Source organism: Coptis chinensis, chromosome 4 (genome assembly GCF_015680905.1).
Source record: "Coptis chinensis isolate HL-2020 chromosome 4, ASM1568090v1, whole genome shotgun sequence".
Taxonomy (NCBI): domain Eukaryota; kingdom Viridiplantae; phylum Streptophyta; class Magnoliopsida; order Ranunculales; family Ranunculaceae; genus Coptis; species Coptis chinensis.
Genome location: NC_141459.1, coordinates 22359153 through 22422528, shown reverse-complemented (window position 1 = coordinate 22422528; position 63376 = coordinate 22359153). Strand labels below are relative to the sequence as shown.

General features: G+C 37.9%; 2 protein-coding genes and 2 long non-coding RNA genes across 4 annotated transcripts; 1 reads left to right on the top strand and 3 right to left on the bottom strand.

Annotated features, from left to right (window-relative positions):
- Positions 1-11445: 11445 nt before the first annotated feature.
- LOC147502647 (putative purine permease 11) lies at positions 11446-14462 on the bottom strand. Its single transcript, XM_086607474.1, has 2 exons — positions 14290-14462; positions 11446-12682 (listed from the first exon to the last, which is right to left on the bottom strand). The coding sequence occupies exons 1-2, from the start codon at positions 14324-14326 to the stop codon at positions 11562-11564; spliced, it is 1158 nt and encodes a 385-aa protein (XP_086463600.1). The 5' UTR covers positions 14327-14462; the 3' UTR covers positions 11446-11561.
- A 32508-nt stretch (positions 14463-46970) lies between these two features.
- On the bottom strand, positions 46971-47534 carry LOC147502646 (uncharacterized). Its single transcript, XM_086604580.1, has one exon. The coding sequence runs from the start codon at positions 47532-47534 to the stop codon at positions 46971-46973; it is 564 nt and encodes a 187-aa protein (XP_086460706.1).
- Positions 47535-51288: 3754 nt separating this feature from the next.
- LOC147502645 (uncharacterized) lies at positions 51289-53933 on the top strand. The gene is made up of 2 exons (XR_015221772.1): positions 51289-51940; positions 52949-53933. It is a non-coding gene; the product is annotated as an uncharacterized LOC147502645 (long non-coding RNA).
- Positions 53934-57312: 3379 nt separating this feature from the next.
- Positions 57313-59650, bottom strand: LOC147502644 (uncharacterized). Its single transcript, XR_015220032.1, has 3 exons — positions 59526-59650; positions 57835-58171; positions 57313-57686 (listed from the first exon to the last, which is right to left on the bottom strand). It is a non-coding gene; the product is annotated as an uncharacterized LOC147502644 (long non-coding RNA).
- Between the last annotated feature and the right edge of the window lie 3726 nt (positions 59651-63376).

Sequence of the window (63376 nt, the reverse complement as noted above, 5' to 3'; positions counted from 1 at the left end):
ACAAAATAAAGATTGAATTCAAAATGATAAAATGAGAAATTTCATTCTTGATTATTACATAATCAAGACTTTTTATATAGTACTGTTTTGACGGTTACAAATGACAGCTGTCTAGATATTACTCTAACTAATTAAGCTGACATGGCAAAGTCTTCAGTCTTCATTCAATTTACTATCATCCTTTGCTTCTCTATCTTTACCCTCCCTTAAGCTGAAGGGTGCTTGACATACTGAAAGTTTGGAAATTAAGAATTGAAATCGAGCAGTAGATAGACCTTTGGTGAAGACATCAGCAGTTTGATTTTCACTACACACATACTTTATGTCCAAAAGCTTGTTAGTGACTAATTCTCGGACATAGTGGTAATCCACTTCAACATTTTTTGTACGAGCATGAAATATTGGATTGTTGGACAGAAAGACAGCACTGATGTTGTCACACCATAGTAAATGAGGATGCTTGAGAGGAATATGAAGATCTTTCAAAAGAATACACATCCAATATATTTCTGCTGCTGTGTAAGCCAAGCTTCTATATTCTGACTCAGTACTTGACCTTGAAATAGTGGTTTGTTTCTTTGCACACCATGAGACTAAATTGTTGCCATAGTATATGCAAAACCAGTTAATACTTACATGCGTGGACAACCGGAAAGATCCGAGAATGAGAATCTTTGTGATAAGATTGGAGCCTTTGGTGAAGTAGATTCCTGTAGAAAGATGTATATTGATTTTTATGTATAGAGCGCGACCAGCCTCGATGAAAACTTGTATAGTAGGCGACCACCAAAGCTTCGGATGTCTAGTGATTTGAGCGCGACCCGCGCCCCGTGTTTCTCAAAGCCACCGAATTATGTTGTTTCCTTTTCTGTAAACTCTATATAAACAATTGTAATATTTTTAGAATTAAATTTAGAAAATATACACTTAATTGAATTGAATCCTCTGGTTCTACATGGTATCAGAGTCAAACCATTGAAATCCGCTGCGTATTACAACCATTAATCAAACCATCCTTGAATCCTTGAATCTTAAACCCAAATTTTTCCCAAACCCTAAACCTAAAACCCAAATTTTTCGTTTTTTTTTCTCTGCAATGGCTAGATCTGACAACAATTCTTCAAGCATCATTCATCACCACTACACCCCCACAAGATAACTCAGCGTTCCTAAAAACTGTTCCATTAGATGAGTCCAACTATACCATCTGGGCTCCTCTCATGCAGATGCAGATTGGAGCAAGGGGAAAGCTTGGTTATTTGATTGGCGCAAAGGTTGAACCGCTTATGAATTCGTCCGAATATGAAGGTTGGGCAACAGATAATGAAAAGGTAAAAAGCTGGCTTATTGATTCTATGAAGATTTCTCTTATGAACCGTTATATTCGTCTTCCTACTGCAAAAGATATTTGGGAGGCTGTGGAGAAGACTTTCTATGATGACTCTGATGAAACTCGAATTTTTGAATTGAATACGAAGTGCTTTGAAGCGAAGCAAAATGGGAGACTTATTCCTTCCTATTACAACGAATTGGTGGCTATGTTCCAAGAGATTGATCAGAGGGTGACCTCCCAGAATAATAGTGTTGAAGCTGTAGTCCATGAAACGTCCACGATGTCCAGAATGCGTGTTCATATGTTTTTACGTGGATTAGATCAGGAGTATGATCAGGTGCGTGGAGAGATCCTTTGGAAAGAACCTAAATTTTCCTTGGAACAAAGCTATGCTTACATTCGTAAGGTACAATCTGAGAAACAGGCTATGGGGCGCTCTGTATCAACTGAATCCTTTGTCTTGGATGTTCATAGCAAGACAACTCCTCCAGGTTTCTCTGATCCTCCACGCCATCCTAAAGGTAAATCTAATCCTTGGGCAGATAAAAAGTGCGGTGTTTGCGGCGATTTGGGTCATAGCAAGGAGAGATGTTACGAAGTGATTGGTTATCCTGATTGGTGGGACTTCTCAAAGAGGCCACGAAAGAATTTAAGCAAGGCCGCCATTGCTAATGTTGTGAATGGAGACAATGCTTCGGCTAGTGTCGCACAATCATGTATGAATGGTAAGGTTATTTCGAATAGTACATGGATAATTGATTCAGGTGCATCTGACCATATGACAAATGACTCTAACCTTGTGAAATGTCTTAGAACTTCACCTCAGACCGCGGTTTCTACTGCTGATGGTACTCCAATTCCGGTTAGCGGAGAAAGGTCTATTGAGTTATCTAAAACCCTCACTCTTGAATCTGTCTTAGTTGTTCCATCCCTTGCCTATAACCTATTGTCTGTTTGTCAAATTATCCTCGCACTTGCATGTACTGTGATATTCTATCCATCTTTCTGTATTTTTCAGGACATTCTGACTCGACAGATTCTTGGTTATGGTGTTAGAAAGGAGAAACTGTACTACCTGGATTTGACAGAAACTGGCGAGAAACAAAATAATTTTCTGGGGCAAGCTAATTAGGTCAATAGGGTCGAGAATGTAAAAGAAGTTGTGTGGTTATGGCATCGTAGGTTAGGTCATCTATCTTTTAGTTATTTGAAGAGGTTGCAACCTTAGTTTTTTTTCAGTTGTTAGTGAGTCTGAGTTTCATTGTGACATTTGTGAACTGGCCAAGAGCCACCGTATTTCATATTCACCAAGTATTAATAGATGTCTTGTTCCTTTTATGAAAATTCATTCTGATGTTTGGGGTCCTGCCAAAGTTTCTTCATTTTCTAGAGCTAGATATTATATGACTTTTATTGATGATTACACTCGCATGACGTGGGTGTCGTTACTAAAAAACAAAAGTGATGTATATGGGATGTTTACTGATTTTTACAAAATGGTGGCGACGCAGTATCAACAATCTATCAAGGTCTTTCAGTCTGATAATGGTGGAGAATTTGTGAATGACTTCATGTCTGAATTTTGTCGGTTAATTGGAATTCGTCATCAAACCTCCAATTCTGATACCCCCCCAACAAAATGGTTTAGCCGAACGGAAGAACAGGTAGTTGTTGGAGGTTGTTCGTGCTTCCTTGTTTAGCATGAATGTACCTCGATCCTATTGTGAAATCAGCAGCCTATGTTATCAACCGTACTCCCTTACAGGTAATTGAGTTCCAGAATCCTTATCAGAAACTCCATACACTGTTGTCAATCCCATCTATGCCTAACTTGGAGCCTCGGGTGTTTGGATGTACAACTTATGTTCATATCCCACAACTAGAATGAAGTAAACTTGATCCTCGTGCGAAGAAGTGTATTTTTGTGGGTTATGCAGAGTTTCAGAAAGGGTATATGTGTTTTGATCTGATTACTGCCAAGATGTATATATCTCTTGATGTCTCATTCCATGAATCAGATCCGTATTACTCAAAGGGAGTTTCCCAGTCTTCCCTTTAGGGGGATAGTGGCGGTGAAGGGAATCTTGATGTCTTTGAAGAATTGGAACACTTGGAGGAACGATTTGAAGTTCCTGAAGCAGAAATTGATCCTGTAACAGTAGAGACAGAAGCACATGATCCGGATGTATCTGAAACTGTAGTACACGACATTTCCCCTTCTACATCAATAACTGAAGATCTCGATCAGAATGCTCAGCCTCAGGTACCTCTTATAACCTTTAATGAGTCTATTGGGGTAGAAAGTTTTGAACCTAGACAATCACAAAGAGCTAGTAAGGGAGTTCCTAAGAAACAATATGAACCAGACATCAAAGCCAATGCTAAATACCCTATAGCTAACTCTATGTCTAACCATAGCCTTTCTGAAACGTGCAGGATGCTTTGATACACTTGTCATAAATCAATTGTCTACTGTATCTATTCCTAGTAACGTGCAGGATGCTTTGAAATATTCAAAATGGAAAAAAGCAATGAATGAAGAATTAGAAGCCCTTCAAAAGAATGTAACATGGGAGGTAGTTGATATGCCTGTTGGAATGAAGACTGTTGGATGTCGTTGGGTGTTTATCATGAAACTTAATGCATATGAAACTATTGATAGATATAAGGCGAGATTGGTTGCCAAGGGATACACACAGCGTTATGCAATTAATAATGAGGATACTTTCGCACCTGTAGCGAAAATCAATACAGTCCGGATTTTAATTTCACTTGCAACAAATAGAGATTGGCCCTTGCACCAGCTTGATGTGAAGAATGCATTCATGAATGGGAACTTGGAGGAGGAAGTATACATGGATATTCCTCCAGGTGTGAAGAACCATCCCAAAGATGTTGGGAAGGTGTGTAAACTGAAGAAGGCTTTGTATGGCCTGAAACAGTCTCCAAGAGCTTGGTTTGGAAGACTTACACAGTCAATGAAAGTTTTTGGGTACAAACAGAGCAATTATGACCATACCTTGTTTATCAAACACAAGGATAGTAAGATTACAGCTCTAATTATGTATGTTGATGACATGATCATTACAGGAGATGATTCAAAGGAAATAAATGAATTGTAGAAGTATTTGTCGAAGGAATTTGAAATGAAGGATCTAGGACAACTTAAGTATTTTATGGGTATTGAAGTTGTAAGGTCTAAAAAGGGGATTTCACTCTCATAGAGGAAGTATGTCCTTGATTTGCTTGCTAAAATCGGGATGTTGGATTGCAAACCGATGGAGACACCCATTGAGATGAATCACAGACTCGCCATTCATTCTGACCAAGTTCCTGCTGATAAAAGCAGGTATCAGCGTCTTATAGGAAGGTTAATCTATCTCTCTCATACTAGACCTGATATTGCTTATGCTGTGAGTGTGGTTAGTCAATTTATGCATTGTCCTAGTGAAGAACATATGGATGCAGTCTTTCGTATTCTGAAGTATTTGAAAAAGGCACCTAGTAAAGGTTTACTATTTGGAAAGTATGATGCATTGGATATTATTGGATACACAGATGCAGATTGGGCTGGTGATAAAACTGATAGACGGTCTACATCAGGATATTTCACTTTTGTCGGTGGAAATCTTATAACTTGGCGTAGTAAGAAGCAGAAAGTTGTTGCAAGATCGAGTGCAGAAGCTGAATTTTGAGGTATGACATAGGGAGTATGTGAATTGTTATGGATCCGTACTGTCTTGATGGAATTGGACTTCGAGCTTCAAAAGCCTATGGATTTACATTGTGATAATAAAGTCGCCATTCAGATTGCACATAATCCAGTTCAGCATGATACATGTGGAGGTTGATCGTCATTCTATTAAAGAAAATCTTGACATAAAGGTTATTCATTTTCTGTTCGTAACCTCAGAGGAGCAATTAGCTGATGTTCTTACCAAAGGTGTATCCCACAAGGTGTTTGACAACTTAGTTGTCAAGTTGGGCATGATTGACATCTATGCACCAAAGTGAGGGGGAATGTAGAAAGATGTATATTGATTTTTATGTATAGAGCGCGACCCGCGCTTTGATGAGGCTTGTATAGGGCGCGACCCGCGCCTCAGGCTTTCGGATGTCCAGTGATTTGAGCGCGACCCGCGCCCCGTGTTTCTCAAAGCCACTGAATTGTGTTGTTTCCTTTTCTGTAAACTTTATATAAACAATTGTAATCTTTTTAGAATTAAATTTAGAAAATATACACTTAATTGAATTGAATCCTCTGGTTCTACAATTCCTTTATCAACAGTCCCTTTCAAATATCTAAGTACTCGTTTAGCAGCAATGAGATGATTGGTTGTTGGAGCATGCATATACTGACAAATCTGATTTACAGAAAATGAGATGTCTGGTCTCGTCCATGTTAAGTATTGAAGTGCACCAACAATAGACCTATATTCACTTGGATAAGAAAGTAAGTCACCACTGTATGGATCAAGCTTTACAGGTGTAGAGCAAGGTGTTGAACAACTTTTAGCTCCAATCATCTTTGATCTTTCCAAGAGATCGTAAGTGTACTTTGTTTGAGATAAGAACAAACCATTTGAATTTCTCTTCACCTCCATTCCCAAGAAGTAACTAATTGAGCCAAGATCTTTCATTGCAAAGGTTTCACTAAGTTGTTGAATAAGAGATGCAGAGTAAACTAAAGAGCTGCTTGTTAGGAGAATATCATCAACATAGACCAATATATATGTTGTAGATTGAGGATGTATTCTAACAAATAGAGAAGGATCAGCATTTGCAGTAGTAAAGCCAAGAGATAGTAAAGCTTTTACTAGTTCCTCATACCAAACACGAGGTGCTTGTTTCAGCCCATAAAGACTCTTCAGAAGTTTGCACACATAATGTGGTTTTTCTTGATCAATAAAACCTTGTGGCTGTGTCATATATACATCTTCTTTGAGATGTCCATGCAGAAATGCATTTGTGACATCTAGTTGTCTAACATCATCCCAATCTCGTTGAACTGCTATAGAAAGAATCATTCGAATTGTGGCTGGCTTAGCCACAGGACTAAAGGTTTCACCAAAGTCAACTCCAGCTTTTTGATGAAAACCTTTTGCAACTAGCCTAGCTTTGAACTTATCTATGCTGCCATCTGATTTCTGTTTCAACCTGAAAACCCACTTGTGCTCAACAACATTCTGTGAGTCTTGTGGAGGAACTAAAATCCAAGTTTTTGTTTTAATGAGTGCATTAAACTCTGTAGCCATGGATGATCTCCAATTAGGGTCTTTGACTGCTTGTTTGAAGGTGGCTGGAGTAGGTGGTAAATTTTGTAGAGAAGTGGAAAGTACAAAGGGAAGAGCATGTTTTGTGGCACAAAAGGTTTTAGGCTTGATAATTCCATTTTTGGATCTTGTTTTCATGTTGTGAGTATTAAAAGAGTCTGTAGATGGATTTATACTTGAAGATGAAGAATTAGGCACATAATTGACTGTTTTAGGAATGGAAGAAGTAGATTCTAAAGTGTTTGAAGAAGATTCATGAAGTGATTATGGAATATCAATATTAACATAATGAGAATGATGAGATTTCTTAAAGAAATTTGGAAGTTGAGATGAAGATGAGTTGTCTGATAGAAAAACTGACGAAGTATTTGACTTGTAAGAAAATTCAAATTCATTGAAAACTACATGCCTTGAGACAAAAACTCTTCCTGTAAGAGGTTCAAGGCATCTATAGCCTTTATGTGACATGCTATATCCTATAAACACACAATGATGACTCCTCAAATCAAATTTATTTTGTGTGTATGACCTAAGCCATGGAAAACAGCTGCATCCATATGATTTTAGAAATAAGTAATCAGGAGATTGATTGAACAATTTTTGCCAGGGGGAAAAATTATGAAGAGATGGAGATGGAAGTCTATTGATAAGAAATGCAAAGGTAATAATTACTTCAAGCCAGTATTTTATTGGAAGATTGGATTGAGCAAGTAGAGTTCTAGTCATATCAAGTAAATGTCGATGTTTTCTTTCTACTACTCCATTTTGTTCTGGAGTGTAGGTATAAGAGAATTGATGACTGATTCCAAAATGAGCAAGAAAAGTTTGAAAAGTATGACCAGTGAACTCTCCACCACAGTCTGTTCTAACACATTTTATTTTGAAATTTAGTTGATTTTGAATGGATGATTTGAATGATACAAAAGTAGTATAAAAATCTGATTTAGACATCAAAGGAATAATCCAACAAAATCTACTAAAATCATCAACGATAGTTGCAAAGTATTTAAAACCACTAATAGAACAAAAAGGAGCAAGGCCCCACAAATCACAAATCTATATGAAGAAGTTGTAAAGGACATGTAGATTTACAAGTGGAAGCATGAAAAGGAAGCTTATGGCTTTTGCCTAGCTGACAATCATTACAGAAAGAAAAAGCTTTATTAGAGTGTTGTACAAGCAATTTGTTGTTGCTCAACACTTGATGTAGCACTTGAGCAGAAGGGTGTCCCAGCCTTTGGTGCCAGACAGAAAAAGGTGCTTTGTGACTCATGAAAACTGATGGAGAGGGCAAGGAAGTGTTGAACTTGAAAGGATAGAGTCCTTTTTCAGTATGGCCTTTGAAAAGGATCCTTTGTGAAACATTGTCCTTGACAATGAAACCATCGGAGTGAAATATGAGTGAGCAATTGTTGTCAGTCACAAGTTTATGGATAGAAAGTAAGTTGTGTGTCATTTGGGGAGCATGAAGTATATTATGCATATTAAAAGATGACGCAGAATTTGTAGGACAAAAAATTGAAGAGCCAGTGTTTAGAATATTCAGACCTTGTCCATTGCCAACCAACACTTTATCCTTCCCTTTATATGATGCAGGAGATGAAATATTGGAGATATCAGGTGTAATGTGATGAGATGTTCCTGTATCGGCATACCAGTTTGGAGCTGAGCCAGAACTTGAAGCATTCTAGTCATGAGAAACATAATTTGCAGTAGGAAAATCAGAAGCATAATTGTTGTTACTGGATTCAAAAGGAGATTGAGAATTAAGATTAGGCCCATAGCTAGATTGTGATTCTGGATATTGTGAAGAGTCATTAACTGTAGCCATCATTGCCAATGTTGCTGGAGGAATTCTGCCTGCAAATGAGTGACTCATCCTATGATGACAGTCTATAGCCAAGTGACCAGTCTTTCCACATACTTGACAAATAGGCTTGTTGCCTTGAGTGTTGTAATTAATGTTAGGATTTGAACCTCTGTAGTTGTTGTTTCTTCCTTGATTGTTGGTATTTCCTTTGTAATTGCTACTGTTACCTCTATAATTTCCATTACTGTTCTTTCCTCCATTGCTATACCCTCCATTGCTATTGTGATTGTAATAACCAGCAGTGTTCTGATAGTTTCCTATGTTGTGTTGATAATTTCCTCTTTGATTACCTCTGTTATACTCCCTTGTACTTGCAAAAGCATGTGAGCTATTATCATTTATTTGCATTGACTTATTAAGTTCTTCAATAGATAATTATTCACTTAAAAGCAGACCATGCAATTCATCTGATGTAACTTGTTCTCTTCTGACTCGAATTGAAGTGGTAAATGGTTTGTATTCACTTGGAAGACCTTGTAGTGTTTGAAACACTAAATCAGTATCTGCAACTGGTGCTCCAGCTTCAGCAAGCGAATCAGCAATTTGTTTTATATTCTGAAGATACATAGCCAAGTTACGGTTTCCCTTCTTCTGTGCTTGAAGTCTTGTCTTCAACTGTGCAACATGTGCCTGTGAAATGGTTGCAAATCGCCTTTCTAGAGTGATCCACAAATCCCTTGCAGTTGAACTTCCAACAACATAAGGGAGAAGCTCAGGAGAAGGAGTGGCATTAAGCCAAATCAATAAAATTTGGTCTCTTCTATTCTATTCATTAAAAATAGGATTAACCTAATTATTTCCTCTCGAATCAACTAAAAACTGAGGCAGGCAAGGTTCAGAACCATCAATAATTCCAACAAAATTAAAAATCTTCAAGAAAGGAATGAAAACAAACTTGCAAAGAATATAGTTTTCTCTATTGATAACAAATGTGCTTTTAACCTAAAGTGATAACAAAGATGTATCTAACTAGTAATTGAAACAATCCAAAAAGATATTTAGTTGAATTGGGTAAACCTGATTTGCGTTTAGCAAGCTTTGATGAGAGATTTTAATGGCAGATCGATTTCTTCGCCATTAAGCTTTTGCGCTCTGATACCATAATAACAAAATGAAGATTGAATTCAAAATGATAAAATGAGAAATTTCATTCTTGATTATTACAGAAGCAAGACTTGTTTATATAGTACTGTTTTGACGGTTACAAATGACATCTGTCTAGATATTACTCTAACTAACTAAGCTGACATGGCAAAGTCTTCAGTCTTCATTCAATTTACTATCATCCTTTGCTTCTCTGTCTTTAACTTCTAGAAGAAAAACTTATTTAGGAGGAAGGGGTATGCGGCACCAAGTGTGAGAGTTTTGTAGCTTACTTTTCTGCAAACAGGAGGGATTGTATGGGATAGGAAATGTTAGTTAACAGGAGTTTCTGTATTGACAACAGTTTCAAGAGTCTAGAGTTTCAAAAAATGATGCATATTGCTTTAAAATCAGCTTATGTTGAAAGTTTCTGTATATTACCAAAAAGTTGATACATTGAGTGGGATATATGACCACTAGTGCAGTTTCTCTGGTTGACCAACACATACTTGCTTCAAGAATCTAGTTTTCAGTCATCCTTCTTTAATATGATTTTCATTCCTCAATCTAGTTCGGTGAGTTGGTGAGTTGTAGGCGACTTTTTTCCCGTGGAGACACAGGCACCTTAAATCATTTCATTAAACTTAAAGCAATAAAATCATTACATAGTTCTTCTACTGAGTCTAAACCCTCTTCCATGCCCATTCAGCTGCCTTGTGGGCAAGACTTACATTTCCTGGGGGTATATCTGAAAGAAACAGACAAAAAGAAACCTAAACTGGCAAAGACATTACAAATTATAGCTCTCCAAGCCCAATCAACACTCATGACAGAACTGTTGGTGCAACACTCAATAACTTCTTTTGCATCCCCTTCTATAATGATTGTCTTTCAGTTTCTTTGTTTTGCATAGTTGATAGCCATCTCAAGAGCTAGAACTTCAGCGCCTGTGGCAGATGATGCTTGTACTTTCTGAACACAACCTCCCAAAGGCAAACCCCTTGCATCCCTGCCAATAACAACAATGTGAGCATATGAATGACCTGCCTTAAAAGTTGCATCAAAATTCAGCTTAATCCATTCGGGTGGTGGTAACAGCCACTCTATCTCCTTAGGTATTCTATCATAAACAAACTCTTCAGACAGTGCCTGTGGGATGGGATCTTTATAAGCATTGAGCCAATACTTATTAGTGGTGTAAGCATAGAGAAGCACAGATTCAGGAGATGTTCTGACTCTGTTAAAGAGAAGGTTGTTCCTGGCCTGCCAAATAGCATCCAAGATTTCCTCTGTTAAAGAGAATTGAAGGTTGTACGTGTCTAGCATCATTACTCTTTCCTCAAAATTTTCTTTGCTTAAATTGCATATTCGACTCAGCCAATGGACATTGTTGTCTTCCCTTGACGGGCATCTTCATCTCACTCGCAGAGATGTCGAAAATTAAACAGTACCACATATGAAGAGAAAAACATTTGTAACCCGAATGGAGTTTTCTGTACTTCAAGTCAAGCTATATTAAACATAAAATTCTCATGGTAAAATATAGTATGAGAAATTAGGATGAGTGTGACTAAATATTCACATTGTCATTTTCTTGAATAATGGTAACCACGCTCTGAGTCTATCAAAACGTCTATCATGCATACTCGTCAGTCTGTACACATATTTTGACAACGATGATTTTTGTAGGCATATATTGCAAAATTTTGAGCGAGGATTTATGAATATTCTTCCTGAGCTTCAGTTTTCTTAAGGAATTTTCACTGCGTACACAACTAAACTAACATTCGTTCTTTTTCACTTTTCTTCAATATTTTGTGTATATGAATATGTTATCTATGATCACCATTGGCAACTACTTTTCAGAATTACTATTACAAGCCTGATTGTTTCATAATCTTCAAAGTTACTATTGCTATACTATTTCAACAACAGCTTGAATGGTTCATAACAGCTACAACAACGGGAACGAAGTCCGAAGAACATCCAAAATTTGAAACTATCAAGAAGCTAAAATTCCAGTTGCACTTGTTCTTGTAGTTTTTGACTTCAAATAATCAAGATAGTGCTCATAAACATAAGAAACAAATCCCCAAATAGCCAACAACATTGCCACCACCTTCATAGGTTCCATTTTGTCATGGAATAAGATTACTGCACATAGTGGAACAACAGGTAAACACACTGTACTAATGATATTGCTAAAGAGTGACGACGCCTCATATATCAACCCCACAGAACTAATAGAATAAACTTGCCAAAGAAGAGCTGTCCAAACCAAAGTCATCACATAGGACACTCTCCCGGTTTCAAAACCCTCCATCTCTCCCTTTAGCCCTCTCCACTCACCACTGACAAAAAGGCCAACGACGCAGGCAGATGTTGTGACCAGTGCGGTGAAAAATATCATTTCCACGGCTACTGAAAATGTTTTATTCTTCTTAAACTTCTCAAAGAATACTTGAATAAGTGAAAGCAGTAGAGAATACAGGGCAGATGCTCCCAGGGTGCATAAGAATCCCACAACGAATTTCCCTTTAGGGATGTTTGAGGGGCCAGGAGACTCGCCTTGGATTCCAAGGACTGCAGCAGAGATGGTAAGAAGTACTAGTGAATTGAGTATAAAATGAGTGAACTTTAGTGAATTGAGGAAGTAGGAGAAGAGTGCATTGAAGGCTAGCTGTGTTGCACAGATGAGAGAGTAAGTAGACACAGGCAGGTATAAGAGCCCGTAAGAATACAACAAGTTGTTTACACAAGAAACAACACCAAAGAATATGTAAACTAATGCAACTTTGATGAACATAGGTGAGATTCTTTTGGTAATGTTGGAAGGATTGCGAATGGAACTAGTCGAGGTGGAGAAGAGTAAGTAAGGTATGAAAATTGGAAAGCCTCCAGAATAAACTAACGTTGCCAACCATTTGCTATTACCACCACTGTCGAAGTAAAATCTTCCAAGGAGAGTGGCCCCTGATTGACTGGTGAGAACTAGAATTGTATAAATTGACACCAAGATCCACCACTTGAAATGTCTGTGTCTTGGAATTGGTGGTTGGTTTATGACGGTTGCATCTTTCGGTGAGAATTCCGTAGTGGTGGATGAGTTTGGTTGTTGAGAATCTTCAATTGATAAGAAACAAAGAAAGAAATTTTCTGTCAGTGCCTGCAAAAGTCGCAATATAATACGAGTTCACTTAAGAAATGTAAAACCAGACACTTAGCAGAAAAAATTTCCTTCAGAAGGTCGGTTATCATTACTTACAGAAAACTACCAACAAACTTAATCTATGAAACTTGTAAAACCTGTCTATAGAGCTTGTATAGACAGGTTTACATCTATATCTTCTATAGTCACTAGTTTACATCTATATCTTCTATATAACAAAGGAGGGAAGTGTGGGGGCGCAGGGCCTCCATGCTACGGCTCTAATCCTGTTTTCTGGGCTTATGACGTGGACGAATGTGGGGTTATCGGGTGGTATGCTGTTTTAGTGATTTCAAATAGGCCCATAGGATCCTCTTTTGTTTTCTTCTACAAACACCGCAGTCACCACTCCTCGCCTTCACCACTCCTCGCCTTCACGCAGAAAGCAAGCATATCTGTGTCGTACGCACGGGCAAATACTATTATAACATACAAAACAAAAAATTTTGACCGGTCAACAAAAAAATATATATATCCACCGATATATCAATATATGCATGTATCTCTTAATGCACATGTACATTGCGATCTTTTTGCTGTATATATACCAAACAGTCTAAAGTGTCATATCGGTACTGTAGCTTACTAATCTTGTATTTTGTCTGCCCATATATATATTATGGTACCATGAATTTCTTCATGTGCATTTAAAATTAACTGCAGGCTCAGTAGTAATAACTAACAGCGTTCAAAGACACAACAGAGCCAGTGCAGTATATACAGAAGGAACCAATCATATGTTCATTGAGCAGACTAAATGCTGATGAGGTAACACTTGACACAGATGGTGCAGTGAGTAACAGTACCACTGGATTTGGAGGACTGATCAGGAATAACAAAGGTGAAGTACAAGTCCTATACAAAGGATTTTACAAATCAAATTATGTGCTAGTATAAGATTTGAAAGCAATAAAAGTAGCATCAGATTCATACAGGGCTAAGGACTTGCTAATGCCCACGGAGAAAGAAATACCACCATGGTATATTGTCTGAGCATAGCAGCAGCCATCAAATTGTCGATAAGATAGATATTACACACACTTTCAGAAACCTTTTGTAGTGAAAACTTTAGCATGTAAGCTGCAACAAATTGTAAACGAGGATGCACGTGGAACATTGTATTTCAGACATTAGTGCCCCTTAAAAGAAATGATGAGGGAGATACTGTTCCATTTAGTAAAACCGATTATTACCGCTCCTAAACGCGGGACGCAAGTTACAGTAAATTGTTTAACAGTAAATTGTTTAATTAATAGGATGGTCTATAATAAGATATGTGAACACCTTAGAGCTTATAATCTAATAGTCTAAGAAAAATTCATACAAGCTCACACTTCTAATCATAAGCTTGCATTTGTGAGTGTGGGTGTGTGTGACTGTGGGGTGGGTGGGTGGGTGGGTCAGTAATGTGAATAAAACCATTAGAATTGGAATTGAAGAAGATTCTCCGCAAGTTCTTTTAGAGATACTGAATACTCTATAACCAGTACAGTATGAGAAGAGTGTTTGACACTTTGATTACCTATGACATGGAGTTGCAATTCCTGGGATTTCTCCATACTGAAAATAAGAACAAACAGCTTAAAGTTTCAGAGAAGAAAGAGATCGAGCTAATAATTAATAAATATCCTTTCCTCAGGAAGATATATACATACAGTATGTGCCTACATTTTTTTTGGTAAAGAGTAACGTTATTAGCCGAGGATGACGTTAGGATGAAACAAACATGGGGAGCTAAAAACAAGATATCTTGCATTCTTGCCATCAATAATTGATAATAAGTTAGTGTAATAAATTGGACTCTTGGACCCTTGCATGAAGAAAATTTGTATAAAACCATATACTCATACAGTCCGGCACAGTCTATACCTTTTTATATAGGGGGAAAAAATGTCCATCCTTCTCTAGGTATATAAGAGCATCTATAGCTACGGTGGTGGTAATATCACGTACAAGTTTGAGGGCGAAATTTGAAGAAAGTATCCTCAAATTTTTACCAGTTCTGGGTGGACGCAAATATCGGACGCAAATTTGTATGTATGGTCTACCACGCGCTCCATTACCAATATCGCGTGCTATCGAGTAAAAAGACACAAATTTTTCACACTGTTTCATTCTCACCCCACACTGCAAAACTATCTCTACAACCATTTCATTTTACCATGACTTCTTCTTCATCGTTGCAAAAAACTAGCCAACATACCGACGTTGGCGAATCAACTCAACAATCATGTTATTTTGATACACTCGATCAAGAGACGTACCAAATTTGTACCTCAAGAAAACACCTTGCATTATCATGCAAGGTATCCCAAAACACCACATTGCCAAAGTTATATACTCATATATAGAAGGTGTAACGAAAATGGTGAAAAAGTAAGATTTTTGAAATGCATGTATGATTTATGCCAAAGTTTGTTGATATGCATGTGTTGTGGCGAGGAAGATTATATCATTATTGGTATATGTATTGTCCCTATGCACAGATACCATGCCCAAGTGGTTATGATGGTGTTAGAGAGCTGAAAAAGTTTGCGAACCTTGAAGGAAAAGGTCTTGATCTATTGAAGTGTATAGTGTGGAAAATATTAATAGTTGGGTGCTATAATGGAAAAGGTTAAGAGTGGTTAATCAGTTTATTTTTCTATGAATATGTAACCTAATATGTTTTTTAAATATGAATAAACTTTTATTTTCTATAAATATATGTTAGTTTAAATTTATATATATATATATATATATATATGGGGATGGTTATATGAACTCCATTTAAAATGACTCCAAAAAAAACTCCACCACTAAATATATTGAATTAGAAGCTAATTTTTTTGTGTAGATGTTCTCCACACAATATAGATTATCCTCACAAAAAATCAATTCATTTGAAGATGTACAATCTCGTCAAAAATCGTTTATAATGTTATGAAGTTATCCAACGGCCCATATTATTTTAATTTTGGTACAACTTTTGACAATGTTAAACGTATTCGATTGAGCTGATTTTTTGTGGGAGTGTTCTCCATCATGTGATGTATATCCTCACAAAAAATTAGATCTCAATTCATCTTATAAGTCCACTATTATGAGTGGAGGAGTAACTTTGGAGTCATTTTAAATGGAGTTCATATAACCATCCCCTATATATATATATATATATATATAAAATAAAAGAGAAATTGATTAACATTGCTTATTGATGATTAAAAAGAAACATACATCTATGAAATTAAATTAAATTACAACAATTGACTCAACGTCGGTCACCCGTAATGCTCCATAGATGCTCGACAAAGTCGCTTTTAAGTCTATCATGCATAGTCTTTGATTGAACTCGTAGAGTCCCCTCAATGTAGTGTTCTCGAATAAGTGGGATCTGTGGTTGCCCTTCTGGATCAGGAATGTACCTCATCATTTCATATTTTTTATTCTTAGCTTTGATTATCATATTGTGCAATATGCATGATACATGATCTGATAACGGTACACATTGTCTCCACATGCCATAATTTACAAGTTTTTGCCAAAATCCTAAATTTAGATTGCAAAACCCCAAAAGCTCTTTCAATATCTTTCCTTGCAGTTTCCTGCATCGTTGCGAACCACTTCGTCTTTAAAGCATTAGGTTTTGAAATCGTTTATATAAATATCGCATAGTCAGGATAGAATCATCAGCTAAATATAATAACCCATATTGTAGCTATGATGATTTACATCAAAATAAACAGGGAAAGTACCATTGATCACGTGCTCAAACATCGGCAAGTTATCCAACACGTTGATGTCATTGTGTGACCTTAACATCCCAAAGAAAGAATGTCATATCCACAGATCTTCGGTTGTAACAATTTCGAGAATTACAGATGGTTTTCTAGAACGACCACTGTAAGCACTTTGCTATCAAGTTGGACAATTATGTCATTCCCAATGCATGCAATCAATGCTTCCCAACATACCCTGCCATCTATGTTTGGTAGAATGTTTAAGCAAGTGTTCTGTGTCTGCAATGTTTGGTCTTTGCAAGTAGACTGAACCGTAAAATTTGATAATTGCATCACAGAAATGTCTCAATGTCTGGTTTCAAGATTGCTCGAAAATGTATAATTGATCGTCAATTTAATCAGCCACCGTACCATAACCAAGAATACGCAAAGTTGAAGCCACCTTGATCAAAGAATCTATCCCAGGTTTACCAGTATTGTTAAATTTAGGCTGAAAGTAGTTAAAATGAGTTTGAATATCGTTGAAGATGTGAATGAATAAAAAAAAAATCATACAAAAGTGTCGTTTGAAATCCTCTTTCGAAAAAATAGGACGATCGACGAAGTAGTTGGCCTTTAAGATTTCCAAAGTCAAAGCACAGTTTCTATATTATGTTTGGGTTGAGTGTATGTAAAATGAAGAAGAAAATGAGTGTAAATATACATAAAACTAGGTTTAAGACCCTGATTCTGGTCTTGATTAGCTTAAAGCCCATTGACTTTATTAATTACAGCTAAAGCCCACCCGATTTTTTGAAATGTGAAATAAAGGTTCCAGTTTCGATAAATTTCGAGTTTAAGTCTTTTCTTTGTGTTTCATTTTTTCAAAATGCCTATTTTACCCTTTTCAAATTTTTCCTCACAAACACCTCCCCTCTCAAAATATATCTTCATCACCGCACTCCAACATACACTAGTTGTCGACCTTCGCATCTCCCATAATCAAGGTAATCACCTTGCCTCTCCATCTTCTTTTCTCCTCACTCTTATTTTTTTCCTCTAATCGTTCCAAAAAATGAGTGTTTTTATTTTTATTTTTATTATTTATGATTTTGGGTTTCAAAATAACCTTTGAAATTTGGTATTGATTGACCTTTTGGATTTCATTACAAATGAAGCATTTTCTCTTTATGTAGATTAGTTTTATTGCATACTCTTGTGATTTCAAGTGGTTGCTATATATATTGATTGTTTAATTTAATATCCGATTTTCTTTACTCTGAATTATTGATATTGTTACTACATACTTTGTAAAGTTATACATTAAATACATTGTGTAATATTCCAATTGTGTTTTCAAAGCCATTTAACTCGTATTGTCTTTGGCACTTGAAGAACAATGTTTGTTATGTTATACAGAAAGATAACAAGTTGAGGAAATATGTTGTGAAGCTATTTTCTGATTGTGCTTATACAACTTCTTATCATGAATTTTTGACTTATGCTGAAAAGTTGAAAAAACATGGCGGTCTTCCTGTGCAAAGGTTTTTGACAGATATTAGATTGGAAAATTGGGCAAATGCATACTTCCACAGTGCTAAATACGGTGAGATGCATGTGCTCACCACTAGCTGAATGTTTCAATGAATGATATGGATCACTAAAGAGCGCTTCTTGCCTATTACTCCTATGCTTTTTGGAATCATGGAAAAAATGATAGAAATGACTTGGAACAAATTGGAGGAGTCTATGAAATGGAATTCCATTTTATGTTAAAAAATGGAGATAGTACTGGTTAGTAAGGTTGAAGCTACAAGGACTTTGAGGGTGGTTAGATCAAATGAAAATTAGTTTCTAGTTCATAGCGACGTCATTCATTTAGTTAATTTGATGAATAGATCATGTACTTGTAACTATTGGTGTAGATGTTGGTTATTTTGGGACTACGACCTGATGATCTGTTGGATAGGAAATGGCTGCACTCTTTTTAGGATAAGAGTTGCCTACGTATCAAGTTTCTCCGGGTAAACTTGAATCAAGCCTTACGTAGTTCATCTCTCTCTATTTGTAAATGTGTGTCTAAACCGTTATGGATTGCAGATCCACCTTGTATGCTATCTTGATGATTTTCCATTACTCTGATGTTACAAAGAAAATGACTCCTTGATTGTTGCGTTGACTGAGCTCCAGGATTGCGCTAGTTGTTATCCTTCCATGCATGGTTGTAACTGTTGCTGGTAACGACCTGGGTGTTGGGTCGTTGGTACGATCTGATGTTGTGGGACGAGCTGGAGTAAGACGTCTTGCCTTGTGGACACGTGCTCTGTAGTGTAGAATGTAGGGTACTTACACAGCCCCCTTTACTTTTTATTTGTTCTTGGGACAGTTGTTGCATGGAACAAGATCAGTTTAAAAGGTAAAGTTTTAAAAGCACGTGTCTGACAGCTGTTTTGTTTTGAATTTAGGTTTTGGGGAATGTGCGGGAACTGTTGGGCTGGATTCGTGGGCCCGGATTTACGGCGATTTGTGGGCGAGTAATAATTTAAGTTTTGGGAACACGAAATGTTTTGATTGTCTCGAGGTGTTTGGGTAGTTGAGGGGTTTTTGACTTGTAGAAGGTTTTTTTGTTTGATCACTTTTCAACAAAAGGGAAAAAATAGTCTAGAGTGAAAGAGAAAGAAAGAAGAAAAAACTTCTCGTCCCTCTTGAATCAGGTTCGTCTTTCCACTTTAAAATTTTGAGATTTCTTTCTTTCTTTGATTGTGTCATGTCTATTATTAGTGATAGTGTAAGTGGTGAGGTTGAAGTTGGTAAATGGAGAGACAGAACTGTAAGTGAAGAAAGTGAGGAGAGGGTGGGTTCGTAGTGGTGATGGGGGTTCGTCGTCTTCCTCGTTGGAGACGGTGGATGAGAGAAAGCCTAAGTCGGTGAATTATTATGCCGCTTTGAGGAGGGAGTTTGGTTGGGTGAAATCCGACCTGGTCATGTACGATCTGGCTGGGGAGAAGAATTTGTATACTAACGACTACGTTTCGTAGGGTGGATGAGTAGTTGTTTGTTATGGGTAGTTGAAGGCTGAGATGAGGCTACCCTTTTCCCGTCTTACTGTGGAGATATTGAACTTTTTGGGGAAAGCCCCTTGTCAGCTTGTGGGGAACAGTTGGAGGGTTCTCTATGTGTTGGACTTGTTGAATGACAGGGGCTACAACATCTATTTAAACGATGTGATTGAGCATTTTGTTTTTAGGAGGTCGGGTGTTATGAACTTTAGTTTTCATGTTTATAAGGGAAGTCTCCTGTTATTGTGGGGGTGAGCAAGGAGGACTAGAGTCGTAGGCCGTTATTGGTTGCGGGTAAATATTGTCCTCCTGGCTTGGAGATTGATAAACGTGTTGTACAATCTCGTGGTAGGTCGTAATGTGTGTGTTTTATATTATAATTTGGACGTTCTTATTTATTGTTGGGTTTGTTTTTGTAGAGGTTTCTATCCCTTCTCGTACGAAGAACGGTGTGATTGAAAGGTTTGCTTCTTTGAGTTTGGAGGATAAGTAGGCTTTGTTGGGGGAGGTTGTGCATTACTTTAAGAGGCGTGGAGGGAAGAAAATCAACCGTAAAAGGCTGGAGCAGAAGGCTAGGGCTCGCAAGGTGGTGGTTGAACTTTCTGATTCTAGCTCGGAATCTGCCATGGAGAGGAAGAGTCACAAGAGTGAAACGGAGTGGAGGTGCTGGTGACAGCCGTTCTGGTGGAGCTAGGACGTATGGTGGGGTCACTAAACACCGTTCTGGAGCGGTGAGGGCGGCTGGAGGGGTGACACTTTCCAGACGTCCTGAGTTGGGTGGTGCAAATCGTTTGCTATCTCAATGCTTTGAGTTGGGTGATACAAATCGTTTGGCACCCCAGCATTCTGTGCTGGGGGGTGGAGGGTGCTCTGCGTCTAACCGTTTCTCCTCTGGTGATGCAGATCGTTCTACATCCAACTACTTCTCCTTTGGAGATGCGGGTGCTGGAAGTGCTGGTGGTGCTGCGGGTGGCAGTGCTGGTGGGGAGGTTGATGCTCCCACTTCATTCCGGAAGCCTAATTTGAAAAGGCATTCCGAAGTGGTTGAGTCGGAGGGGGCTAAGAAGGCCCGAATTGAGTCTGGAGACCGACCTGGTGCTATTGTAGGTCGTTCGTCTTCAGGTCGGGCTCCTCTGGAGAAGATGAACTTGATTGATGTGGCTACTGATGTTGGGGCGGTTGAGGCCCGAGGTAAGGAGAAAGTTGGTGATGTTACTGAGCAGGGCAAGGGTCAGAAAGTACGGACCCCAGTAAGAAGAGTGATAGTGATGTCCTTGATAGACTAGTTACGTATAAGGACCCCTACAGTTTGTTGCCGAAGTTTGTTATGAATGGTGACTGTAGCTTCAAGTCCCCTGCGGTTGGTGCGGCGTTGTTGGATAGTATTGCGCTTCCTGGGGATAGACGCAAGCTGGATGGTAAGGGTTTGGATGTGAACTTTGTGGAGATGGAACGGTCATTGTGCTTTGTGAGTATTCTTCTGTTCTGAGCTTGCTCCTTTTTGGTCTTGTTGATTTTGATCCCTTCTAATGTCTACATTTGTTGTCTTGTTTGTTAGGTTATGGCGATGTATCAGAAGCTGAAGGATATGGCGTCTATCTTCGACCGTTTCAAGAAGGAGCTGGATGTTAGCAAGCGAATTTGTAGCGAATCGGTGGTTGAAAAGCAGTGGAGACAAATGAGAGGTTGCGTGGTCGATCATCAAGTGCAAATGCCTTGGTGGTAAAGTGGCTCTGTTACAACCCGCCTGATTCCGCAAAGTGGAGGTTCAACAATGGGGTTAATGAGTGTAAAGAGGTCAGCATTCGTTCTTTTGAAATGAGTAGATCGAATATAAATGACTTAGTGGATACGGTGGAGAGTGGCGATGTGTACGTGCCGTTGGATGATTATCTTGAGGCATTGGATAAGTATGATCGCCTTAAGATGTCTATTGAAAGTGGGGCTGCAACAGTGTCTGCTATAGATGCTGGTGTAGATGCTAATAGACCATATGATCTGCCATCTAACCAAGTCATTGTGCCACCGGTTGCTCCAGTTGTTCCTTCTGTTGTTTCTGAAGTTGTTGTTGATCAGGCTACCAGTTCTGGTGTTGCAGAGGGCGTTGATCTAGACCCTTTGAATGTGGATACTCTCTTTGTGTGAATTGATTATGAACACCTTGTGCTTGTCTTTGGGTTGGGAGGTCTTTGAATGTCTTGTTCTTGTCTTGTTATTGGGTTGGGGGGTTTTTAAGTAATACTTAAACAACTTTTGTTCTTGATATAGATACAATATTATTTTTTGATGGGGATACTCAGGTTGTTTTCCTGGGATAACCTGGGGGCCTTGGTATCTAACCGATCTTGTATTAAAGTAGAAATATTTAAATTACTTACTTGTTGAAGTTGTTTTGAAGTATGCATGTGATTGTTTTTTGTTGCTACTGATTTGTTGTTTTACGACCTATGCTGCATAGTGCTAGTCCTAATGTACTGCTTGATTTTGCTAGGTCGTCTTTAAGGTACAGGTCGTAGAGCATTTGAGTACGACCTGATGTCTTTGCGTAGTTGGCACCTATACTTCGTCTTATGTCAGGTATACGCCCTGATTCGTTCCTTTTGGGGGAACTTCTGATTGATATAATTAGCCTTTGAGTGGCCATTATATTTGAGTCTGCCTTAAACCCTTTGTGAGGTCGTAAGTTGACTTGGGGTCCTTTTGGGGGTCCCCTAGATTGAATTTGTCTGATAATTGGCCTTTGAGTGACAATTATAGTTGAACCATACCTAACCCTGTGTTGGTGTTAGGTTGGTTATTTAGGGTCCTTTTGGAGGACCTTGATTTGAATTGATTGGAATTAACCACTGCGTGGCTGTTATTGTTGAGTCGTTCTAAACTCCGTCTTTGGTATCCAACCTGACATTGTGATGTCCTAGGTCGGGATGCGTAGTGTGAAATGCAAGGTGCTTATGTAATGCTAAAATGATAGTTGTACTCAAAATGTTGATGAGATTCACTCATATTGACTGATGTACTTGGAGGAAAGAAAGAAAAAAAAAGTTATTGATAAAAGCGCTTGAGGATAGCTGTATTCCAAGGTCGGGGAAGCCTATCACCGAGCTGAGTTTTGATCCAATATGCGCCATTTCCAATGACTCTGTTTACAATGTAGGGTCCCTCCCATGTTGGGTCGAGTTTGGCTAGTGCTAAAGTATTTTTGAGGACTAAGTCACCAGCTTGGAAAGATCTTAGGACGACCTTCTTGTTTTAAGAACATTAGATTGTTTGGTGATACCGAGCTAGGGATATTGTGGCAATTTCTCTGCGTTCTTCTAGGAAATCAACTTCTTTTGCCAAGATGTTGTCATTGACTCCTGATTCAACAATGTCAGAACTTGTAGTTGTGATTGTGAGTTCTGATGGTATCACTGCTTCCGTTCCGAAGCAAAGTGTGAAAGGAGATTTATTTGTACTGGATCTAGCTGTTGTTCTGTATGCCCATAGAATGTTTTCTAGTTGCTCTGGCCATTGGTTTTTCTTGTTCTCCAGCTTCTTTTGGAGGTTTTCTTTGATGGCCTTGTTGGTGGCCTCTGCTTGGCCATTGTTTTGTGCATATCTGGGTGTAGAAAATACTTGAGTGATGCGCCATTTTTGTAGAAAATTCTTGACTTAAGTGCCAGCAAATTGCGTTATGTTGTCCATGACTAGGGTGTGAGGTAGACCAAATCTAGTGATAATATTAGTCTAGATGAAGTTGATTACACTGACTTCCTTGACTTAGATTAGTGGGATTGCTTCAACCCACTTGGTGAAGTAATCTGTGGCTGCTAGGACGTATTTCAGCCCTAATTTCTTTTGCGGGATGAATGGTCCCATGATGTCTTGCCCCCACATGTGGAACGGCCATGGGATGGCTATGTTGATCAATTCCCTTGCTGGACTTAGGTGATTGTGGCCAAAAGTTTGACATTGGAGGCATTTAAGAACGTACTTTTTTGCCTCGATATGCATGCCTGGCCAATAATACCCTTGGGCGATTGCTTTGTGTGCCAGTGATCTTGCTCCTGCATGGTTGCCGCATTCACCTTTGTGGATTTCATCGAAAATGAGTTGTCCCTCTCTTGGACTTATGTATCTTAGGAGGGGTCCTTCTGCTGATTTGCGGAACAATCTTCCATTGATCACTGTGTACCTTATGGCTCGGAGTTGGATTACACGAGCATGTTTTGCTTCTGATGGGATCTCACCATGTAAGATGAACTTGAGGAATGGTCCCATCCAAGATTGACTGATTTCTTCTTCAGATGAGGGTTGGAAATATGTGAGGCTGTTGATACTTTCTTTATGGTACGCAGGTCGTTCCAGAATGTCAATGTAGAATGTGGTCCGACATGCCTCTTGTGTTTTGGAGGCTAGGAAAGCCAAGCTATCTGCATGTCTGTTGTCCTCTCGAGGAATATGATCTAAGGAGAACATTTTGAGCATACTTTGCCAAGTTTGCTCCGTTTGTGACATATTCTTTTGTGATCTGCTTGACGATTAGCTGGGAATCACTGTAAGCTTTAAGCTTTGATACTTGTAGTTATTGTGTCATTCGAGCCCACGCGATCAACAACACTTCAGTATTCTCGCTTGTTGGGGCGCTATAAAATCGATTTTTATTGATTTACGTAGAAATTGCTCCCTCGGTGAAGTTAATACTGACTCGACCCACCGCCAATTGTTATTGCATGCGCCATCTACGTGGAGGTGTCATGTGTCTGGGCCTCTGGGGTGGCTTGTTGATGGAGTGATGTGATTGACTCGGGTTCCCTGTTGATATCTTCGACAGGGAAATCTGCCAAGAACTTAGCAACGACCCGGCCTTTGTGAGACGTTCTGGGAACGAACTCGATGTGATGTTCTCTTAGTTATTCAGCCCATTTGGCCATGCGGGCTGTTTTGTTGCTAGAACTCAATACCTATTTAATGGGTACGTCAGTGATGACCTTGATGCTATGAGATTGGAAGTAAGGTCAGAACTTCAGAGCTGAGTAGAGTAAAGAAAGCATAGCTTTCTCCATCGGGGACTAGTGCTTTTTTGCATATGCCAACGTCTTGCTAGTGAAGTAAACCGGCTTCTCGACTCCATCATGCTCTCGAAAGAGAACTGAGTTGATTGCGAAATCGGTTGTTGCAAGGTACAGCCCTAGTGTTTCTCCTTTTTCTGGTTTGGACAGGACGGGTGGAGTTGATAAATAGGCTTTCAGGTCGGCAAAGGCTTTGTGGCACTCGTCTATCCAAGTGAAAGTTGCTCCCTTTTTTAGTATTTGCAGGAATGGTTTGCATTTGTCAGATGCTCTTGAGATGAACCTGTTGAGGACTTAAACCATGCCATATAACTTGTAGATTTGTTACTTTGTGGTTGGTTTTAGCATTTCAAGGAGAGCTCGTATCTGTTCTGGATTTGCTTCAATGCGTCTTTGTGAGACGAGGTAACCTAAGAATTTCCCTGAGGCTACTCTAAATACACATTTGGCTGGGTTGAGCTTCATATTGTTTGGGCGAAGTCGTTCAAAAGCCTCTTGTAGGTGGGAGATGTGATCACCTGCCTTTTCGCTTTTGACCACCATGTCATCTATGTAGACTTCCATAGTGTCTCCTAACAAGTCTTTGGTAGGTCGCTCTTGCGTTCTTCAAGCCGAAAGGTAGGACGTTGTAGCAGAACGTACCTTGCTCCGTTATGAAGGACGTCTTTTCCTGATCTTTCTCTGCTAGTGGTATTTGGTTGTACCCACTGTATGGGTCCATGAATGACAAAAGCTCATGGCCGCAAGTTTGATCTACCAATATGTCGATTCTTGGTAGGGGAAGTCATCCATTTGGGCAAAGCTTGTTGTCGACGTTGGTGAAATCTATGCAGAGTCGTACCTGACCGTTCTTCTTTGGAACAGTTACTATGTTAGCAAGCCAGGTCGGGTACTCGACTTCTCTGATGAATCCCACGTTTTTGAACTTTTCCATCTCTTCATTGATGGCTTTTTGAAACTTGAGTGCTAGCTTCCTAGGTCGCTTGTTTGATAGGCTTTGATGGTTGGATCTACATTTAACTTGTGGCAAGCGTCCGAGGGCCGATTCCCCGCATATCGATATACCGACCAAGCAAAACATCTTTATTGAGAGATAGAAATTTGACAAGCCGCTCCTTTAGCTTGGGGTCTAAGTCACCCTACATATACAAATTTTGGGTTATCGGTTATTGCCCAAATTGACTTTTCTCCGGTTTTGTTTGAGCTTGTTTTCCTTTTGAGCTTTTCGATGCCGCTGGCTGAGGGTCGGATGTTTGAGGATCCCGCCTCTTTGGAACGCCCCTTGGTTTCGACGACACGAGGCTTGGGTGCGAGGTCGTAGTCTTTGACTGATTACATCGGTGAGCTTCTAGTTGGTTGCTTCCGAGCTCCATGATGCCTCTAGGACCGTGATATCGTCGTGGGACCTGGTGTAGGGTTGATGGAATAGCTTGGATTTTGTGGATCCAACGACGCCCTAGAATGGCGGTGTAGACGACGACATCGATAACACCGGCGTGTTGATGTTTTGACCATGTCCTCTTTTTTTCGCCAATGGAGACCGGTAGGATTACGCTCGATGGCATCTGTACGATCTCCGTTGAACCCATAGAGCGGTGCATTGGACTCTATCATCACCGAGTCTGGCAGGTGCATGTCTTTGTAAGTTTGATAAAATAGTATGTCGCATGAGCTCCTTGGATCAATGAGGACTCTTTTGACCGTCCAACCGTTGATATTGATGTGCACTACCAAGGCATCATTGTGAGGTAGGCACACCTTGTCTAGATCTTGTCTAGACGCTGATTGGTGGTGTTGACTAGGGCTGCAACAGTGTTGTGCTCCCCGGCTTCTGTGGTGCCATTGTTGGTGTTGGAGTTGGCATTCTCTCGCATTGTTTGGTTTTCTTGTTGCAAAGTGATGAAGACTTCTTGGAGTGTCTTCATCTGGTCTGCCAATGCCTGTAGGTTGGGCTCCATTGTGGTTTTGCTGACCAGCTTCGTGGGGCTTGAGAAAAGAGTGGTTGCTCTTTTCTTAAGGAAACGAACCGGCAGACGGCGCCAATGTAGATGTTGGTTATTTTGGGACTATGACCTGATGATCTGTTGGATATGAAATGGTTGCACTCTTCTTGGGATAAGAGTTGCCTACGTATCAAGTTTCTCCGGGTAAACTTGAATCAAGCCTTACGTAGTTCATCTCTCTCTATTTATAGATGTGTGTCTGAACCATTATGAATTGCAGATCCACCTTGTATGCTATCTTGATGATTTTCCATTACTCTGATGTTACAAAGTAAATGACTCCTTGATTGTTGCGTTGACTGAGCTCCAAGATTGCGCTAGTTGTTATCCTTCCATGCATGGCTGTAACTGTTCCTGGTAATGACCTGGGTGTTGGGTCGTTGGTACGATCTGATGTTGTGGGACGAGCTGGAGTAAGACGTCCTGCCTTGTGGACACATGCTTTGTAGTGTAGAATGGAGGGTACTTACAATTGGCGTATCGATAATTTCCCTTGCATACATGTTATCGCTTGTATTGGTAGTAAGGGTGATTCCTTTTATGGCTACATTGATGAAAGATATACAGTGATCGCATTTAGGTAATATTGTTACTCATTCTGAATGGTTCTATGCCAAGACATATGCCTGATTCTCCTACTGTTTATCCATGTAGTTCGAAGATTGGTCCTGGTAGACTCAAGAAGAAAAAAATTGAAAGCACCGGTGTGATTCGTTAGTCTGTGATCAGTTTTGATGTTCTCGGCAAACCATTTTTTTTTTGTTATCTTAATTGAGATTTTTAAGTTTGGTATTCTGACATTTATTAATGAGAAATTGATACTCATTGTATACTTTTTATTCAATGTTGGTACTCATTTGAGATTATTCGCTAGTCGGTTTTTTATTTTTTATTTTTTATTTGTTATAAGGGAATTTATATCTTGTGAAAGGATTCATGTTGCAGTTGTAATTAAAAGTGTAACATTCATGTTGCAGTCATAGTTGATAGTGTAACATTCTAATTGACAGTGCAACATTCATGTTGCAGTCGTAATTGAGAGTGTAACATTCATGTTGTAGTCGTAATTGATAGTGCAACATTCTAATTGAGAATGCAACATTCATGTTGCAGTTGTAATTGAGAGTGCAACTTTCTAATTGACAATGCAACATTCATGTTGCAGTCGTAATTGAGAGTGTAACATTCTAATTGAGAGTGCAACATTCATGTTGTAGTTGTAATTGAGAGTGCAACATCCATATTGCAGTGGGATATTATGCATGAGACTTACTTTTGATGTAATGCATGAGACTTAATGCTAGAACCATGCGCGATACTTAATGCTATATACATATATAAAAGAATCTTGGTGGATTTAAACCACCATCCTCTTGGGATTCTTCTCCCAAACGCTCTACCTTTTTGAGATAAAGATCCATTCTTTTTATGTTAACTTCATCACGACAATACTTATAGTACATTTGAATAAAAAATAATAAGTGCACTTTCTATTGTGTATAGTTATTAAGTTCTTTAACATTCGTATATAAGTACATGTAATCTCAATTATTTGATTTCAATGTAACAGTGCAACATCCATGCTGCAGTGGTAATTAACATTGCAACATCCATGTTGCAATGTTAATTAACAATGCAACATTCGTATTGCAGTAGGAGTTGATAGTAATTGACTGTGCAACATCTATGTTGTAGTGGTAATTGATAATACAACATCCATGTTGCAGTGGTAATTGGTAGTGGTTGTTGCAAATGGTAATTGATTGTGCTACATCCATGATGCAATGATAATTGACAGTGCAACATCTATGTTGCAATGGGAGTTAACAATGGTTGATGAAATGGTAATTGACTATACTACATCTATGTTGCAGTAGTAATTGACAGTGCAACATCTATGTTGCAGTGGGAGTTGACAGTTGAAAACAACATGTAAAATCAAACAACAAACATCAACAATTAAGTTTCATGCTCATCTAAGCAAGAAGCAAGTTCATTCAACCAAAACACAAAATAAAACTGAAATTAAACATATATATGAATATTTTAAATTTAGTTCTCACCTTTGTAGTAGTTGGTTGTCTTTTTGTTTCAAGTAAATCTCGGTTTTTATTGCACAAAATCAAAAGAATCTTCATTTCGAATTTCCATATTGCACTTTTCATTTCAATTTGAGGGAACTAGGGTTTGTTTGTTTTTTTTGGATCTATTTAGATTTCTATTTGGGGAAGATAAGGTGAAGGACAAATTTATAATATTACCAAAAAGTCAACCGGGTGGGCTTTTGACATAATTACAAAAGTCCATGTCTTTTATCTATAATTAATATGGAACTATGGCCTTCAGGCCCAATCTCTGGTAGATATATGGATGTAGAATTTTGACCGTTTTTTTTTTCGTTGGAGCACGCGACAGTGATAGTGTCGCGCTATAGTAGGAATGGGGCGGTGTACTGGTCAAAGTCAAAAAAAAATTTGGAACGACATTAGTAGTGGACGCGCGACATTACCATTATTGGGCCGCATCTGCATCCAAAATCACAAATTTGCATCTACAGATGCTGCTAAACAGGTGATAACTCCGGATTTGCTTCCACCTAGAGTTGGTTTTTCGCGAAATTCCGAATTGTAGAAGCAAATTTGAAAATGATACTAACACCTAGAGAGATGCTCTAAGTTCACTTACATACAAAACACAAAACATGGATGTTCCATAATTAACACCCTACTAATTGCATTTTATGTGGAGAAGATTACTCACTTGCAGTTCCTCAGTTCTCTCGATGAAGGTGTTGAATGAGAAGATAACTCTATTGGACTACCTGTCACATGAAAGTGATTTACATTTACGAATTTACCAGATCTCGAGTTCACGGTGGTTGTGGGAGAGATGAGAGTTGAGTTTTTTTATTTTTTATTTTTTATTTTTTTTAAACACACTAAAGAAACATGAATCTGACGGTATGGTAAATTGACAATTTTGTAAATTGTCAGATGGACCCACTGTCAATTTCTGCAGTCATTCTACCACTTGGATGAGATAATCCAAAAGGGACCACATGACTATACGTTTAATAAATTCTAGCATAGGAATTGCCGAACGCCCGAGCCACAACCGGACACATGTGTAAGATTTTTTCTACTCACATATATCAGTAACATGACAGTACTTGCCGACAACTTTGCCATATATATTTACGTTTACTTGAAGAGATTTTGATTATGGCCGGTAATGGGTCCGATAAGAACCAATACCCGATCCGGTCTGGTCTGAATCAATAAAAACGGGTCTAGAAGATGTAGTTAGCATATTGGATCGGTTCTGGATCTTGAAAATCAGAACTAGACTCTTATTGGATTGGTTCTGGATTAAGTATGTACAGAACCGTTATAGGCATGATCCGATTAAAATTTTTAGTCTTATTCTTCGTAATTTTCTTCCACCATATATTTCTATTACCGCAACATTGCAATATTTAAAGTTTCAAAATAAGGTATGCAAAATACATATGTAATATTACGATATGTTTTTTACATAATAAAAATATGGTTTTTATCTAAAGGAAAATTCTCCCTTACAAATTTGGATTTCAAATCATTCAGTATGTCTTTTGGATTTGTGTACTTTGTTTTTGTATTTAGCAAAAAAAAATTATTTAATATTTATATAACGAAAATTAGGATCCAATTATAAAAAACTCGGTTCACCGGGTTGAAATTGAGCTTATTGGTTCGGAACGGATTGGATCCTGAATCAAAAAAAAGTTTTCGGTTCAGTTCTGATTCTCTAACTCAAATATCCGTTCAGGCCGGGTCTGATTCTGGGTCTGTATTGTTGAAAAGCGGATCGATTTTGAATTTGCATATATCCGGACCGATCCAACCCATTGCCAGTCCTAATTTTGATGACTTAATTTTCCGAAATATATTCTAAATTCCACCTTAAAATCCGTACCAACAAACACACTTATAAATCAATTTTTTGTTTATATTTGGAGTATTGAATACACCCATAATTTGAGCTTCATGTTACTTTTAGTATTCACAACTAGTTTTCGAAACAGGTGCCGATATATTAAATTATTCTGATAAATATTAACAACTATGCTGAGCTATGAGATATGAATATTATATTGACCACTTATCCAAATTTCTTGTAGCATGAAAATTCCAAACTCCGTAAAAAGAACGAACCAACTTCGACTTTTTTTTTTTGTCAATTAATATAGAAGTTTGATAAAACTTTTGTGAGAATGCCCAATGAGGCAAGGACTATTTTGAAGCTACTTGAATAGCAAGTCATTCTCGATCATATGAAAAATGATATGGTAAGCACCATTTTCAATTTTCAATTAATTATTCTTTGAGGTTAATTCAATACAGTTCCATCCAATTTTTGATTTCCTGTTAAATATTATTTGAGGTTATTTCGATGCATTTGCAACCAGTTCCCTATTTTCAGTTAATTTTTCTTTGATGATAGTTCCACGCAGTTGCACCCAGTTTTCGACTTCCCGTTAATTATTCTTTGAGGTTAGTTCTCGATACACTTGCATATAGTTTTCAATTTTCCGTTATTTATTATTTAAGGTTAGTTCAATGCATTTGCATTCAGTTTTCAATTTTTCGTTAATTATTCATTGAGGTTAAATCTATGTAGTTGCATCCAATTTTTAATTTCACATTAATTATTCTTTGAGGTTATTTTGATGCATTTGCATCAATTTCCAATTTCTCTGTTAATTATTCTTCGAGGTTAGTTCCATGAAGTTGCATCTAGTTTCCTATTTCATGTTAATTATTATTTGCGGTTAGTTTTTTGTAGTTACATCTAATTTCTGATTTCTCGTTAATAATTCTTTGAGGTTAGTTCAATGTTGTTGTATCCAGTTTTCGATTTTCATTAATTATACTATGAGGTTAGTTCGATATGATGCAGTTGAATCCAATTATTAATTTCCCGTTAATTATTCTTTGAGGCTAGTTCCATGCATTTGCATGTAGTTTCTGATTTTCCGTTATTTATTCTTTCAGGTATGGTTATTAGTTCAATAGTTTCCAAGTTCTTGTTTCTTTTATGAGGTCAGCTCAACACAGTTGCATCCAATTGTTTATTTTCCATTAAATATTTTATGAGGTTAGTTCTATGTATTTGCATTCTGTTTCTGATTTTCTGTTAATTATTCTTTGAGGTTAGTTCGATCAATGCATTTGCGTCCAGTTTATGATTTCACTTTAATTATCATTTGAGGTTAGTTCCATGCATTTGCATTCTATTTTCAATTTCCCGTTAATTATTCTATGAGGTTAGTTTAATGCAATTGCATCTAATTTATGATTTCCCGTTAATTCTTCTTTGAGGTTAGTTACATGTAGTTGCATCCAGTTTTTTTTTTTTTTTTTTTTTTTTTTTAAGGTTAGTTCAATGCATTTGCATCCAGCTCCCAATTTCCCATTAATTCTTATTTGAGGTTACTTTCACATAATTGCATCCAGTTTTCGATTTTCCATTAACAATTCTTTTAGGTTAGTTCAATATTGTTGCATCCAGTTTCTGATATCTCGTTAATTATACTATGAGGTTAGTTCGATACAGTTGCATCCAGTTGTTGATTACGCGTTAATTATTCTTTGATGCTACTTTTATGCATTTGCATACAGTTTTTGATTTCCCGTTAATTACTCTTTGAAGTTAGTTCAATGCAATTGCATCCATTTTTCGATTTTTCGTTCTTATTCTTTGAGGTTAGTTCAATAAATTTCTTCTTAGATTCGATTGTTTTGTTTTGCGGTTTCCTGTTAATTATTCTTTGAGGTAAGTTAAATGTATTTGCATCCAATTTACGATTTTCCGTTAATTTTATTTTGAGGTTAATTAGTTTCACGGAGTTGCATCCGTTTTTTATTTCATGTTAATTATTCGATTTCTGATGTTAATTAGTTTAATGTAGTTGCATCTAGATTCTAGTTAATTATTCTTTGAGGTTTACTCGATTTAGTTGCAATTTAGTTTCCGATTTTCAGTTAATTATTCTTTGAGGTTAGTTCAATGCATTTGCTCTCAATTTCTAATTTTCCCTTAATTAATTTATGACGTTAGTTAAATGCAGTTGGATCTCATTTTTAATTTTCAGTTAATTATTCTGAGGTTAGTTGAATACAGCTGCATCCAGTTTCCGATTTCCCGTTAACTCTTTTTTAGGTTAGTTCAATGCATTTGCATCGAGTTTTCGATTTTATATTAATTTTTTTTAGGCTAGTTCAATGCATTTGTATCTTATTGTCGATTCCCCACAATTTATTATTCTCTGAGGTTAGTTTAATGTAGTTGCACCATGTTTCCGATTTCCCATTAATTATTCTTTGAGGTTAGTTCAATGCATTTGTATTCAGTTACAGATTTCGCGTTAATTATTCTTTAATGTTAGTTTGTTTCGATGCACTTGCATATAGTTCGATTTCTTGTTATTTATTATTTGAGGTTAGCTAAATGCATTTGCATTTAGTTTTTGATTTTCCGTTAATTATTCTTTGCGGTTAAATCTATGCAGTTGCATCTAATTTTTAATTTCATGTTAATTATTATATTCTTTGAGGTTATTTCGATACATTTGCATCCATTTCTAATTTTCCATTAATTATTCTTTGAGGTTAGTTCCATGCAGTTGCATCCAATTTCATATTTTATGTTAATTAGTATTTGGGGTTATTTCCTTCCAGTTGCATCCAATTTTTGATTTCCCGTTAATAATTCTTTGAGGTTAGTTCAATGTTGTTGTATCCAGTTTTCGATTTCTCATTAATTATGCTATGAGGTTAGTTCGATATGATGCAGTTGCATTCAATTATTAATTTCGTGTTAGTTATTTTTTGAGGATAGTTCCATGCATTTGCATGTAGTTTATGATTTTCCGTTATTTATTCTTTGAGGAATGGTTAGTTTAATAGTTTTCAAGTACTTGTTTATTCTTTGAGGTAAGTTTAATACATTTGCATCCAATTTTTGATTTCCCGCGCGTTAATTTTCTTTTGCGATTAATTTGTTTCATGGAGTTGCATCCGTTTTCGATTTCATGTTAATTATTCGATCTCTGATGTTAGGTTCATGCTGTTGCATCTAGATTCTGATTTCCAGTTAATTATTCTTTGAGGTTAGCACAATTTAGTTGCATTCAGTTTCCGATTTTCCGTTAATTATTCTTTCAAGTTAGTTCAATGCATTTGCTCTCAGTTTCCGATTTTCTCTTAATTAATTTATGACGTTAGTTAATTAAATGCAATTGCATCCAATTTTTTTATTTTTCGTTAACTATTCTGAGGTTAGCTAAATGCAGTTGCATCCAGTTTCCGATTTCCCGTTAACTCTTTTTTAGGTTAGTTCAATGCATTCGCATCGAGTTTCCAATTTTCTGTTAATTATTTTTTTAGGTCAGTTCAATGCATTTGCATCCTGTTGCCGATTTCCCGCAATTTATTATTCTCTGAGGTTAGTTCAATGCAGTTGCAACATATTTCTGATTTCTAATTAATTATTCTTTTAGGTTAGTTCAATGTATTTGTATCCAGTTGCCGATTTCGCGTTAATAGTTCTTTAAGGTTAGTTTGTTTCGATACACTTGCATATAGTTTTCGATTTTCCGCTATTTATTATTTGAGGTTAGTTCAATGCATTTCCATTTAGTTTTTTATTTTCCGTTAATTATTCTTTGAGGTTAAATCTATGTAGTTGCATCCAAATTTTAATTTAACGTCAATTATTCTTTGAGGTTATTTCAATACATTTGCATCCATTTCTAATTTTTCATTAATTATTCTTTGAGGTTAGTTCCATGCAGTTGCATCCAGTTTTCGATTTCATGTTAATTATTATTTGGGGTTAGTATCTTGTAGTTACATCTAATTTCTGATTTCCCGTTAACAATTCTCTGAGGTTAGTTCAACGTTGTTCTATCTAGTTTTCGATTTCTCGCTAATTATATTATGAGGTTAGTTCGATATGATGCAGTTGCATCCAATTATTAATTTTGTGGTAATTATTCTTTGAGGCTAGTTCCATGCATTTGCATGTAGTTTCTGATTTCTCGTTATTTATTCTTTGAGGTATGGTTAGTTCAATTGTTTCTGAGTTCTCAGCTCAACACAGTTCCATCCAATATTTTATTTTCCGTTAAATATTCTATGAGGTTAGTTCTATGCATTTGCATTCTGTTTCTAATTTTTCGTTAATTATTCTTTGAGGTTAGTTCGATAAATGCATTTACGTCCAATCCCTACCAACGGAGAGGCTCCAGTTACATCAACACATACATGTCTCCCCTCAGACCAGCTGTAGATCAATACATCCGTAGGCCGAAGTGTAGATCTTCCCTCATTCGGATTAGTGAGAAAATTAACGGGAGCCTCCTTTTTCACTTGTACCCTAGCCCTCCAAAATGCATCACATAAAATATCTCTGACATGATCATGTCGGTATTTGAAACCTAGAAAATGTCTACAATGTGCTGCATGGTCCCCGAAAGCATCTAGTCTACTCTTTTTGCAAACAGGGCATAGACCACCATCAGAGTACAAAAGAATCATGAGACGGTACCGGAGAATAGAACGATACTCCACCGGTGACATACACTGTCCAAGTCCCTCCATCGGAATAGCAAGTAGAAAATCATTTGCGTGTTCCGACTGCAAGCATCCAATGACTGCTTTCTGACGAGCAGATAACACAAACTCCTTCTCAAGACCAGCAACAATCTTACTGTAGAACGCTTCCGCCAAAACTTTTTGTGGTTTTAAGGGGACGGTAGTATTCACAGCCATAGAACTGAGGTCAAAATCGGGCAGACACATACTCAATGCACTGCTAGCAACATCAAGAATCTCATCCAAATGCACTGGCCCACAACTCCTAAGAATGTGGTTCTGAAGCTCAGAAGTCTAACAACGAGAGGTCACAAAAGTAAAAGTAGAGACATCAGTGGCACAATACATACCTAACCCACCAAGACGTACTGGGAGTGTTGATAAACGCCACTGCAAATCACCAAAGTTAGGACCATCAGAAACTACAATACCCTGGAGAGCACTGTGGAGATGCCAATCAAAAGTCTTGGCTGCCTCTTTAAAAAAGGATGGTGGACAAGTGCGAATCATAAAGACCAACTTAGAGAGCTCAGCACAAGCATGTAAGAGAGCTAACTCACACTGTGGATCTTCCAATATAGCTAAATGGTCCATCAAAGTCACAACCTTTTCAACACGCTTGCGAGCAAGGCCCATGACAAAGGATGAATCAGTGCTGACCGCACCTCCAAGCAATCTGACTCCCTGCTGAGGACGGGATAAATCTGAAGGAAAGAGACCAGGAGTGGAGCGTCATGGATCCAGTGATGGCCAAAATATCTTAGTTTTAGCCACATTAAAAACCAGCCTGTAAGAAGGTCCTTCTTCCTAAATCATACCCAAAGCTGTCGCCACCTGTTCTGTATCTCCAATCAGAGTCCCATCATCTAGATACCAAGCCTGTAGCATCAACTAACAACTGGACTGGATCCGCAAAATCAGGGGATGCAACACCAGTGCAAAAAGAAGGGACCCAAAGTGGTCGCCTTCTGACCCCAATGGCCGACCATATGTAGCTATCCCCCATATATAACCTCGCAGGTTGACAATACAAGTACTCAACCCAAGGGGCAATAGCTGGGCAACAGATACGAACCTCTCTCAACATGGTAGTCCTATCAACCATGTTAAAAGCATTCTGAAAATCTACAAGCAACATCGAAAGAGAGGTACTATCATTGTTAGCATACACTATGCGGTTAACAGCGTGCAAAATCGCTTCTGCTCCGCCAGAAACACCAACCCCATATTGAAAATCCTGTAAGTATCCTACCACATCTTGGGAAACTCCTCTCATTGCAATCTTGGAGACTAGCCGACGCCAAACCATCCCCACAGCTATAGGACGAATACTATTATCCAGTTTGAGAAGTGGAGTAAGCGGAGCACTTTCGCGAATGAATTCGCTTAACGGCCGTGGACATCGTCCCCTCAGAACCAAAGATTCACCACAGGGGTCAATGCATCTAGCAAATCATACGATATAGCTGCTGCAGCACCACTTATGGCATCCAACAAATGCTGATCTCGAAGACCATCACGACCACAAGAAGTACCTTTCGGAAATGACCTAATACATGACAATAGGCCGTCTCTCTCTACCACTAAAGGGGGCTTAGCAAAAGGAACAGTCGGTCTTACAGGTGGGTTGTTGCATTGGGTGCTTCTCCTCTAATGCACATATAGTCTCTGTAGTATTGGAGGCAACTCCTAATGATGATAACACTTTAACAACTGCAGCAAAATGTCCATCAACAACTTTCTGTAGGCATCGACGCACATTCTAAGTGGAGGCAGATTTCCTGGTTGGTTGGAATGAAGGAGGCTCTATGACAGACTCTAAAAGACGAAACATTTCGCTAGGCTCATTCCATGTTGTCAAAGCATGGAGAATCTGTTGTTGCTGAAAGTTTTTCCTAGTGCCAGAACGACGTTCCTAACGATTTTGTAGTCAAAAAACTTGCAGAGTGCAACGTGGCAAAAGGAGGAGACGAACCCAAGGCATAACTGAGCTAGGATCAGTTGTAATATCCCAGAGAGCCGATTTCAGTGTACTAGAAAAAGCCAATCGACAAGCATGTGGTATACTTTTCACGGTTCGGAAAGGTATACGAAATGCATCATCCAGTAATTTCTCATTAAGAGAAGAAGGAACAACAAGCGGATCAGGGGTATCACCACCACCCCTCTGTGTCGTGGATGCAAGATCTATAGTGTCGGGCTTAGGAGGCGGCTGTGGTATTCCCACAATGAAACATGGGGATTCTCCATTCTCCATCAAAACAGGTGGTGGTATGGTAACATCTAGATGACGACACAGTATACCAAGTGCGTGGATACCAAGACAACGACCATACATCCATTTGTCTATAGACTTTAAAGAATTCTCCAATAACATATAAAGATCACAATCATCCTTAAGTTCGTCCCGTACCCTATCGATACTCAACTGACAACCTACATGTTGTTTATCAAAATATGTGAGAAAGTAGAGAATAGTAAAACCATTCCTGCTTACCCCATTAGTGCATCCATGACCATCTCGGAAAGGGCAATGAACACGTTTCTTAAGAGGCAGGGCAATAGAACCAGAAGAAACAACATTCTTCTTTCTCATATCCCAATTTTGTCGATAAGTCAGCAAAACCCAAATCCAATCACACAAAACCCAACATAAGCAAATCTCAAATCCTGTCGGCAAAACTACAAACCCGAAACCTCATCCAACCAACAAACAAAACCTAAACCAAAACCCTTTCGGCAGAACAAGGTACCAACCCAAAAAAGTTTATCTTTGACAGCCACAAAAACCAAACAAATGAGTTCACCAAACCAACCCAAACCTAACGAACCTAATACAAGTCATTTCCTACCCCCAAACTAACCCAAATCAGTTGCGGGAGGTAGTGGTTGGGCGTTATGGTGGAGAGTGCGGGTGCGAGTTTTACAGCAGTGGAGACGAAGGTAAGAGATGGTGGTGTGCCAAAGGTGCGGTGAACAACGGTGAAGAAAATGGCGGTGGTTACTTTCACGTAATTGCATTTGCATCCAGTTCCCAATATTCCGTTAATTATTCTTTGAGGTTACTTTCACGTAATTGCATCCAATTTCTAATTTCCCATTAATAATTCTTTGAGGTTAGTTCAATATTGTTGCATGCAGTTTCTGATATCTCATTAATTATACTATGAGGTTAGTTCGATACAGTTGCATCCAGTTGTTGATTTCGCGTTAATTATTCTTTGAAGCTAGTTTTATACATTTGCATCCAGTTTTATATTTTCCGTTAATTATTCTTTGAGGTTAGTTCAATGTAATTGCATCCATTTTTCGATTTTCCATTCTTAATCTTTGAGGTTAGTTCAATACATTTGTTCCTAGATTCGATTGTTTTGTTTTCCAATTTCTCGTTAATTATTATATGAGGTAAGTTTAATGCATTTGCATCCAATTTTTTATTTCCCGTTAATTTTTCTTTGAGGTTAATTAGTTTCACGGAGTTGCATCTATTTTCGATTTCATGTTAATTATTCGATCTCTGATGTTAGTTTTATGTAGTTGCATCTAGATTCTGATTTCCAGTTAATTATTCTTTGAGATTAGCACAATTTAGTTGCATTCAATTTTCGATTTTTCCTTAATTATTCTTTTAGGTTAGTTCAATGCATTTGCTCTCAGTTTTCGATTTTCCATTAATTAATTTATGACGTTAGTTAAATACAGTTGCATCCAATTTTTTATTTTCCGTTAACTATTATGAGGTTAGCTAAATGCAGTTGCATCCAGTTTCTGATTTCCCATTAACTCTTTTTTAGGTTAGTTCAATCCATTTGCATCGAGTTTTCGATTTTATGTTAATTATTTGTTTAGGTCAGTTCAATGTATTTGCATCCTGTTGCCGATTTCCCGCAATTTATTATTCTCTGAGGTTAGTTCAATGCAGTTGCATCATATTTTCGATTTCTCATTAATTATTCTTTGAAGTTAGTTCAATGTATTTGCATCAAGTTGCCGATTTTGTGTTAATTATTCTTTAAGGTTAATTTGTTTCGATGCACTTGCGTATAGTTTTCGATTTTCCGTTATTTATTATTTGAGGTTAGTTCAATGTATTTGCATTCAGTTTTCGACTTTCCTTTAATTATTCTTCAAGGTTAAATCTATGCAATTGCATCCAATTTTTAATTTCATGTTAATTAGTCTTTGAGGTTATTTCAATGTATATGCATCTATTTCCAATTCCCCATTAATTATTCTTTGAAATTAGTTCCAAGCGGTTGCATCTAGTTTCCGATTTCATGTTAATTATTATTTGGGGTTAGTTCCTTGCAGTTGCATCTAATTTTTTATTTTCCGTTAATAATTCTTTGAGGTTAATTCAATGTTGTTGTATCCAGTTTCCGATTTATCGTTAATTATACTATGAGGTTAGTTCGATATGATGCAGTTGCGTCCAATTATTAATTTCACGTTAATTATTCTTTGAGGCTAGTTCCATTCATTTGCATGTAGTTTCTGATTTCCGTTATATATTCTTTGAGGTATGGTTAGTTTAATAGTTTCTGAGTTCTTATTTATTCTGAGAAGTTTTTTTTTTATGGTGCATTATATGAGGTCAGCTCAACACAATTGCATCTAATTGTTTATTTCCTTTAAATATTTTATGAGGTTAGTTCTATGCATTTGCATTCTATTTTTTATTTTCCGTTAATTGTTCTTTAAGTTTAGTTTGATCAATGTATTTGCGTCCAGTTTATGATTTTACTTTAATTATTCTATGAGGCTAGTTCAATGCAATTGCATCATGTTTTCGGTTTCTCTTTAATTGTTAATTATTCTCTGAGATTAGTTCAATGCATTTGTATCTAGTTGCCGATTTTGCATTAATTATTCTTTAAGGTTAGTTTGTTTCGATGTATTTGCACCGAATTTTCAATTTCTCGTTAATTATTCGTTGAGGTTAGTTCAATACATTTGCATCCAGTTTTTAATTTCTCGTTAATTATTCTTTGTGGTTTCATAAATACATTGCATCTAGACCAGTTTCCAATTGCGCGTTAATAATTGTTTGAGGTTAGTTTAACATTTGTATCAAGTTTCCGATTTCCCCTTAATTATCTAAGGTTGTATGTAACAATTGATTATTATGTAGTTTTATTGATTCTTATGTAGTGTCTTTGCAAACATGACATTAAAAAATAATAATAAAAAAATTAAATGAAACATGATTTGCTATATGGTATATGTATACTCTGATATTACAACCTGTAAGATTACTTCTCTCAAGTCCTTACTCTTCTCTCATTTTTCTTCTCTTTTCTTTCCCTCTCTCTCTCTCTCCTTCTCTCCTTTATCTCTTTTTGTATTTCCTAACCTCCCCTTTCTTCCTGTTCGTCGATCTCCCTTTCATATAGTGTCTCTTCGCTCTCCACGTGTCGCAGCAGTTACCTTGCAGTTAGGATTTCGCTCCCTCTTTCCACGTCTCGCGTCGGTTCCAAAACGGTTAGGATATTGCAGATCTGATCCCATGCAGCATGTTCCCCCGTACTATACCGCATCCGGTCCCCTTGTCACCCCTAACCTCTTAAGTCATGAATATGACCACCACAGATGCCCTCTCCCGGTCTTATTGATGGTCCGCGAACAACGATGGGGCTGAAAACTATCATTTCCTCATTCCATATGCCTTTCACGGTATATCTCTCTTCTTTTACACTGTCGTCACATAGTATTTTACTCTGTCATCACATTTTCTTTTTCAAGGCACGTGCTCCACCTTTATTGCCACGTGGAAAAAACGGCGCATGCGTATCAGAACCTGCCTCTTCGAATTTTGAGATTCCACGTGTCTCACTTTCCCCGGTCCCTCTTTCGGTAAATCCCTTTTTGCCCCTGCCTCTTCAAATCCTGCTCAAACTTCTCTCTTCTCTCTTCTCTCAAAACCCCAAAACCCTCACTTTTCTCTTCAGCTTCTATTCCCTTTTTCTCTTCGATTTCCTCTCCACTGTTCTTCCCTCCGGTAGATCTCTCCAGCTCCGTTCGTGTTCTCCAACCTACCTCCGTTGCCTTGGCTACCTCTTACCTCAGGTTTGTTTTCCACCTTTTTTTTTTCTTCCTCTCGTTATTTGTGTTAATCACTTTGGGGTACTGTTTCACCATCTTTCTTCTTTCCTTAAATTGCACTACCTCCTTTTGTGTAAAACTCCTATCTTAGTGCTGATTTCATCATGTCGGGATCGGAATCGGTGGATACTTCCGCCACCAAATCCGATAGATCTAAATCCTCTACCCCCAGATCTAGCAACCATTCCGCGAACCTATCTGAATCCCTGCCTTCTAGCTCAGCCAGTCCAACCGCTATTCTACTTCTGGAAGGGAATCTTCTCTTCCTCCCCCACCGTTCTACTACCGCAGACCTAACTTAGATGCAGTTAAAGCCGCTTATGGCATACCTAATGACGTGGTTCTAGAACGCGAATCTAGCGTCACCCACTTCCCTCACTTGGTAACACTGCGACCTGGCTATCTCGTCGCTACTGTAGGACAGATAGCAGCTAGTTTGCATTTTCCCTTAACTCTTCTTGATGTCGAGGTATGTAACCATTTTAACATTCTGCCATGTCAAGGAATAGGTAACTTCTGGCGTGTTATGTATACCGCCAATCATTACAACGAAACCCACACCCCTAAAATCCAACTCCGCGATATAATCGCTCATTATTATATAAAGAAGAGCACTAAACTTAGGAGTGTGGGATATCAATCCTTTTGTACTCGTCCGCTGAATAAGTTTTTTATTCTCCACATCACCATTTCTGACAAGGTGTGGCACCATTATCCGTTGTATGTGTCTGGGAGTTTTATATCCGCGGACCTTCCTTCGAAAGTTTCTCTGAGGCATCTCCATTTCCTTACAAGTGGTAAGTAAGACATTTTGAGTCGCAGTGTTTCTGTCTAACTTGTTTGTAACTTGTCTTTATTTTTGGTGATCCAGGTTGGAAACCCGATTCGCGATCACAGATATACACCGGCGTTTCTTCAGAGATTTTACCACTGCCTCCCCTCCTCCCTCGTATTCTCGGGCAGCTGCCTCCAAGGCGCAAACTTTTACCACTGACCCCCCTCCTCCCTCGTATTCTCGGGTGGCTGACTGGGAAGACAATTTTGCCAACACTTCCTCTCCTCCCAGTGCTGTGGGTATGGATGTTAACAAATACAAGCTCTGGGACAACGACTCTGATGGCGATGCGCCCATCGAAGTTTCAGATAAGAGTCCTCCCATAAAAAAGGCCAAGACTACTTCTCATCCCAAAGACCGTATATACGACCGAGACTTCGGGGTCTCTCTCCCTCCCCACGCCTTTAGACAGGGATCCAACATCGGCGCCCTTATCATCCGGTCCAAATAAGTCTGGCATCCCCAATTCAAGGCTAGAGATCACGAAGTAACAACCCGCGACTCAGCCCTGGACAACCCAGCTGTCGCATCTTCTTTGTTTTTCGGCTTTCATCTCCCTCGGGACCAAGCCTATGGAGACTCTGGCACGTTCGCGTCACATAGGGCTGCCATTTATACTGGTTGGGAAAAGGTATGTGTGTTATTACTTTTGCCTTTTCATTTCTCTCATACTACATTTGATAACAATCATGTCTCTGCAGCTGAGCCTGGATATTGGTTATGTGGTGTACAGCCTAAACAATACTGTGGAGGCTCTGGATGCTGTGAAGCAGGAGATTAATGGCCCTGATGGCTGGAAAGCTAAGAATGCTAGGCTGGAGAAGGAAAGGCCCAAAAAGACCTCCAGATGGCTGAGGACAAATACCGCAACTATGTAGCGGTTCCAAACTGGAAAGCCAGAAAGAGACAGAGAAACTTGCCTCCCAAGCTGCCTTAGACAAGGCTATGAAGGAAGTCGCAGAACGGTTCTGAAGTCTCGCTGCGAAGAAGATTGCCCGTGAATTGAAGCAGCAGCTTGATGAACTTACTGCAGCTGGCCATCTTCTTCCCCCACCGCCTCCAGTACCTGATACGCCCAATGTAGTCCCATCGTTTGCGGTTCCTGAGACTACTACAGTTGATCTACCTCTTTCCACTCCTAGCGCTGACACCTCCCCTGTTGACTTGGACGATGATAATAGCACCACTGTGGATGAGACGACAAATCTCCCTCAGGAATAAGTGAATGTTGAGAAGCAGTAACTTTTTATGTTGTCTTTCTTTCTTTGCAGTTTACCCTTCGGATGTTTTGTATAACTTTTGTTTGAACAATTTTTTTTTTTTTTGCCTGTGTTTGAACAAATAGCTTTGTGCAGCTGGTCTTAATCAAAGTTGTTTTATATCTCAACCTGCCTTCTAATTTCCTGCATGTTACAATTTCATACTTCACCATTCTTCCTATTCAATCTTTAAGCCATTTAATCTTCCAGAAATTTTATGGCGATTCCCCGTTTCTCAAATGAGGAAGCCATGATGGGCTATCTTTATTTGCCTCAAAGTTGATTCGGACGTAGAGACCGCCAGGCTCCCCTTTTTTTTTTAGTCACCGTGAAGTTTATGGTTGCCCCCTGTTGGATTCGGACACTTCCATGCGCAAGGGCTCAACCCCCTCTCTCTTTTATCAGCTGTGAAGCTAGTTAGGGTTGCCCCCAAGTTGATTTGGACACTCAGTCTACAAATGGCTCATCCCCCTCTCTTTTTTATCAGCTATGAAGTCGGTTAGGGTTGCCCCTAAGTTGATTCGGACACTCACCACCACGAAAGGCTCATCCCCGCTCTCTTTTATCACCTGTGAAGAAGCTGGTTAGGGTTGCCCCCAAGTTGATTCGGACACTCAATCCAGCGGCTCATCCCCGCTATTTTTAGTCAGCCTATGAAGCTGGTTGGGGTTGCCCCCAAGTTGATTCAGACACTCAGTCTGCGAAGGGCTCATCCCCCCCGTTGTTTTTTATCAGCTGTGAAGTTGGTTAGGGTTGCCCCAAGTTGATTCGGACACTCAATCTGCGAAGGGCTCACCCACCCACCCACCCCCCCCCCCCCCCCCCCCCTATTTTTAGTCAGCTGTGAAGCTTGTTGGGGTTGCCCCCAAGTTAATTCAGACACTTAGTCCACAAAGGGCTCATCCACCACTGTTTTTAGTTCGTTGTGAGCCCCCAGGTTGATTCGGACACACAGTCCGCGAAGGGCTCATCTCCCCCTCGTTTTTAGTTCAATGTGAAGCTTGTTGGGGTTGCCCCCAAGTTTGATTCCCTTTAATCCTATTTCATGACACAATTTATGGAAGTGTATCTTTATTTCATAGACATAATAATATTGAATACAAAATATAATTCCGCTATTCACATAGCTCTATATAAATTACTCTACACTTAGAAGACTAAACAAAGACACTAATCATGGAACTTTTTCAACATTCTAATGTTCCATGGCTTCCATATCTTTTCCCCTGTCGTAGTCTGCAATCTATAAGTTCCAGATGTACCCTTCTCCCTGATAACATAGGGTCCTTCCCAGTTTGGACCAAACTTTCCTTCATTTTCTTTCTTGGTGGCAGGGGTAACTCGGTGCAGCACATAGTCACCCAACATAAAGTTTCACTGTTTCACACGTTTATCATACTGTCTCTGTAGAGTCCGATGGTACTCCTCCAACCGAATGTGGGCTATTTCTCTTCTTTCTTCAATGAGATTCAAATCAGCAGATAGTATCCTCTCATTCATTCCTCTTTCAACAGCCTGGGTTCTAGTCATGGACTATATCATCTCCAGTGGTATGACAACTTCTACTCTGTACGCCATTGCGAATGGTGATTCATTAGTGGACGTTCGCGGTGCGGTACGATAAGCCCATAACACGTGATTTAATTCGTCTGCCCATGCACCCTTCCGCTCCTCCAACTTTCTCTTTAAATTATCCATTATGATTTTGTTAGATGTCTCTGCCTGTCCATTCCCTTCAAGATTGTAGGGGGCTGAGAACCCCTGCTTTACCCTAAACGCTTGAAGAAACTCTCGCACTTTTCCCCCTGAGTCCCATTATCCGTGATGATTGTATGTGACATCCCGAACCTACATATGATATTCTCCCACAAGAACTTTTTCACATTTGCTTCCTTAACCTGTTGCAAAGCCACGCCTTCCACCCACTTGGTAAAATAATCAGTAGCGGCCAACATAAATCTCCTTTTACCGCTTGCCATGGGTAAAGGCCCTACAATATCCAGTCCCCACATATCAAGGCTTCAACTTAAGAGCTTCAAAGTAAGGCTTCAACTTAAGAGTTGAAAATATCAAGGCCAAAGCATACTTTTCAATCCTACTGTACCGGGTCTCAGCATCCAGCAGGGTTTTGCTCTGAAAGTAAACTGGCTTCTCTATCTTATCGATCACCTTGACCAGGACTGAACTTATCGCGTACTCGATAACTCTTAGGTACAAATACAACTTTTCTCCTTGCTCCGGACGCGATAGCAAAGGTGCCTTTCCTAGATAAGTCTTCAACTCCTAGAATGCCCCTTCACATTTCGCGATCCAATAGAAATCTGGTGTTTTTCTCAGCAAACGATATAGAGGACGATATTTGTCCGACGACTTGGAAATGAATCTATTGAGTGTCGCGACCCTCCCAACCAACCTTTGTACTTCCTTCACATTCTGTGGGGACGACATTTCAATTAATGACCGAATCTGCTCAGGATTCACTTCTATTCCGCGGTGAGTGACTATGTACCCTAGAAACTTTCCTGAGGTTACCCCAAATGTGCATTTCTCGGGATTGAGTTTCATCTTCTGCTTTCGAAATATTACAAAAGTCTCCTGTAAGCCCTTTAAGTGTTCCTCTTCCAACATGCTCTTTTCCACCATGTCGTCAATGTAGATTTCGATCCCTTTTTAAATCTTTCCTTTGAACATCTTTTCTCCCAACCGCTGAAAGGTAGCCCCTATATTTTTTAAACCAAATGGCATCCTTGTGTAACAATAAGTACCACCCTCCATTACAAAGGTCGTCTTCTCCTGGTCTGGCACAAACATCGCGACCTGATTGTACCCCATGGACGCATCCATGAAGGAAAATAATTTGTAACCTGTCGTTCTGTCTACTAGTTCATCCACTCGGGGCATAAGGTAACAATCTTTCGGGCACTCCTTGTTCACATCTGTGAAGTCGACACACATCCTAACTTTGCCATTCTTTTTCGATACTGCAACCACATTAGACAGCCATTATGTAAACTCTACTTCCCTTATTATGCCAACCCCCTTTAGTCGTATAACCTCTTCGTGAATCCCCTCCGCGTACTTAGGTCTTACACTTCTCATCTTTTGCCTTATCGGCTTAGCATCTTTATTCATATGCAAGTGATGACAGGCATATTCTAGGTCTAAACCCGTGATATCCTCAATCACCCATGCATATATATCTGTATTTTCTGCCAAAAACTACACTAGCTTACTTTTCCATTCCTCCGGCAAGTCAGACCCAACTGATGTAAACTTTTCCCATCTCCCACCCCCAGGTTCACTACTTTAATCTCATCCAAAGTTTTTGGTCCCAACGGAGGCTCCTAAACTTATGTTATCGCTACCTCCTGTAATTGCTATGCTGAATCTTGTTCATGTGATGACCCCTCTCCTTGCTTTCCTCGGACCATTCCCTTTATAGTTACCAGATGGATGTTCTGCGCGGCCACTTGATCCCCCTTTATTTCATACGTCTCCCCATTAGTGGGGAAGTGGATCACCTGGTAAAATGTTGATGGAATGACCTTCATTTCGTGGATCTATCTTCTTCCTATAATTGCATTATATTGGGAACTAGTGTCCACCACCATAAACCGAGTGAATACAGTCGTTGGACTTGCTGTTACTGGTAACACCAATTCCCCCATGGGCTCTGTCATACTGCCGTTGAACCCATATAAATTGGTTTGAGGAGTTTTTAACTGATCTCTACCGATGTTCATCTCCTCCATGGCCCCTTTAAATAGCAAATCCACTGAACTGCCGCAGTCTATCAACACCTTCTTTACCAGATAATTACCCATCGCTATAGTAATCACCAATGCGTCCTCATGCGGTGAAATTACTGACTCCAAGTCTTTTGGGGTGAACATTATGCTTTCCTCTCCCATCGCGGTTCCACTAACTAGTCGCGGTGTGCTCACCACCTTATTCACCTGTTGTAAACTCGTTATCTTTCTTAACTTGTCTCTGTGTGCATTCCTTCCCAGGATTTCTCTACTAAATATGACATTGATAGTACCTAAAATTCTAGCCGGCGTCGGCACTCTCTCTGCCTGACGAACCTCCGCGACAAACTCCCTGAGCATCCCCTTTTCAATCATTCTCTCCACTAACCACTTCAAAACATAACATTCATTAGTAGCATGATTCCTGATTTGATGATACGCGCAGAATGGTTTCCCCTCTATCTCACCTGGTGTACTCCGCGGACCCTCATAAAATTGTTGCCCCTTAATTAAAGGCAAGATTTCCTCTAAGGGCCTGTTGAAAGGAGTCTGTTCTATTTCGCAGTACGGCTTCCTCTCTTGGATATCCCTTCTATTTCGATCCCCAGTCCTCTCTGGACCTCGGTTTTCTCTTCTGTACTATCCTCTCTCTCTTTCTTCTATCTTATCTTTACCCTTTCGGTCATCTCCGTCGACTGCCTGCACTGCCTTCCCTGATTTCTTATGTTCATTCGCAGTCCTTTGTATTATATCCTCATATCGTATGTATTTTTCTACTTTCGGGTACAGAGCGTGCAAAGTAGTGATTTCGATTTTGGAAACCGACTCATGAACTCTAGTTCCCGACCTCAAGCCGTGCTGGAAGGCTATGACCGCTGTATGTTCCTCTAGATTTTCCACTCTCAGTGTCTCCTCCTTGAATCTGCACAAAAACTCCCTTAACGATTCTGCGGACCTTTGTTTAATGTTGAACATAGTCACGATATCAACCACTCTTCTTTCCTGGTGTATGAAGTGGTTAACGAAAGCGCCCTCCAGCTCTTCAAACCCCTTGATGCTCTGCGAAGCCAACCGGTAATACCAATCAGATGCTCCCCCCTTAAAACTGGCGGGGAACATCATGCAGCGGAGTCCATCATACTTACTATCCTGCCATAACGGCATCTGTTGCTGAAAATGGTGCAAATGATCAGTAGGATCTCCCTTCCCATCATATCTCTCAAATCTGGGCTGGGAGAACCTCTTAGGCACTTCCGAATTCCATATCGAATCTGCCAGCGGATTTTTATTGAGGCTCGCAACCTCCTTTGCGGCCTACGGTTAAGCTCTTTTTCGCTTTCGCTACGGTTCAATTCCCTATCTTTCTCAATCATAGCCTGTCTACCTCCAAAGTGAAGCCCGTCGTTGGTTCTGCGTCCGGTGGCGGGTACTCCTCATTCTCCCCCTCCACTTCGCTGCCTTGAGGATCCCCCTGCTCCGTTTCACCACGTGTAGTCTCCCTCTCCTTCCTCAACTTGTCATTCTAATTGCTTAGCCTAACTATCTCCTCCTGAAGAAGTCTGGTAGCGTCTTCCGCCACGTTTGATATTTCTTCCTCTCTTACCTCTTCCATCTGAGTGCTCTTTATTTTCTCGACCGCCTCTCTAACCGCTACTTTCTTAGGTCTTCATACTCCTCTTTTCGTTACAGTGACAATTTTCTTACTGTTCCCCACAAACTGCGCCAAAATGTATACTCTGATATTACAACCTATAAGATTACCTCTCTCTCTCTCTCTCTCTCTCTCTCTCTCTCTCTCTCTCTCTCTCTCTCTCTCTTCTTTATCTCTTTTTTCTTTCCTAACCTCCCCTTTCTTCATGTTCGTCGATCTCCCTTTCATCTAGTGTCTCTTCTCTCTCCAAGTGTCGCGGCAGTTACCTTGCAGTTAGGATTCCGCTCCCTCTTTCCACGTCTCGTGTCGGTTCCAAAACGGTTAGGATATCGCGGATCTGATCCCATGCAGCATGTTCCCCCGTATTATACCGCATCCGGTCCCCTTGTCACCACTAACCTCTTAGGTCATGAATATGACCACCACAGTATATATCATCAAAGAGACAAAATTATATATGTTACAATAAAAGCATAAGTCCAAATTAGAAGGTTTCCGTTAGGCTTTTTTGTGGTTTACAATATTTAATCACATTGGAAATGGAAATGCATTAGTCTTGAGGCTTTTAGAGATATCTCAAATGTTATTTATGATTAGGCTTTTAGAGAGATGAGAGATCTTAAGTGCTATACCGTGGGATTTGAAAAAATATTGTGTTTCCATTAACGTGCCTTGACCATACCATGGTAGCAACATTGAACAGTTGGCAAGAATTACATCTCGTGAACAGTTAGAGAATCAAGTTGTTAGTTGAGCAAATATATTTTATAGAATATACAAGTATAATTTTATTTTCTTAATTACATTTGAGTGTTTAGAATGGAAGAAAAGAAAAAACATGAGAAAAAGCATGTGATAGCGTTTTTCTATATTTGTCTCTTTTTTTTCGGTAATAATGTTTGGTTTTTTTGGGAGCATATGTAAACTTCCAATTTTCTCACCTATTTTCCCTTAATTAGGCAAAGTGTTTTACAAAAGTTGGAGTATCTATGAAGGCTCCAAAAAATAGAGCGGATATTGCTATAATATATATCTCATTTTTTTTCGGTAATAATGTTTGGTTTTTTTGGGAGTATACGTAAACTTCCAATTTTTTCTTCCATTTTCCCGTAATTAGGCAAAGTGTTTTATAAAAGTTGGAGACTCTATGAAGGCTCCAAAAAATCGAGCCAAGAGGGTATAGCTATAATATATATCTCCTTTTGTTTTCGGTAATAATATTTGGTTTTTTTTGGAGTATACATAAACTTCCAATTTTCTCTCCTATTTTTCCGTAATCAGGCAAAGTGTATTACAAAAGTTGGAGTCTCTATGAAGGCTCCAAAAAATAGAGCCAAGAAGGTATAGCTATAATATATATCTCCTTTTTTTTCGGTAATAATATTTGGTTTTTTGGGAATATAAGTAAACTTCCAATTTTCTCTCATAGTTTTCCGTAATCATGTAAAGTATTTTACAAAAGTTGGAGTTTCTATGAAGGCTCCAAAAAATAGAGCCAAGAGGGTATAGCTATAATATATATATCTAAGGATTCCGAACGGAATTACGTCAGATATTTTGGTTTTTCAAAAAAATGGAAAAAACAACATAGGATTGAAATATTGATGATTTTGAAATTAGTCGAAATCAAAATATGACATGGGTCGAAATATTGTGAATTTTGATTTTTCAAATTTCCAAAATTTTGATAATTCTGAACCGAACTATGGTTACTCCTACTAAGAGAGACATGTCAGATCCACAAGCGATTGAATGGGATGACAGTTTCTTATTCCGAACTTGTAAAATCAGAATTTAGATCAAATCACACGTCGAAATATACAAGACCTTCTAATTTTTTAAAAGGTTTATCTAAACGACTCGCGATATAACTAGGAAGACGCTTCAACTTTTAGCACTATCCGGAGTTCTAGCCTTCCAGGATATGAATTGCCTAATCGAAGTCCCTGTATTACAAATAGTCTCGGAATTCCACATGTAATGACCCGGAATTTTACCTAAGGACAATCTGGTCATTTTACGTGTTAGTTCAGTGCTACTATAGAATAATTGGTGAAGACTTATATGGGTGACGAGTGTTGGTATCTGTTTTATTTAAGTATTCTAGTAATTACAATTTTTGGTATGGGTGTTTGACGCGGTAAATTCCAAAGTTAATGCAAATTTATTGTTTGTTACCGTTAAAATGGAATCGGTTAATTACTAGGTCATTGGCGGGGTTAAGTTTATCATTGGCGAGGTTTTAATGTTTAGTATTGGTGGACTTTGATGATTATGGGCTTTTTCTTGATGGTTATTTTTATATTGGGTTTGTATGTTGTATTGGGCTTTTGTGTGGGCTTGGGTAGAAATATATGTGCATATTCTATTAAATTGGGCCGGTTAAATTATTAGACTTGCTATAGTATATTGGGTTTGTTTTATTATATGGGAATGTTCATATATATATTGGGTTTGCTCCTACGGTCCAATAGGAAAAGGGGGGGATAAGGACGGAAAAAAAAAAAAAAAAAAAAAAAAGATCGAACTCTTACTATCCACGTTTTCTCTCTCTCATTTTCTGAAAACACGACTCTCACAACCTTCCTGACCGACCACCAAATCTCGCCATCCAAACCGGCGATCAAACCACAGAAATTGTCCTACCACTACCAAATCCCACTAATTTGGATCCCTTTTTAGTGTATTATTTTAGGTGGAAAAGTCATTGGTACTGAAATAGAGATGTCTAAATCAGGTAGAGCAACTGGGGTTGTCAAGAAATCATGCGTTCTCGTGGGGAAACGAAAGGAGGCTGTCGAGCGAGCGTTCGTGAAAATATGGAGTGGGTCAGTGCATAGATATTATAGATATCAATTGGATCAGTGTTATTATCGGCTTCAGTCTTCGCGTCGGTGCATTGCTTGGGTTCATCAGCCTTGGTGGCATATGGAGAGAAATCACAGTATTTTTGCACAGCATGATTGCTTTCGTCAGACAAAAGAGCATGTGTCCAGAGGGGATGGGTGAGAATAAGAAATTTAAGAGGATGCCATCGCTTGAATCGAAGAAGCTGCAGGGGAAATTGGTGATGGATGTTTGATATTTAGCTAAGCTTGGACAAAAATAAACAGAGAAAAGGAAAGATAAGGTCGTCACTTTCCTTCCCTTATTATTTTCTTGTCATTTACTTATATTCTATCTTTTAATTAATATGCTTATTCAGGTACTTATTAGATTCTTTGGCTCTACTGTTAGTATGAATTTGGAGAGGAAAAAATAATGCTCTAATTTCATATATAAATGAAATTTCATCTAGTATGGACTTCGGCTTTATGGCTAAGGGTCTGTTAGTTCTTAAATTTGTTATAGGCCGCTACAAACCATGTTAAGTCATTGCGGGCTATTGTCAGGCTGCCACAAGCCGCAACGAGCTTTAATATATCCGTGCCTATTTTATTAACTTATTGTTTTATTTCCTGCGTAATTAATTGGTTGTTAGAATAGTATTGAGATAAGTATATTAATGACATGCGATTATCATAGGTTCTCTTGCGCTAAATACTTCTTTTGTCTATGTTGAATAATATATATATGGTGCGTTTACTCAAGAATTTGGGAAAAACCTCAAATAAGTAGAAGTGAAGTGACATACTAGGTAGAATACCGATTCAAGGTTGAGAATCGGTGAGGGGACGTTACATGGTTAGAACAAGAGTGAGGAACCTATACCGCCTTCCTTATCAGAAATGGCTTAATCCATCCCATAGATCCTTACCCGAATAGGGGAACTACGATTGGCTTGATCCCTAAATGGGTACGTAGGCAGCCACCCGGCTCAGCCGCTTCCATAGGAAGACCACCACCCCTTGTAGTAAGAAAATCGGTTGTTCAAGTTATGTTATTACTGGTTAATTCTAGTACAATTCATTTGCCTACGTGTTAAACAAGATAGAAATCTTGTGAGTATGAATTATATTGAATGCTAACGTTTTCTTAAGATTATGTTAATCGATGTTCTTATGAGGATTTAATAAGGAAACAGTAAGTGGTATTAAGCAGCTAAAGGTATGTGTTAACCTCATCTTTTGTTTTCAATTTCATTTCAAGTTGATTATTATATATTGACTACGTATTGAGCGTTGGAGTATCTTCACAGGTGCTCCCATAAGACAAGAAAAGGCGTACGGGCAAATTAAGAACAATTTAACGTGAAGCGCACTCTGATTGGCGAAGGCGGTTCTTTTAGCTCTTTCTTGTTTCAAAATTTATTCCCTTTAAGTGGTTTTGTAATAATTTAGTTATAATGTTAATTGTCTTTAGTTATGAATTCATTAATTAGAAGTTATGACAATAATTGGGTAAGAGATTGGTTTCGGGGCGCTGCAGCTACTTGATTTAACTGACATTTGTCGAGATGGTTAAGTAGCCGGTGCTACGAATCAATATCTTTTAGTAGTTGGGTTTATGGTTGAGGTTTATATTAAATGGAAGTATGTCATTTGATTTTCAGGTTAGGACAGGCTGTAAATTTATGAAATATTGGAAATACTAAGAAAACTCTATCGAAATTTCTTTGAACGTGATGTTCAAAGGGTGTTTTATCTTTTAGTTCTAGTTGGACTCATGTGAGTCGAGTCTACTCACGTCTTGGTTTATTAGACGGTTGAATATTTGGATTGAGCTCATTTATCTAAATATTCAATTGTTTGAAAAATCGGGATGCTACACCACAGATGACACATATTGGAAAGGTGTGTATATGGCCAATATATTTAACTCCTTAATAGCTTGATTAGATATATATTAATATATTTTAGGATTTGGTATCATGGTATGCAACAATGCGCTTTCAGGCGTCTCTACTCACAAGATTCAATGACTGAAATAGACTAAGATACACTTCAATAGGTTACTCTTTAGAATAACAATACAACTCTCTCTGGCAGCTGGAGGAAGAAAATAAAGAAAAGGTTTTTGGATTTCTTGATTGAGTGTTTAGATCTGGACATGAGTCCTCTTTATATATAGAGATCAAATGTTTGTTTTTGTTTCTAATACAATATTAGAAACCTTCTGTAAGAAGGAATTCGTTGTTATTTTGTTAGCTATATATCATTGATATATCAAACGTAGTTTCCCTATTTGACCACCATATATTTGCTTCGGTTCACTTGAACACAGAACACTAATTAGTTTTTCAAGAATCTACTATTTTGAGTAAGGGAGGGGTTCTAGGGATATATTTTATCTTAACACGAAAACAAACTCAAAATCGTTAGGGCATTTATAAGTTTTGGATTATGCTAATTTTTTGTAGATATGATCTCCCAACTATTCTAAACATTGTCACAAATAATCAAAAAAATCCAAAAAATTCAAACTTGCCAAATGTAGTTAACAATTTACAAAATTTGGCTAATTATATACCGTTCATTTTCACCATTTTGGATACTATATTTGGCAAATTTAGCAGTAGGTAATCAATTTTTAAATGAGTTCTTCAAACTTGATTGAGTTGGGTTTCAAGGATTTAACTTTAATTATATTTTCCTTTTGATTCTTAAGATTTGATTGTGGGTTAAACGGTTCCATTGAGTTTCCAGGCAGAGTTTTCATGAAAAAACGTGGTGGTGGGTTTCTCTAAAAACTTGGTGGTGGGTGTCCCCGTAGTGAGAAGAGAAAAAGAGGATGAGGAAGAAGAAAGAGGCGTCAGTTTTGACCCAATTTTCTAATCTAATTTGTGAAAGAAAAATAAAATGACTATTGTACCCTCTCATATTTGCTTTGTGAAATTAGTACAAGATTTGGACGTTGGATCGAGTATAATCGAATGGACGTAATGAGCTATTAAGATGGGCTGTCATTTATATATATATATATATATATATATATATATATATATATATATATATATATATATATATATATATATTCTAACATACTATCTTGACAACCAACCCTAAGATCAAATAAAATCTAACGTCCATATATGTTTTTCTAATTAACAAACCAAACAAATAAAAGAAAAGGGGCGAAAATGTCATTTTCTATTTGTTTGCAAGAATAACAACCTGTTCATCTTCATTCATCACAAAATAGAAACTCCCTTTTCTACATCAGTGAAATAGAACTTTTCTTTATACCAAAATACTCAAAAAAAAAAGGTGGGGTGGGGGGTTGGGGTTTACCAATCGTGTAATGTCAATCCATGTGATGTTTCCTCTCGAAAAATATGTTGGAGAAGGAGATTAGATCTCTCAAAGAAAAAAAGATTAAAGTTAGGAATTTTGATGTCGAAAATCATCTATTCCAACCCATTTGCTTCTATTTAATGGAGAATCCCATTTGAAGGACGACAGAATTCTAGATTTTTTTTTAACTGTTTTTTTTCCGTAAATGATGATATTTTTAGTTGGGAAAATTGGTACTGATGTTTGATGAAATGTTCCCTCCAATTCTTTCCCCTGCTAAAACGTTTTTGGAATTTAGGGAGCTTGAGAAAACTTGCGCATGGTTTGACTCCAGTTGGATTGGCCCATTTCTTTTGTGTGTTCTTCGCACTGATTCGGGGAAGAAGAGAAGAGCTATGTTCGGAAGGTATGTATCAAAGTTGTGGGTATACATTAGTTATGGGATGGGATGGGATGCTTGTGTAGATGTTGAGCAAGTGCGGGAATGAAAACGATGGGGCGTTTGTTGTGATAGTGAAACCTATTTTTGAAGGCTTTGGGTGAACAGAATCGACGTGGCAAAGTTGACTGTTAGGCAGGGTTACTCCTACTCAATCTCGTCTATCTGCTGTTGTAGAGACTCAATGTTGCAGGTGTTACATTGTTGGAAAAGATATTACCAATGCAAGTGATGGTGGATGGAAAGATATTGATTCCAAGAAAGTTGCTACTTGCTTTCGGTGAAGAACTCCATTCCTCTTCTATGCTAGATTGTAATTTTAAGCGTGGAGGACGAAATTACGATAACCTTTCAAATGTTCAAGATTTACTATGCAAGGAGGAATGCTATACTTTTTTTACAAAGTTTCATTAAAATATTAAAGTTCCCTCCACATTTTTATCATTTTTTCTGGTTGGTTTCTTTAAAATGGTTGTGCTAGCAGGACGTGTAATGCAAAGGCACAAATTAAGCTAGTTGCAAACACTGACATTGTATGTTTCTCTGTCCATGCTTAGGTCCATGAGGAAACTTTATACCCTGGAGATATAAGCTCATTCAAGTTAGCGATAGATGTATAGTGCATCCAAAGCAAACAGAGCCACGACCTTGCATACACTCTTATAAAACAAATTTACCTCATGACATGATTTTCCGAAATACCATTGCCCCAACACCACAAACTCTACGTATCCAAAAACACTACAATTTGTAAATGGCATGTAAAGGTAAGCATTTCCAGTAAGTTCAGTGAAAACAACATTTGCCACCATATTATTTAAGAACTCACAAACCATTGTGTGCATTGACGTTGAAGAATGATATATAAACTTCTAGCGAACACAATATACACGCTACAAGTGACGTTGGAACATTGATTTCAAGTGTTTATAATCATTGAAAATTGAAACCAAAAGTTAAATACAGAGAAACTCAAGGGAAAAAAACACTAAACTTTAAATTTTGTTCTTACAACAAGAGATTGGAGTGAGAGAGAACTAATGCGATCTCAATCCAATAAAAATTTGAGAGAGAGGGAGAAGTGGAGCGAAGGAGAACGAGCACGAACAAGTTTGAGATAGGAACAAGAGAGATGCCACCAGCTCGTTTTTTTCTTTGGTGTCTTAGAGAAAAAAATCGTGAATGAAGAAGAACGAGTTTTTTTTTGGAGAAAAAACAACTTGAAGAAAGAATAAGAAACAAAAGAGAAGAACGTTTTCTTTCACGGAAAAATGAATTGTCCGTTTCGCCCCTTTTCTTTTATTTGTTTGGTTTGTTAATTAGAAAAACATATATGGATGTTAGATTTTGTTTGATCTGAGGGTTGTATTGGTATGTCAAGATAGTATATTAGAATAGTATGTCGACGTAGCCAGCCCGTATATATATATATATATGGGTAGGTTCCGTTTACAACACTTTTTATACAACGTTTTATACAATACCCCTTAAAAATATAAATTAAGCCTTGATTCCTTGTAGATATGATCTCCACACCATGGAGATCATCTCCACAAAAATTCAGCTCATTTGAAAATTCCTAATCATGAGAAATATTGTTCTCAACCTATGAATTTTTATCAACGGTCCAGAAATATCGATTTTGTAACTTTTTTTTGGCAAACTTATAAATGTTCAAAGGACCCAATTTTTTGTGGAGATCATATCCATGGTGAGAACATCTTATCTACAAAATATTAGACCTTAAAACATCTTGAAGGGTCCGGTGGGGGGTATTGTATAAAATGTTGTATAAAAAGTGTTGTAAACGGAACCTACCACATATATATATATATATATATATATATATATATAATAACAAAGAAGTTTATTAACATTGTTTAATGATGATTAAAAAGAAATATGCATCTATTAAATTATAACAATTGACTCAACGTCGGTCACCCATAATACTCCATAGATGCTCGACAAAATCGCTTTTAAGTATATCATTCATAGTCTTTGATTGAACTCATAGAGTCCCCTTAATGTAATGTTCTCAAATAAGTGGGATCTGTGGTTGCCCTTCTGGATCAGGAATGTACCTCCTCATTTCATAATTTTTATTCTTAGCTTCGATTATCATATTGTGCAATATGCATGATACATGATCTGATAACGGTACCCATTGTCTCCATATGCCATAATTTGTAAGTTTTTGCCAAAATCCCAGATTTGGATTGCAAAACCCCAAAAACTCTTTCAATATCTTTCCTTGCAACTTCCTGCATTGTTGCAAACCACTTTGTCTTTAGAGCATTATGTTTTGAAATTGTTTATATAAATGTCGCATAGTCAGGATAGAACCATTAGCTAAATAATAACCCATATTATAGCTATGATGATTTACATCAAAATAAACAGGGGAAGTACCATTGATCACGTGCTCAAACACCGGCGAGTTATCTAACACGTTGATATCATTGTGTGACCCTGACATCCCAAAGAAAGAATGTCATATCCACAGGTCTTCGGTTGCAACAACTTCGAGAATAACAGTTGATTTTTCAGAACAACCACTGTAAGCACCTTGCCATCAAGTTTGACACTTATGTCATTCCCAATGTATGCAATTAATGCTTCCCAACATACTCGACCATCTATGTTTGGCAGAATATGCAAGCAAGTGTTTTGTGTCTGCAATGTTTGGTCTTTGCAAGTAGACTGAACCGTAAAATTTGATAATTGCATCACAGAAATGTCTCAACACCTGGTTTCAAGATTGCTCGAAAATGTATAATTAATCGTCAATTTGATCAGCCACCGTATCATAACCAAGAATATGCAAAGTTGAAGTCACTTTTGTCAAATGATCTATCCCAGGTTTACCAGTATTGCTAAATTTAGACTGAAAGTACTTAAAATGAGTTTGAATATCATTGAAAATGTGAATGAATAAAAAAAAAATCATGTGAAAGTGCCGTTTGAAATTCTCTTCCGGAAAAACAAAATGATTGACGAAGTAGTTGGCCTTCAAGATTTCCAAAATCAAAACACAATTTCTATGTTATGTTTGGGTTGAATGTATGTAAAATGAATAAGGAAATGAGTGTAGATATATAGATGTAAAATTCCGACCAGTTTTTTTCCGTTGGAGCACGCGACAATGATAATGTTGCACGTAGGAATGACGCGCGACGTTAGTAATAGGGTGGTGTGATGTGCTGGTCAAAGTCAAAAAAAAATTTGGAGCGACATTAGGAGTAGGCATGCGATATTACCACTGTTGCACCGCCACTGCATCCTCATCCGAAATCACAAATTTGCATCCACAGATGCGGCTAAACCGGTGATAACTCCGAATTTGCTTCTACCTAGAGTTGGTTTTTCGCGAAATTCCGAGTTGTAGAAGCAAATTTGAAAGTGATACTACCGGCTAGAGATAGGGCTAGTCATCGAGCTACCCGAGTCGAGTTTTGCTATACTCGAGCTCGACTCGCACATGCAGAAGCTCGACTCGAACTCACATTCGAGCTTAATATTGAAGCTCAAGCTCGACTCGCCTAGTTATACTAATAGCTCGAGCTCAACTCGGCTTAACTAGTTTTACACTTCGAGCTCGAGCTCAGGTTCAACTTCGAAGTTCAAGATGCTCGTTTGAACTCGAACTCGAGCTCAAACTCAAAAAAATGTATATAAAACATTAAAACTAGTATAAATTGTAAATTATAGTTGGGTATAAAGTATAAAATGTCGTATAAATTATAAATTATATACTACGTATGGGCTTATAAAACGAATAGCTCGCGAGCTACTCAAGTTCGAGCTCAACTCGAGTAGCTCACGAGTAACTCGCGAGCTACTCGAACTCGAACTCGAAATCGAACTACTCACTATCTAGAATGAGCTTTAAATTAAGCTCAAGCTCGACTTATACTTTTGTGCGAACGAGTTTGAGTCGAGCCTTCGATGAGCCGAGCTCGAATTACTCACGAATAGCTCGACTCGATGACCCCAGCCCTACCTAGAGATGCTCTAAGTTCACTTACATACAAAACGCAAAATATGGATGTTCCATAATTAACACCCTACTAATTGCATTTTATGTGGAGAAGATTACTCACTTGCAGTTCCTCAGTTCTCTCGATGAAGGTGTTGAATGAGAAGATAACTCTATTGGATTACCTGTCACATGAAAGTGATTTACATTTACGAATTTACCAGATCTCGAGTTCACGGTGGTTGTGGGCAAGGCCCAAAATTTCGATATCGGTTAATATATCGGTGTACTCAAAAACCGATATATATCGGATATATCGGATATCTCGGTTCTTTTGGTGACCAGTCCAAAGTTTCTAAAATATCGGATATCTCACCGATATATCTCGGATATCTCAGATCTCTCACCGATATATCTTACGATATATAGGATATTTCGAAATTTCAATATTAAATTATTAACAATTGGTCAAAAGTCAACCGATATATATATCGATTATCTCGAAATATCGATTATCTCGATATAAACTTTCATATCGGAAATCTTTATTCTCATATATCTCGAAAAAAGGGGTTCAATATTCGGTGGATATATCTCGGAAAAATCGATATCGGTGTACCAATTTACCGAGATATATCGGCGAGATATCGGATATCTCGGCGATATTTTGGGCCCTGGTTGTGGGAGAGATGAGAGTTGAGTTTTTTTTTTTTTTTTTTTTTGAAGACACACTAAAGAAACATGAATCTGACGGTATGATAAATTGACAATTTTGTGAATTGTCAGATGGACCCACTGTCAATTTCTGCAGCCAGATTCCAGTCATTCTACCACTTGGATGAGATAATCCAAAAGGGACCACATGACTATACGTTTATTTTCTAGATTACGTACTATAATAAATTCTAGCATAGGAATTGCCGAACGCCCGAGCCACAACCGGACACGTGTGTAAGATTTTTTCTACTCACATATATCAGTAACATGACAGTCCTTGCAGACAACCTTGGTATATATTTACGTTTACTTGAAGAGATTTTGATGACTCTTAATTTTCCGAAATCTTTATATATATATATATATATATATATATTATAGTTCTACCATATTCAATTGAAGAAGCATTTATAGAATATGCACGTATTATGGCTAATTAAGAAAAAATATAAGATAAAATAGGAAACAAATATTTATCTTTATCTTTAGATATATATTATAGTTATATCTTCATAAACTCTATTACTAAATATAAAAAAGTATGATATAAATAAGAAAACAATCCCATCTAGTGGTGTCAAATGGGTTGGGCCGGGATGCCCCGGCCCTCAAATAATGAAGCCCTCATGCTTTGAGGGCCGGGCCAGCCCTACCCTCATTTACTTCGAGGGCCGGGTCGGGTCGGGCCAATACTTAAATCTCGAAGCCTTTACTCCAACCCAACCCTCTCGAGGGGGCAAGGGTCGGACTTGAGGGCCAAACGCCAGGGGTCGGATACTTATGTTATACATTTGATTTACAAAATAAATTTAAAACATTAGTTAAAAATGATAAAATCGAATGCACTTCACAATTAAACCTTCAAACTACTAAAAAAACTTGTTAAAGTTGTATTAGTCAATTAAGATCAATTAAATTCATTTCATAAAATATTATAATGAAATTATAAGGTTGGCAAACTTAATAGATAAACGCTTTTTTAAGTGATTTTTAACATATGAATGTTAAAATGAAATATATTGTAAATCTTTTTATTAAAATATATGTAATAAATGTTGAGGGCCTAATGAGGGCCGGGCTTAAGGGAGGGCTTAAGTTTCAAGTCTAGACTTACCCTCCCCTCAAAGGCTTGAGGGTGGGGCTCGGCCCGGCCCCACCTTAATGTGAGGGGGCTCATTTTGAGGGCTTTTTCGGCCTATGGGCCGGGTCGGGGCGGGCGGGCTAAGGGTTTGAGGGCCATTTTGACACCCCTAATCCCATCTAGAGTTTCACAGAATTTCCAATTTTTTCTAAACAATATAGCTAATTACGAAAAAAAATAAGAAACAAAAAATTAAATTGTTAAAAACAATAATTTCCACCGAAAACGATTTTTCTAAAACCCTTTCGATTTGATGCGTCATCCACTGTGTGATTTAAACATTTATTCAGTTAAGAATTCAAAAAATCACAATTACGACCACAATAATTACGACATATTCCAATTCCTTAGATATATATTATAGTTACATCCTCACCAATCTATTTTTTGGAACACTCGCAGAGACTCCAGTGTTTTCTAAACTCTATTACTACTTATAAAAAAATAGGATATAAATAAGAAAACAATCTCATCTAAAATTTCAGAGAGTCCCTAACTTTTCCTAAATACTATAACTAATTACGAAAAAATAATCTCATCTAGAGTTTCACAGAGTCTCCAATTTTTCCTAAACAATATAGCTAATTACAAAAAAAAAAAATATGAGACAAAAAACTAAATTGCTAAAAACAATAGTTTCCACCGAAAACGATTTTCCTAAAACCCTTTCGATTTGATGCGACATCCACAATGAGATTTAAACATTTATTCATAGTTAAGGATTCCAAAAATCACAATAATTATGACATATTCCAATTAAATTTATAAATTTTCAACACTAAAAAGTAAAACTTAATTTAACTTAAAATAAGTACGTACATAAAACTTCACCTACAAAATGAATTCAAACCTAATTTTTTGTGGTTATGAAGCACTCACTATAACCAAACTAAAACAAATTAATGTGGAAAATTAAATTATACAAAAAATAACATCACAAAATATATAATAGAAAATGAAAAAAAAAAATAACGGCAAAGCAATAATGACAAATATTTTAAAACATATATAATACAAAATGAAAGTAATGTCAAAGAACAATTAATGGGGAACCGAAAACTGGATGCAAATGCATCAAACTAACCTCAGATAATATTTAATGAGAAATCGGAAACTTGATGTAAATGCAAGTATTAAACTAATCTTAAAAAATAATTAATAGAAAATCGGAATTTGGATACAACTGCATTAAACTAACCTCAAAGAAATTAACGGAAAATCAAAACTTGGAAGTAAATACATCAAACTAATATAAAAAAATAATTGTCGGGAAATCAGAAACTGGATGCAACTGCATTGAACTAACCTCAAAGAAAAATTAATTATAAATTGGAAACATGATACAAATGCGTAGAACTAATCTTAAAGAATAATTAACGGGAAATCAGAAATCGGATGCAATTACATTGAACTAATCTTAAAAAATAAACTAGATGCAAATGCATTGAACTAACCTCAATAAATACTTAACGGAAAATTGGAAACTTGATGCAAATTCATTGAATTAATCTCAAGCAATAATTAACAGGAAATCGGAAACTAGATGCAAATGCAACCTTATCAAATAATAAACGAGAAATCGGAAACTGTATGCAAATGCATTAAACTAATCTCACAGAATAATTAATCGAAAATCAGAAACTGGATGCAAATGCATTGAACTTATCTCAAAGAACAATTAACATGAAATTGAAAATTGGATGCAAATGTATTGAACTAACCACAAATAATAATTAACGAGAAATCGGAAACTAGATGCAACCGCATTGAACGTACTAACCTAAAAAAAATAACGAGAATCGAAAATTGGATTCAACTGCATTGAACTAACCTCAAAATATAAATAATGAAAAATCATAAACTTTATGCAAATGCATTGAACTAACTTCAAAACATAGTTGAATTATATGTTGTGTTTTGCATTTAAAATTGTGTTTATCTTATCTCTTTCTGTATGATTGGTAAGTCCTTGCTATTCAAGTAGCTTCAATATATACGAACTTCGCCTTATTAGGCAATTTCACAAAACTTCAATCAAACTTCTATTATTAAACAACCAAATGAAGTTGAAGGATTTTATCAAATGTGAGTTTTTCTTTAATAGAGAGTGAGGTTTT

Bases quoted from the DNA above. Each gene is read 5' to 3' on its own strand.
- LOC147502647 (XM_086607474.1), bottom strand. From the start codon at position 14,326: ATGGAGAAATCCCAGGAATTGCAACTCCATGTCATAG. The intron at 12,683-14,289 runs GTAATCAAAGTG...TATCAATTGAAG, and splicing joins ATTGCAACTCCATGTCATAG to ATTCTCAACAACCAAACTCA.
- LOC147502646 (XM_086604580.1), bottom strand. From the start codon at position 47,534: ATGATTGAAAAGGGGATGCTCAGGGAGTTTGTCGCGGAGGTTCGTCAG.